Source organism: Cetorhinus maximus, chromosome 24, assembly GCF_964194155.1.
Source record: "Cetorhinus maximus chromosome 24, sCetMax3.hap1.1, whole genome shotgun sequence".
NCBI lineage: Eukaryota > Metazoa > Chordata > Chondrichthyes > Lamniformes > Cetorhinidae > Cetorhinus > Cetorhinus maximus.
Genome location: NC_135902.1, coordinates 10,536,049 through 10,607,743, shown reverse-complemented (window position 1 = coordinate 10,607,743; position 71,695 = coordinate 10,536,049). Strand labels below are relative to the sequence as shown.

The following is a 71,695-nucleotide window of genomic DNA, read 5'->3' as shown; positions in this document are numbered from 1 at the left end:
ACTGGGTGACCGCTTTGCAGAACACCTTCGGTCTGTCCGCAAGCATGACCCAGACCTCCTTGTCGCTTGCTATTTCAACACTCTACCCTGCTCTCATGCCCACATGTTCATCCTTGGCCTGCTGCATTGTTCCAGTGAAGCTCAACGCAAACTGGAGGAACAGTACCTCATCTTCCGACTAAGCACTTTACAGCCTTCCGGACTGAATATTGAGTTCAACAATTTTAGATCATGAACTCTCTCCTCCATCCCCACCCCCTTTCCGATCCCCCCCTTTTTTTTCCAATAATTTATATAGATTTTTCTTTTCCCACCTATTTCCTTTATTTTTAGATGTATTTCCATCCATTGTTTTATCTCTACCTTTTAGCCTATTTCGATTCACCCCACCCCACCCCCACTAGGGCTATCTGTACCTTGCTTGTCCTGCTTTCTACCTTGAATTGGCGCATTCCTTAGATAATATCACCACCTTCAACACCTTTTTGTCCTTTTGTCTATGACATCTTTTGGTTATCTCCACCTATCACTGGCCCTCTATCCAGCTCTACCCTCCCCCCTACTTAAACCAGCTTATATTTCACCTCTTTTCTATCTTTACTTAGTTCTGTTGAAGAGTCATATGGACTCGAAATGTTAACTGTGCTCCTCTCCACAGATGCTGCCAGACCTGCTGAGTTTTTCCATGTATTTTTATTTTTACTCTGGAATCCTGCTGGCTTTCGGGTCCACCAGCAAGAACCCGTCTCCTGGACTAAGTTGCATCCAGAAAGTGGTAAAAGGTTGGAATTCTTTGCCACAAACAGCAGTTGGTACTACATCAATTAAAAAGTAAAAACTGTGATTCATTGACTTGTGTCATCCAAAGATTTTAAGGGATATGGGCAAATGGTGCCTTTGGTACCAGCAGACACCTCTCAGCATTTCTCCACACATGCATCCAACATTGTGATCTTATTAAAAATTGTTGAAGGTGGGTATATATCCCTGATCAGCCAAGGTCTCATTGCATAACAACAGAACAGGCTTGAAAGAATAAAAGGCCTACTCCTGTTCCTATGTTACTATGTTCCTAACAATCCTTCTGGTATATCAATTCGCATGTTTCAACAAGATAAATTATACAGTGTGCACATTGTGAATTGGCCTTCCAAATCACTGATTTGAGTAACCTTTACATTCCAGGGTAAATTCATCAGAATTCACTTTGGCACCACTGGGAAATTGGCTTCTGCAGATATTGAAACCTGTAAGTTCTGTTGAACATGATTTGCAAATATCAGTCATAAATCAATTTTTGGACATACACAGTGGTTCTTCAGTGAATCGATATTTGTATGTGTACATTCTCTCTAGATCTACTGGAAAAATCCAGAGTAACATTCCAGCTAAAAGCAGAAAGGAGTTACCACATTTTCTACCAGATGATGACCAACCACAAACCAGAAATCATTGGTAAGGATGGAAGTTTTGGCATGTCGCTACCTTGAATTTTTGTTGCTTGTTAACACGAGAATTATTAGTTCTAACATGTTAATTTTTGCAATACATCTTTATCTCAGTCTATAATTAGATGGATATAAAGAAAATCTTGTGCCACTTATTATAATTGTTATTTTCATACTTTTTCAACTTTATCTGATTTGCATCTTAAAAATGTCCTGTCTGCAATGCTTTCAGTGGTGTCTTAGGCCAGCAACTACCTGATCAATGTCGAATTAAAACTGAATTCGACACTTTGGTTGAATGGACGAGGGGAAGCCTAACTGTAAAAGTGGGTGTTACAGTATCTTTCTTTCATTCAGTCAATCAAAAGTATTCTAACAAAACTTTTATTTTGCTTTCTGCAGAGGCTTGTCTCATTACCACCAACCCCTATGATTTTCCATTCGTCAGCCAGGGTGAGATTACTGTCAAGAGTATTGACGATATTGAAGAATTGGTGGCGACTGATGTGAGTATCAATTGTACTTCTTTAATTGTGTTTCCTTATCCCGATACGTAAATCATAAGGCATATCCATTTTAGGCAGTTAGCACCAATGACTTATTTTGCTATAAAAATGCACACATCTAGAATGAAGATGATATGGAATATAAATAGACAATAATAATAATTAAGAATATCACATGTGCAATGCTTACCTGCACTGTCAGAATGTTAAAATTTGGAATTGTTGAAGTTGAAGATGCAGGACAAAGATGCGTTAAAGTAAATTTCAAAAGTTTTCACAAGGAAGGAGTTGAAACTGTTTCAGCATAAATCTTTTTATTGGATTCTAACTCTATTGTTTGGGTTTAAAGACTGCTATCGATATCCTGGGCTTCACCAATGAGGAGAAATGGGGTATCTACAAACTCACTGGTGCAGTAATGCACTTTGGGAACATGAAATTCAAGCAGAAACAACGTGAGGAACAGGCTGAGCCTGATGGCACAGAAGGTAACAGTTTCACACGTCTCCCTTCACTACTGTATTTACTAAGATTTATAAATTCAAAATAACATTTCAATTCAAAACATGTACTCAGTGCTGTAACACTTTGGAATTGTGTTATTTAAGGAATCAGTAATAAATCATAAAAGTTGTCTATTTCCCCTATATTTACCTATATAATTAATGTCCTCCATCTAAATGTGAATTTTAGTGAGTATCCTGATTCCACTGGTGGCACGTCCCTAACCTGATCTAAGCTCACGCTTTTGTTTGGTGGTGATTTTTCAGTTATTTTGGGCAGAATTTTGCCCTTGGTGGGCGTGCGGGCCCCATCGGCGGACAGCCAACCCCCGCCGCTGAAGCGGGGCCCGCTGCCATTTTGAGTGGCCCGCCCAGCGGCCTGCCCGACAGGAAGAGCTATGCGCTTCCTGTGCAGGGGGCGGAGACCAAGTGCTGTCTCAGGGAGATTACTGGCAGGTAAAAAAACCCCAAAAATAGAAAAATATTAAAATTATTAACATGCCCCCTCATGTGACAATGTCACACGAGATGGGACATGTTAATAAGAAACACATAAACTTTATTAAAGTTTTTAAAAACAGACATGAAACCCCATCTTGCCAGTGGATGAGGTTTCATGTATTATCAGAAGCCCGCTGGGGCTCCTGGCCTGCCCGCCAGCCTTAAGATTGGAAGGGCAGGTCTTTAACAATCTTCATTAGCCTGTCAATGGCCTTAATTGCCCATTGACAGGTCGGCGGGTGGACAGCTGATTTCGCTGTCCGCCCGCCTTCCTAAAAATTTAAAGGGACCGGGATGACATCGGGGGTTCCTCCCGACATCATCCCGCGTCATTTTCCCGTTGGTGAGCGGGCCTCGCCCCCAAATCGCCAACGGGAAAATCCTGGCCTTTGTTTCTGGTTAAAATTATTACTTCGTCACCAGGAATAACCAACATTTTAAGATGTATATTTAGTGTCTTGTTATCTTACCCATATTAATATCTACCTTTGGTAACCAAAGAGCAGCAGATAATGTATGCACTGCAGCTGAGATTTGCTATCGAGGTTTGAAACGTAGGTGTTAGGGATAGGAAGTCAGGTTTGGAGCATGCATGGATCTGAACATCTAACTTGTCCTTCTCAACCTGCCTGCAGCCTTTGACATGATTGAACAAACCATCCTCCTCCAAAGTTTCTCCACTGTCGTTCAGCTTGGTGGGACTGCGCTCACTTGCTTTCATTCTTAACTATCTAATTTTAGCCAGAGTGGCACTTGCAATGGCTTTACTTCCCAGTACTGCACCATTACCTTTGGTGTCCCCCAAGAATTTATTCTTTCTCCCTTCTATTTCTCATCTATATGCTGCCCCTCAGCAACATCATCCAAAAGCACAGAGTTAGTTTTCGTATGTGCGCTGATGACACCCAATTTCTCCTCACCACCACCTCTTTTGACTCCTCTAATGTTGCTAAATAATCAGACTACTTGTCCGGCATCCAGCATAATTTCCTCCAACTAAACACGAGGAAGATGAGTGTCAATGTTTTTGGTGCCAGCTTCAAACTCTGTTCCCTACCTACCAGCTTCATCCCTCTCCCTAGTAATTGTCTGAGGCTCAACAAGACAGTTTGCAACCTCAGTGTCATATCTGTCCCGATTTGAACTTCTGACCACATATCCTTGCCAACCTCTAGAACATTGCCCAGCTCAGCTGATCTACCGTTGAATCCTTCATCCATGCTTTTGTTGCCTCTAGACTTGACTACTCCAACATACTCCTGGATAGCCTCCTACGTTTGACGTCTGTAAATTTGAGGTTATCCAAAACTTTGCTGCCCGTGTCTTAACTTTCATCAAATCCTATCCATCTATCAGCCCCGTGCTTGCTGAGTTACATTGCCTCCCAGTTAAGCCAAGCCTTGATTTTAACATTCTCATCCTAGTTTTCAAATCCCACCATGATCTTTTCCTTCCCTTTCTTGGTAATCTTCACCAGCCCTAAAACTTTCTGAAGTATCCACACTCACCCAATTCTGGCCTCCTGAGTCCTCCCAATTTTAATTGCTCCACTACTGGTGGCCGTGCCATCAACTGCATAGGTCCCAAGCTCTGGAATTCCCTTACTAAACCCCTCCGCCTACCTATCTCACTTTCCAATATGCTGCAACAAGGACAAAAGACAAATCTAAAATTTGCCAAAATATACCTAACTGAAGAAAATTTCCAAATTGCATTGATCTTTTAACAACACTAGCTGCATTTCAAAAGTAATCCAGTATTTATGAAAAGATTTAGAGCATTCAAAGGTTATAATACATGATAAAATATCTGTTTTTCTTTCACCCAAATTACCTAAAGTCATACAAAAGGTTGCAACACATAGAGACTCTACCCTTGTCATATTTACATCTGTATAGCATTATTAATCTGAAAATCAAAAAGTGTATAGATGCTGAACTAGCACTTAAAATATGTTACGCATTTAATCAAGCACCAGAAAAATTCATTTAATGTGTATTGCATCGATTCGTACATAGTTCACAAATATATTCCCTCTATTTTTTCAGATGCTGACAAGGTTGCTTACCTGACTGGACTCAACTCTGCAGATTTGCTAAAGGCTTTATGCTATCCCCGAGTAAAGGTTGGGAATGAATTTGTGACCAAAGGTCAAACTGTTCAGCAGGTACATTTTCCTATGATTTTAGTAAAACAATGTGTGTGTAAACATTTAATACAATTAATTGAAGTTGCAGTTTTTGGCTAAACAATATATTGTATTCTTTCAGGTCTACAATTCAATTGGTGCCCTTGCCAAATCAATTTTTGAGAAAATGTTCATGTGGATGGTTGTCCGTATCAATCAGCAATTGGACACAAAGCAGGCCAGACAGTTTTTCATTGGTGTGCTGGATATTGCTGGGTTTGAAATTTTTGATGTAAGAATCAGAAATATAAATATCAACAAAATAAATTATTTAAGATTAGCAGCACTGAAAAGGCAATCCAATGATTAAATAAGACATTAAATTGCTCTAAATATTCAGTTCAACAGCTTGGAACAGTTATGTATCAACTTCACTAATGAGAAACTGCAGCAGTTCTTCAACCATCACATGTTTGTTCTGGAACAAGAAGAGTACAAGAAGGAAGGAATTGAATGGGAATTCATTGACTTTGGTATGGACCTGGCTGCTTGCATTGAACTCATTGAGAAGGTCAGTAACATCACGCAAAACATTAATTAGAATTGAAATACATTTATATAGACATTATTTTATCAGTTCCAATGTCTCAATGGTAATAAACTTTGTCATTACCCCAGCCCATGGGTATCTTCTCAATCCTGGAGGAGGAGTGCATGTTCCCCAAGGCCTCAGACACTTCCTTCAAGAATAAACTGTATGATCAGCATCTTGGTAAGTCAAACAACTTCCAGAAACCCAAGCCTGCCAAAGGAAAGGCTGAAGCTCACTTCTCACTGGTCCATTATGCTGGCACTGTGGATTACAACATTTCTGGCTGGCTGGACAAGAACAAGGACCCCCTGAATGAAACTGTAACTGGACTATTCCAGAAATCATCAGTGAAACTACTGGGTCATCTTTATTCTGTAACCGCTGAAGGTAAATTTCTATTACACTCAAATATGAATATTCCTTTTTGTTAACATTGTATTCTTCTGTTTTTTAATCAGTTTAAAACAAATATATTTGTTGCTTCTTTATAGCAGAAGCTGGTGCCAAGAAAGGTGGCAAAAAGAAGGGCTCTTCCTTCCAGACAGTATCTGCTCTGTTTAGGGTATGATTTTCTCTGACATGTACATTTACAATATGTAGTGAACTAAGTGTTAATAAATTTGAGTGAGAGAGCAAAACATTAATTAACTGTATCAAAGATGATCAATTAGTTGGTCAGTCTTGTATTATTGTTATCAATAACTTGGGACAAGACTGGAGATCAATATTACTTTCTTGTTTACTTCACAGGAAAACTTAGGCAAGCTGATGGCTAACCTGAGAACTACACATCCACATTTTGTGCGCTGTTTAATACCGAATGAGACAAAGACACCAGGCAAGTCTGTTTCCCTTGCTATACACTAATGGATGCAGTCATCTGTTTTGAACTTATTAGGTGATGAGAAAATTGTTTGGTGTGCTGCATTTTAATCATTATTTTGCATCCATCAGGTGCTATGGAGAACTCCCTTGTCATGCACCAGCTGAGGTGTAATGGTGTGCTGGAGGGCATCAGAATCTGCAGAAAGGGATTCCCAAGCAGAATCATCTATGGTGATTTCAAGCAAAGGTAATGGATCTTAAAAGTTGCACTTCAATTTTCTATTCTATGAAGTTGTGGAGCATATGCAGTTCTAAAGAGAAAAACAATAATGTACTTAAACTTCTAATACAACAGATACAGGATTCTTAATGCAAGTGCCATTCCCGAAGGCCAGTTCATTGATAGCAAGAAGGCTTCCGAGAAGCTACTGGGATCCATTGATGTAGATCATACACAGTACAAATTTGGACACACTAAGGTAATCAGATTTAAAATCTAAGTTTCTCACTGTGAAATAACAGGCTGGTGAATCTATAACTACAGCTTTAAGTTTATATTGGGAAGCATAAAAGTTGCCTTATTGCCCCTGCATTACTATGGGACTAGATATATGGAGCTGTCCATTAGGATGGGGATGAACCAATTGCGCACAATGCAAATGCCACACAGACTTTCTAGTATCAATTCAACAATGCAGAACCAAATTGAATCATGGTTTTAAAATTTATTATATTTTGAAAATTGAACATAAAGGTGAACACTCACTTTAATGTATTTAAGGTGTTCTTCAAGGCTGGTCTCTTGGGTACACTTGAAGAGATGAGAGATGATAAGTTGGCACAACTCGTTACCCGTACCCAGGCTATTTGTCGTGGATGTCTAATGAGAATTGAATTTAAGAAAATGATGGAAAGGAGGTAAATATCTTCACCTACGAACATACAAAAACGTATTTGCCAGTAAATATTCTTTATGCAGTACAATACCATTATATTATTACACAAAAGCTATAGAAGGATTGTTATGAACTGTGCCCCCTGTCTAACTGCATCTTTTAGGGAAGCACTGTACACTCTACAATACAACATCCGTGCATTCACAAATGTCAAACACTGGCCATGGATGCAATTGTATTTCAAGATCAAACCTCTTCTGAGGAGTGCTGAAACTGAGAAGGAAATGGCGAATATGAGAGATGAGTTTGAGAAAACTAAGGAGGCACTTGCCAAATCTGAAGCACGAAGGAAGGAATTAGAAGAGAAAATGGTGGCTATTGTACAGGAAAAGAATGATCTGCAACTCCAAGTCCAAGCGGTATCAACATTTTAATGTAGTAAATTTGTATACAACATATAAAAACATAGCCTGATATAATTAACTGTATCACTTATGTGCAGGAGAGTGAAACTCTAGCAGATGCAGAAGAAAGGTGCGAAGGATTGATTAAGAATAAAATTCAACTGGAAGCTATATTAAAGGAAGCAAATGAAAGATTGGAAGATGAAGAAGAAATGAATGCTGAACTTACAGCCAAGAAGAGAAAACTGGAGGACGAATGTTCAGAACTGAAGAAAGATATTGACGACTTGGAGCTCACTTTAGCCAAAGTTGAAAAAGAAAAACATGCCACTGAGAACAAGGTATGAATAGATGATTTTTATGTATGATAGATATACAACTCTCGGAAGGTTTTTCATATCGTTGATGACACTTCATGAAATCCTTCTTTATGTTTTGTTTTTACTGAATATAGGTTAAAAACCTCACTGAGGAGATGACTAGTCTTGATGAAAGCATTGCTAAAATAACAAAGGAAAAGAAAGCCCTACAAGAGGCCCATCAGCAGAATTTGGATGACCTTCAGGCTGAGGAAGACAAAGTCAACACTCTGACAAAAACAAAGACAAAGTTGGAGCAGCATGTTGATGATGTAAGTGTTTTTAAACATAGCTAGACCAAATGGATTTGACAATATCACTGTTGTTTGAAGCAAATGCCGACAAAAGTATGTTTTTCCTCTCAAAGCTCGAAGGTTCTCTAGAACAGGAGAAGAAACTTCGCATGGATGTTGAACGTGCTAAGAGGAAGCTTGAAGGTGATCTGAAGTTGTCACAAGAAACCATAATGGATTTGGAGAATAATAAGCAGCAACTGGATGAGAAACTAAAAAAGTCAGTCTTCATTTTACTATAAACCTGGGCAATAACTAATTTATTCACATATTGTTGCTTGAGTTCTGATTTCACCTCTTGTATAGTTGATTGGATATCGAACTTTGTATGGCAGACACAGTTTCTTTAGGTAGCTAATTTTCCTGACCTTGAACCTGTGGACACATAGGAACAAGAGTTGGCTGGTTTGTATCCTAATTCCATTTACCTGTTTTGGCTCTATATTCCATAATACCGTTTGCTAGCAAAAATCCATAAATCTCAGTTAACATTTAATAATTGAGTTAACTTCTACTGCTTTGTGTGGGAGACAATTACACATTTTTACCAGCCTTTGTGTAAAGAAGTGTTTCCTAACTTCTGAATGGTCTGGCTCTGATTTTAGGATTATGTCTCTCTATCTACCCTTTCAATTCCTTTGAAGATCCTAAAATCAATCAGACTACCCCTTAACCTTCTATGCGCAAAGAAATACAAGCATGTCTTATGTAATGTGTCCTCATAATCTAACCCTTGGAGCACTGGAGACACCTTTGCCTGGAAAAGCCGGCTAGTGTAATAACATTTCTCACAAATAATATGGTGTTAACTCAGGATTTAAGATTTCACTCTAAGTACCCATAGCTATCTTAATTATATTATTGCCTCATTACATTAAGGAAAATAATTAGTTTTCTTTATGAGTTCAGGAATACTCTAAATTTAGTTTTCATTTATATAATGAAAGGAAGGAATTCGAGATCAGCCAACTTCAAAGCAAAGTTGAAGATGAGCAGGCTTTGGCTTCCCAGCTGCAGAAAAAGATCAAAGAATTACAGGTGATTTATATGTCCAGTAAAATTATTGATGCTTCCTTTGTAAAGGTTATGTGCTGCAACAGCGTTACTTGTTCTGAAATTATAATCAATGCATATTCATCTTAAGGCTCGTATAGAAGAGCTTGAAGAAGAAATTGAAGCTGAACGTGCCTCTCGTGCCAAGACTGAGAAACAGAGAGCTGATCTTTCCCGGGAACTTGAGGAGATCAGTGAACGACTAGAAGAAGCTGGCGGTGCAACTGCAGCACAGATTGAACTGAATAAGAAACGGGAAGCAGAATTTCAGAAGATGCGTCGCGATCTGGAAGAATCCACCCTACAGCATGAAGCCACGGCTGCTGCTCTTCGTAAGAAACAGGCTGATAGTGTCGCAGAACTTGGGGAGCAAATTGACAACCTGCAACGTGTGAAACAGAAGCTTGAGAAGGAAAAGAGTGAGCTGAAGATGGAAATTGATGATCTTGCTAGCAATGTGGAATCAGTGTCTAAAAACAAGGTAAGGTTCTGAATATTGCTAAAACCTATTCCATCATATAGTTGAGCTTAATAGTTGGTGTCTGTTTGGTTTCACATCCTTTGAGAATTCTGTATATTGCTTTCAGGCAAACCTTGAGAAAGTGGCCCGGAGTCTTGAAGACCAGGTCAGTGAACTGAGGACCAAACATGATGAGCATCAGCGTTTGATCAATGATTTATCAACTCAGAGAGCACGTCTTGGAACAGAAAATGGTATTTATCAGCTATTGTTCAATTTCTAGAAAATACTACATTTTTGATCTATTCCAGAAAGCCAGTGGTGAACTGGAGCCAAACATTACACATTTCTATATTTATTCACAGAGTTAAACATTATAAGCATACACCCCTTAACACAACAAACACAGTGTTGGCCTGTGTCTGTGCTAAGTGAATTTTCAATTAAATTTCCATCACGTGCATAGAATTGAACACAATTAATATAGTCTTTACAGTTTCGTAATGCTTTTGCCTGGAATCTCTTCTGATTTGCAGGTGAATTGAATCGCCAAGTAGAGGAGAAAGAAGCCTTGGTATCTCAGCTGACAAGAGGCAAACAAGGATATACTCAACAGATCGAGGTGCTCAAGAGACTGCTGGAGGAAGAAACAAAGGTACCAGAATAATTTAAGTAAATTTCCCATTTTAGCTTTGGAACAATTTCTTTATAATATGTTAAATTAATTTCCATTTTTTAATTCATTCTTGCAACAATTTAAATTCTCCAAATTGCAACAACATAAAATATGACATTTTGTGATGTGATTGTCTAGTAACTGACATAAGATGCTAAGTGATGATATTTCTAGTCATTGTGTCCATAAGCAAAGTAACAAGATTTATTATCACAGTAATAATCGCAGTTATATTAACTAGTGTTTCATCACCAACTGGGTAATTACTTCAGGCTAAGAGCGCCTTGGCACATGCTCTCCAATCCGCCCGCCATGACTGTGATTTGCTCCGTGAGCAATATGAAGAAGAACAGGAGGCAAAGGCTGAGCTCCAACGTGGCATGTCCAAGGCCAACAGCGAAGTTGCTCAGTGGAGAACAAAATACGAAACGGATGCGATCCAGCGCACGGAGGAACTGGAGGAGGCCAAGTATGTTTTAATAAAATGAGAATTTGGCTACGTACATTATTTGAGATGATGTTATTACAACATCTTTGGTTTTGTACTTATCAGGAAAAAGCTTGCTCAGCGTCTTCAGGATGCAGAGGAACACATTGAGGCTGTGAACTCCAAATGTGCTTCATTAGAAAAGACAAAACAGAGATTGCAAAATGAGGTGGAGGATGTTACGATTGATGTGCAGAGGACAAATTCAGCAGCAGCAGCTCTTGACAAAAAACAGAAGAACTTTGACAAGGTTTGAGTCATATTCCAAAGACATAGTTGTATTCACCCTCTTTCTCTCTCCTCCTGTTTCTTTTATAACTGTTGCAATTGTATAATAAAAGGTTCTGGCAGAGTGGAAGCAGAAATTTGAGGAAAGCCAGGCTGAACTGGAAGCAGCTCAGAGGGAAACCCGCAGTTTGAGTACCGAGATTTTCAAGATGAAGAATGCATATGAGGAGTCTCTGGATCAATTAGAAACACTTAAACGAGAGAACAAGAACCTGCAGCGTAAGTCTTGATCTTTTATTATTTCAATATATTAAAATGTTGGTATTTTAAAATTACTGCATCTGCCATAGAGTGCTTTCATTACAGAGTTAATTTAAGTTGCGTTTTTTTCATAAAACAGAGGAGATCTCTGATTTGACTGAACAGATCGCTGAAAGTAGTATGGGCTTCCATGAGCTGGAAAAAGCAAGGAAAACTTCGGAGACAGAGAAAAACGAAATGCAGGCTGCTTTGGAGGAGGCAGAGGTAAAAATATTATTTTTGTAGCTCATATTAGAAATTATATTTTTGAATAGCATTTGTTAAAACCAATATACAATAAATAAATCTATATTACATTATCAACTTTGTCCAAATTTCCAATTGAATTTTCCCATTGTTATGATCCCTGTAAAGACTGATAACTTTTAAGAAGATGAAGGAGTTTCCCAGTGACCGATGGAAAGAATTGCTCAACAAGGTTTCACATCTTAAGACTTTTATTGTAACAAAATAAAATCTGCATCAACATTGGTTTGGCCTCAACTGGAATAATGTGTCCAATTCTGGGCACCGCACTTCAGAATAGATGTTAAGGCATTAGAGAGGGTGCCAAAAAGATTTACGAGAGTGGTCCCAGGGACGAGAAACTTCAGTTACATGCATAGCTTGGAGAAACTGGGGCTGTTCTCTTTAGAGAAGAGAAGATTGAGAGGAGATTTGATAAAGGGGTTCAAAATCATGAGGCGGGAGCAGGCAGGACCCGGCAACCTGGCCTCTAGCTAATTAGGGCCAACCTCCAGAAAAATCACGACCCCCTCTCCCTACTTCTCCCTTCTTGGAATGGGGACGAGACCCAGAAATGGTGCAGGTGTCAGTGTCCTGACCCCCAACATCAAACCTTGCCCCATATTTCAAACTCTGGCCTTCGAAATATAAGGGCTCTTGATACTAACTAGTTTAAAGGATTGCTTTAAAATAATACCATAACAGTTAGAGCATTACAACTACATAATTAAACGTTAACAAGTATGCAGCCAGTATATGCTATCATAGGTAACTCACACACTTCTTGTAATGAAAAACATGTGACATTGAAAATCTTGGGTGATGCCCTTTTGCAGGCTTCTCTGGAACATGAAGAGAGCAAGATCCTCAATATGCAGCTAGAACTGAACCAAATAAAATCTGAAGTTGACAGGAAAATTGCAGAAAAAGACGAGGAGATTGATCAGCTGAAGAGGAACCACCAGAGAGCTGTAGACACAATGCAAAGTTCCTTGGAGGCTGAAATCAGGAGCAGGAATGATGCTTTAAGAATCAAAAAGAAAATGGAAGGCGATCTGAATGAAATGGAGATTCAGTTGGGACATGCGAACCGTCAAGCTTCAGAAGCTCAGAAACATCTCAGAAACATTCAGGGTCATTTAAAGGTCTGTATAATGATGCATTTGTGTTTGGTTTTCATCTAATCACATTTAAAAAATTACTGGTGAAAACAAACAAATTGTTATTTGCCAGTACCTTTAGATATTTAAATTGTTAAGCGTTTTGGATATAAGTTAAAAAGAAAACGTATGATTCACTGCGATCTGTTGAAAATGTAGCAAATAATGTAAATGGTTGGTTTACAATAAAATCATACAGTCTAATACATGTTTCTATGTGGGAAGTAGGATACCCAGTTACAGCTGGATGATGCTTGCAGAAGCCAGGGAGACTTGAAGGAGCAATTGGCCATGGTTGAGCGCAGGAGTGGCTTGCAGCAGACTGAGATTGAAGAAATGAGGGCAGCAATGGAACAGACAGATAGATCTCGCAAACTGGCCGAACAGGAGCTTATTGATGTCACTGAGAGAGTACAGCTGCTGCACGCTCAGGTTTGTCCGCACACTGTCAACTTTGGACCAAATAGAAATGCAGTCTCTCCAACAGTTTACACATCCTGCAAAACAAGTTCTTATAAACTGACTTTTCCTGCAGAACACAAGTCTCATCAGCACCAAGAAGAAGCTGGATGCTGACCTGAATCATCTCCAAACTGAAATGGAAGAAGCAATTCAGGAAGCAAGGAATGCTGAAGAAAAAGCAAAGAAGGCTATCACAGATGTAAGCCAGAAGTTAACTATTTATTCCTATTTTTACAAATGCGGATTGAAATAAGGGAATAACTTTGTCGGTGCTATTTCAAGTTTGTGCTTGAATAATGATTTGCCCCATTACCTCACGGTTACAAGGCTGCCATGATGGCTGAAGAGCTGAAGAAGGAACAGGATACCAGTGCCCACCTTGAACGAATGAAGAAGAATCTTGAGCAGACAGTGAAGGACCTGCAGCACCGCCTGGATGAGGCTGAGCAGCTGGCAATGAAAGGAGGGAAGAAACAGCTCCAGAAACTGGAGGCTAGGGTAAGTGGCACGATTGTGTTATGCTGCAAATCAATATTTGTGACAACAAGTCATTTGGACCAATTTGGAGAAAATAATAATCTGAAAAGGCATTGTAAAATTTGCATGGTTATAAAGCAATTACTACAAATTGGTGACTGGTTTAGGTACGTGAGTTGGAAAATGAATTGGAAGCTGAGCAGAAGCGAAGCAATGATGCCACCAAAAGTATTCGCAAATATGAAAGAAGAATCAAGGAGCTGTCCTATCAGGTACTGCACAGCTTTCTCTTGTGCTAATTTCAGAATTCTGTATAATCTTATTATCTGCAGGGCACAATACATTGTCACCAAGGCTAATTATTAGTTTCATGATGTATTGACAAATTGTGTTCTTTTGTACTGTTTTCAGTCAGATGAAGATAGAAAGAATATTCTGAGACTGCAAGATTTGGTTGATAAACTGCAGCTAAAGGTTAAGGCCTATAAGAGACAATGTGAGGAGTCTGTAAGTAATCTTTCCTTTTAAACCTCAAAGGCAAATATATATATATAGGACACTGGGCACATTTATATTTTTTAAACATATTTTTATGAAATTGTCTTAGTACAGAAATTTATAGTTAAGTGGTTCAATAGTTTTTTTTTAATAACAGCTGCAATGAATATACAACAGTTACTGTACCTACCAAGCATCACTAATTCATGTTTGCATAAGAAAACATTGGAATGAGCAAAGACCTTTCAGCTTATCAAACCTCTTTCCACAAGCTATTGATAAACTGCCTTAGTAAGAAATCTACTTGTCTAGTTTATTCTCAAAGGAATGTTCTAAATTCTGCCTAAACCCTAAAGAAATCCAAAGGCCAAGTTAGTCCTTTGCCCCATCTGTACCATTTAGCTACATCTAATTTTGCTTTATACATATTCCTGGCCCCAATGTCAAAAGCACAGACTATCCTGGTCAATGTTATAAGTGATCATCTTGGTTATTGTGCTAACCTCCATTCCTGTCTCCAACCAGTCATTAATCCAGCCCCTTTTGAATGCAGCTGCTTTGTTGAGAGTCAGCTTTAGGCTTTTGAACTTTAAACAGTTCTTCTAATTCTGTGCTTGTGGTCTAAATCTAATAGGCTGCTTGTATTTATGTCAACTATGTTTCTCGACATTTTGAAGACCTGAACCATGTCCTTCAAATTTCTTTTGTCTGACAAAAAACCCACCATTGTGAGTCGATCCTCATAGGAAAGAGCCCTGAGGTGCAGTTATCCTGCTTCACTTATTGAAACTGCTGCATCAGTGTACTTTGAAAGGCAGGGTGCCAAAATTGCCCACGTTATTCCAAATACATTTTGATCGGTGATGTGCATAAAACTAGAATAACTTCTCTCAATTTATTATTAAATAAGCTTTGGGATATATTATTTAATTAATTTGGCAGATGGGTTTCACATTAAATACAGAAAATCTACAGTGAATGCTTGATCATCACAGCCTAATGTGTCCTTCTTTATCTTTGCTGATGAGACACCCTTTCACTGGCTCTGCATTTGCCGTGTTTCAATATGCATTATTTTACAATTACCTACTATTAGCTGCTATTACTTAGCTGGTCTAGATGTATTGATTCTCTTTATGACCCTTATATTTGCCATCTGGCCACACTAACAGTAAATTTTATAATATTACACAAGAAAAACTGTCCGACCAAATTATTTATATATATTGCAACAGCAGATGTCTCAGAACAGATAGGGCAGAATTTTCTGCCTATCGGGTGGGCGGGCCCGACCCAATCTCCGGCGGGCGGGGAGCCGATCCCCGCTGGAGAAGTGGTCCCCGCTGCCATTTTAAGTCGGCGGGCCAATTAAGGCCCACCCAGTGTGACGTCCGACAGGAAGCGCTATGTGCTTCCTGTGCAGGAGGGGGGGGGATTCCCCAAATGCGAGAGTGCACTCTTTCACGTATGCGCACGAAAGAGCGCACATCTCCCTGAGGCTAAGTGCTGCCTCAGGGAGATCGCTAACAGTTGTATAAACATTAAAAATAGCGGGAAAAAAAATCCTTAACATGTCCCCCTCATGTGACAATGTCACACGAGATGGGACATGTTAATAAATTTCACTAAAACTTTATTAAACTTTTTAAATCCCGACATGAAACCTCATCCCGCCAGTGGATGAGGTTTCATGTTTTTTCTATTCCCCGCCGGGGCTCCTGGCCTTAAGGTTGGACGGGCAGGTCCTTTAATTGTTTTAATGATCCTGTCAATGGCCTCAATTGGCCATTGACAGGTCGGCGGGCCTGCAGCTGATTTTGCTGCGGGCCCGCCTTCCTGAAGATTTAAATGGGGCGGGATGACGTTGGGGGTTCCGCCCGACATCTCGCGTCATTTTGCGCGTCGGCGAGTGGGCCCCGCCCCCTGTTCACCGACGGCAAAATTCAGCCCATAAACTTCAATCTCCACAATCCCGGCTCTCATACAGAGCTTTCTCCATTATCATTCAGCTCCCTATTACATGTTCTCATCACACAATCATTCCATGAGGCTTCCCTTTTGTTACAAGCCTCCATCTGTTAACTGACTTTGAAAAAAAAGTCGAAGCCAAGTACATTCTTTTGTGTCACTAGATGACCCTCATCTGCTAATTTAGTTGCTCCTCAAAGAATTCCAGCAGATTTGTGAGACATGATTATTTCCTGAACCCACACTGACCAATCTTTATGGCCTCTGATTCTTTAGATGACCACTGTTGGCATTCTGTACAAAACCCTCAAGTTTCACCTCTATTGATGTAGTAATTCTGAGTTTCATATTTCTCTCATTTTTGTAATGCCAAGGTAACATTTGTTATCTTCAGAATTCAAGATCAACTCTTCAGAGAGCTCTCAAAAATATATTCTTAAGTCTCCTCTATCTCCCTTATTTCTTTGGGGACTTTAGGTTGCTTATTCTTGTGCCTGATCAATACTTCATTCTTTGTTTCTTTAGAATGCCCTTTCTTGACTTCTGCTAGTGTTATATATGTAAATGTCATCTTGCAAAAAGTACTTAAGGAAAAGACTAAGGCACCAGTATGCAAATGCTGGCAGATCTCATGCTATTAGCAGCTGGGCAATTCGTGCCCTTCAATTTTCTCCCATAACTTGTGTTGCCATAGGGCTATGGGCCAAGCACTGGAAAATGGGATCAGTGTGGTCAGATTTTTGTTGGCCGGTGTGGACATGTTGAGCCGAATGGCCTCCTTCTGTGCTGTAAACATCTAAGGGTCAATAGCAAACCTGAGTTTTTCTGACCGCACTGCAGGCTTATTCATTCTGGCCACAAGGAGACTCCTCCAATAATCCTGAAGTGCTTCTTTTCTCATTATGTGAGGAGGTTGCACGGACACAGATTTCTCCTGCGAGGCATGTACACTTAGATTGGCAGGCAGCTCTCTGTGTGATGATGGCAGTGATAGATCCATTAATTCAGGAGGAGCATTAACATGATAAACAAAGCAGAAAATGATGTAAATCCTCAGCAGGCATCAGTGGAGAAAGAGAAACAAATTTAATGTTTCAGCTCGATGATCTTTCATCTGATGAAAGAATATTGACTGAAAACGTTAAATCTGTTTCTCTGTCCACAGATAATGCCTGGCTTGCTGGGTATTTCTAGCATTTTCTGTTTTTATTTCAGATCCCATCACCTGAAGCATTTTGCTTTTGTGATAAACAAATGCTGTTTTTGAGCTCCACCTAAATTAGCACTTATGAGAAAGAGCAGCCTTGTCAACTGTTCCTCAAATGATACCAATCTAATGCACTTACAGCTGCCATGTTCTGACCGAATTTGTCGTGGCACATGAACCCCAGTAGATAGCTGGTGAGTTTAAGGGAGTCAGTGATGGTCTGGAATCTCCATGATAGGTCTCAGGTTGATGGTCCATTATATTTTCAAACTTTCCAGTGTTCATGTCTTCGCACAAGTCAGCACTTAAAACCAAAGGTCCCTTACCTAAAATACTATGTCGAGCTTAATTATAATCTTGTAAATTAGACTGTTGTAAAAGTGTATTTAATATATTTACTATTTCTTAGTTCTTCATTTAAATGCACTTTTCAGCGACTGTTCATCATTTTGAGCAATTTTGTACTGATACTTCTTGCATGTATTTTCTTTAGGAGGAGCAAGCCAATGTTCACCTCTCCAAGTTTAGGAAGGTCCAGCATGAGCTAGAAGAGGCCGAAGAACGTGCTGATATAGCAGAAACACAAGTCAACAAATTTAGGGCTAAAAGCCGCGATGTTGGCGCTGGCAAGGTGATGCAAATGATTTAAAAATGGATTAAGTTACATAATTAAATAAATACTGAATTACAATATAGCTACAGTAAACCATCCATTTTCACATTAATGCAAAGCCATTTGAGCGCATGGCAGCCCGAAAATAGCAGTAGACCCTGGGAGTCAGGCCTGCCAATTGACTTCCACTGACGCCAAAGAAAAAGTAGTCTTGCATCATTTGGAGTTTGCATTGGATTAGCACAAATCCTGTTTGATGCATAGTTTAAATTCCTATTTATGATGCTCATTTGGAGAGCTGGTGCAGACACGATGGGCTGAATGGCCTCCTTCTGCGCCGTAACAAGTCTGTGATTTGATACTACAAGTGTACTGGTAGTATCGTTCAGGTCTAGCAGCTAAACATGGCATTTATTAGATACAGAATAGGCTAAGATTGGTACCTTTGAGTGTACCTGTAGCTTTATTCAAAATATTGGGTTGATTTTCTAGTTTACATTAATATTATTTTAAAAGCACTCTTGTCATTGTATTACCTAACAACTTGCACTTTCTTTTTTGCATTAGGCAGCCGAAGAGTAGAAAAAAATGTCGAAATATTCCAAAGAAGAAATATGCAAAATGTGCAATGCTTTGAGACACAGTTTTATAACTAATATGAATTAATTCCCGTTCATAGAAATAAAGTTGCAACTCTAAAAATTCTTTGTTGTTATTCTTGAATGTGAACACTAATGCGTGGAGAAAAGTTGAGTTCTAAAAATACATTTATTACAAATGAAATTTTAAAAATCAAATCAAAATATTTTCTGCATTATTCTCATTTTCTTATTGCATTACTGGAACGGTCAGAATTTATAGTTTTTTATTATTCTTACAGGCCTCATTCTTGACTTTCAAATGCCACAGTACTTCACTTTCCATGTGCTGAACTCACAAAACACAAGGTGGCGCCAACCTTTAGGGAAATCCCCTCTAAACCTGAATGTACAAAATTCTGAGATACTCAGCAGGGACGGAGTACAATTCCTAATCCTACATTCTATAAGTGCTGTCCAAAACCCCCTACCTTGCTGACCACCAATCATACCACCAGCCCACTCTCCTATTGCATCAATTGCTACAGCCAGCCAATCACCTTAAACAGGTGGGCGAATAACACCCGTACTCCATCTGGCCAATTGCTCAGCTCTGGCCTGAGGCCTGATTTTTTTTTTATTAGCTCACTGTCTGAGGAGCCTTGGTGAGTTCCTGCAGTGCATCTTGTAAATGGTACACACTGCTGCCACTGTGTGTCAGTGGTGGAGAGAGTGAATGCTTGTGGATGTGGTGCCAATCAAGTGGGCTGCTTTGACATGAAAGTTGTTGTGGGAGCTGCACTCATCCAGGCAAGTGGGGAGTATTCCATCACACTCCTGACTTGCACCTTGTAGATGCTGGACAGGCTTTGGGGAGTCAGGAGGTTAGTTACTTGTCTCAGGATTCCTAACTTCTGACCTGCTCTTGTAGCCACAAATATTTAAATGGTTAATCCAGTTCAATGGTAACCCCCAGGATGTTGTTAGTGGGGGATTCATTGATGGTAATGCCATTGAATGTCAAGGGGCGATGGTTAGATTCTCTCTTGGTGGAGATGGTCATTGCCTGGCACTTCTGTAGCACAAATGTTACTTGCCACTTGTCAGCCCAAGCCTGGATATTGTCCAGGCCTTGCTGCATTTGGACATGGACTGCTTCAGTATCTGAGGAGTCACGAATGGGTTGAACATTGTGCAATTATCAGCGAACATCCCTTCTTTTGACCTCATGATGGAAGGAAGGTCATTGATGAAGCAGCTGAAGATGGTTGGGCCGAGGATACTACCCTGAGGAACTCCTGCAGTGATGTCCTGGAGCTGAGGTGATTGACCCCCAACAACCACAACCATCTTCCTTTGTGCTAGGTATGACTCCAACGAATGGAGAGTTTTCCCCCAGATTCCCATTGACTCCAGTTTTGCTAGGGCTCCTTGATGCCACACTCGGTCAAATGTGGCCTTGATGTTCTCCCAATGCCCACCTTCAATCCCCAATCAGCAATTGATCCCAGCTTGTCCAAGGTCTCCCTGTCACCGATCACTCCTCCACCCCAGCCAATGGTACTTCACTTCACCCCTTGAACTCCTGGCTTCTAATCGTCCACTCTCAAGAAAGCAATACCTTCCCCACGCTGCCCCCAGCGACAACTGCATAGCGCTCCGCTCCTCCCACCAACTGGACTCTGGTCGTCATCGTCCTCACTCATCTGAGGTCTGCTGCTAGCATTCCTACAGCCTGACCTTCAATGAGACTTCTCAGGTGAGCTGGGAGTTTAACAGGCAGGTCTCCTGGTTTATCGAAATGAGGCTTGTAGTCCATTATTGGGAGTGCATCAGCCTTCACCATTCAGCAAAGAGACTGTGCCCTTTGCCCCTTGTGCCTGAAAATGAACATCCCTGAATTTCTAGACCAAGGTGTTATCTCTTCACTTTGAAATGTACCATTTTTAAGGCATATTAGATAAAACAAAAATGCATCTCTTGAAATGCGCAGCAAGTCCATAAGCACCCAAGAAAATTTAGAGTTTATTATAAGAAAGCCAGGCCCTATATGCAACTGTACAAAATGGAGGAGGAGAGAAAAGAAGTCAAGAATCAGTCTGACTCCTGAAACAAAGAAATAGAGAGTTTAATAATCTGCAAATAGTGTTGCAAAGTTAGCAAATGATGAAATAGTGCTAGATAATATATGAAGATCATGGAACAGATACATAAAATATAATGGAATAGATATCAGAGGCTGGGAATTCTGTGAAAAGTAACTCACCTCCTGACTCCTCAAAGCCTGTCCACCATCTACAGGGCACAAGCCAGGAGTGTGATGGAATACTCTCCATTTGCCTGGATGAGTGCAGCTCCAACAACACTCAAGAAGCTCGACACCATCCAGGACAAAGCAGCTTGCTTGATTGGCACCCCATCTACCACCTTAAACAGTCACTGCTTCCACCACCGATGCACAGTGACAGCAGTGTGTACCATCTACAAGATGCAAAGTAACAACTCACCAATGTTCCATAAACAGCACCTTCCAATCCCGAGACCTCTACCAGCTAGAAGGACAAGGGCAGCAGATGCATGGGAACACCATGACCTTGAAGTACCTCTCCAACTCTCACACCATCCTGCCTTGGGAATATATCACCATTCCTTCAATGTCATGAAATCAAAATCCTGGAACTCCATCCCCATGTATCTACACCAGATGGACTGTGACAGTTCAAGAAGGCAGCTCACCACTATCTTCTCAAGGGCAATTAGGGATGGGCAACAAATGTTGGCCTTGCCAGTGAGGCTCACATCCCATGAAAGAATAAAAAACACAGATTTATAAAATTGAAAGTGTGTTTGACAAATCTGTCAGCATTTACTGAAGTTGTAACTAACAGCATAGTTGAAGGGAATCTATCTGATATATTTGGATTTTCAGAAAGCACTCAATAAAGTACTACACAAAAAAAGGTGGGGGCGGGCAGGCTGATATATTCCCATGGATTGAAGGTTGTTTAATTAACAGAAAAATGAGAACAGGAATAAATGAGCCAGTTTCAGGTTGGCAGATTGTAACTAATGGGGTTCTACAAGGATCAGCGTTTTGGCCTCAGCTATTTACAATCTCTATAAATGACTTAGATTAGTTGACCAATTATAATGTATCCACGTTTGCTGACAATGCAAAGCCAGATGGGAAGATATGTTGTGAGGAGGACACAAAGAGGCTACAAAAGGATATAAAGAGGTTAAGTGAATGTGCAAGGTCTTGGCAGATGGAATAAAATGTGTTGAAATGATCCATTTTGGTAGGAAAAATAGAAAAGTAGAATATTTTTATAGAAGGTGAAAAATTGAGAACTGTTAGTATTCAGAGCCCAAGATTCCAAGAGGGCATGAAAAGGTGGATGTTGAGAGGTTCTTTTTCCCTGGCTGAATAATATAGATTTAGAGGCCACAGTCTCAGGGTAATTGGACAGCCATTTCAGACTGAGGTGGGGAGAAATTTCTTCATTCATGTGGCTGTGAATCTTCAGAATTCTTTACTTCAGAGTGATAATGATGCTTTGTACTTCAGTATATCCAAGAGATAAATCGATAGATTTTTGGACACTAAGTGATTCCAGAGATATGGAGATAGGACAGGAAGGTGCAGTTGATGTAGAAGATCAGCCATGATTTAATTGACTGGTAGAGCAGGCTTAGCCTACACTTGTTCCTATTTCTTATGTTCTTCTGTTCAAACCCACTTCACCATGTACATACTCAAATTTCAACAAAATGTGTTGATTAAGGTACTTATTCCCTAGTCCCACACAATTAGTCTTCACTTCATAAATACTTTCCTCCTTGCCTATACCACCAGAGCAAATATCATACTCTAGAGCTTCTCTTCCAGACCACTTACGATGGTTGCCCACGTCCTTCTTCCCAACTGGAGTCCAACAGATGCTGATCCATGAACACACCTTACTTGATATCTGAAAATAATAATAACGAAGAAAAATGTTTGTTAATTATGCATTAGTTCCTAGTTGGAGTGCTGTGGTAAATTCCATTACTCGGTGTTGAGTATATTTCTACATTCGTGGAACTGGCATAATTACACTACAAACTTTCTGCTCCTTTTAGTTGGTTGGATCAAATTGTCTATCGCTCTAGGATTAAGCTAATGTGGGACAGAATAGGGAAATTTAGTCTGGATTTACCCATGTAAATGACCTTGTAGGCTTTGATACTGACACAAGTGACACAAGATTGGAATGCAATTCTCATCCCTAACACGAACCACCTTGATCAGCACTCTACTTTTTTTTTAAAGCAAATTTCTTTCAGAGAAAGGTTCTAAAAGTAAAGCAACAACACATTTAACCTATTTGGGAAGCATACTGTAATTCAAATTCAGAGATTAAAAGGAATGCTGGAAATATGAAATAAAAATAGAAAATGCTAGAATCACACATTAGGCCAGTCAACATCAGAAGGAGAAAGTTTGTCTAAAATTTGAGATGGGGCTCTTCAGGTGGTAATTTTAACTTTGAATGATGGTATAAACCACACAAAATTGAATAGGTCACCAGTTTTTTGCCTCATCCAATGTTCAGGGTGATTACCTGGTGGCTGATTCAGTATTAGCCACTTTATAAAATCAAGTATTGCCCATTCATCATTACCTACACATGAAACATAAACTACACCCAAAACTACCTCCCTCTTTCAGATGGTCATTATTCGGCAAAGTGTTTCCATCATAATCATTTTTTGTTTGGGATTCCAGTCCATTGGGTCAACTACCAACTCTCAAGCTGTCTCCCAAAAAGTGCCTCAAAATCGATTTCTAGTTCCCAAATTGATTCCACCCCATTCACAAGGATTGCTGAAAACAGGTTGGGGCTATTAGTAACGAACAGGCTTTCTGTTTTCCCACAGGACCCTTAGCCCAGTAACTGGTCCTGTGTTGCCCCAAGGATGGCAGCGACCCAGTAACCTGGGCTACAACCTGGGGGCAGAGCTCGCAACCGGGGTGGTCATGCATGCCTCGCTTCGCGGATGTGTGGTGGCCTACCATGCCCGCGCTTTGCTGGTGCTTGTGCTCAGCGCACGCCCACGTACTCAGAATGTCTTGCAAAATTGGGCATCGAATATTTCCTGCAGCCAGTCTGGTGAAAACCTTCCATCCCCTCCTCTTGTGTAACTCTGCAGCTAATTAACTTCTGGGGTATAACTTGTCTGGTGTTCTGAAGGACACAGTAAATGAAGTATGTGCAATGGAAGCATGCTGGCTGGTAACAAGCTAAACTCAAAAGAGTGCGGATGTTCAGAATAAGCTGGGTGGTAGTCAATAATGTAAGGCTGCAACCTTCCAATTCTAAATACACTAGGGCCAAATTATTGTGATGACTTGATGGAGCGGACAGGTTTCAACAAGAGACAGATAAACTTTAGTATAGAGAGCTTTTCAGGCGCTACATGCTCAATCAGGATTCTCATCAGGAAGCCCCACCCCTCGAATTGCCCATGCTTAGGGCTCATTGGTTGGAGCCTATTGGAACATCACGTGATAGACAGCAGGAGAGGCTATACCCACAGTTACTACATTTCCTCCCCCTTTAGTTTTTTTTTACAGTTTCTATTTACAAGGAAACATTTGAATATCCAACAACCTATACATATACACAACTTCAGGTGATTAAAGATCAAGTCTCTGAGGTGCTCATCTTATACGTTTAGAGCAGTGTAGCTCTACCACTTGAGGTTCCTCAACAGGATCTGGAACTGCAGCACGAGAGACATCATTAGAAAGTGGCAGTTCTGGGTTTGGCAACTCTACACAGACATCAGGCATATCCATTCTGGGTTGATCTGTCACCTCAGGAATCAATGTTTTGACGTTAATCACAGGCGGAATGGTTGGTTGTTGGAATGTCTCTGACACGAATATGGTCTATGTGCTTACGAAAGATTCTATCTTCCAATTGTACTTGGAAAGACAATGGACCAGTCTTTGGGATTTTGGTTCCAGGGACCCAGCAAGATCCACTTCCGAAATTTCGTACAAATACCATGCCACTTACACGGAATGTGCGAGCTTTGCTGTGCATTTCATGATTCAATTTTTGATTAATCTGATTCCGCTATACGTGCCCCTCTAAATTTGGAAACCCTAGGCTTAATTGTGTATATAGGCGGCGATTCATCAATAGTTCAGACAGTATTGAACCTGTAGTCGAATGTGGCGTTAGATGATAACTGAGAAGAAAGCGGGAAATTCGAGTTCTAGAACACCTACTGATAACCTTGAAAGTTTGTACAGCTCTCTCAAACCATTCGATGAGGGATGGTAAGTGGCTGTTTTAATATGTCTGATTCCATTCAGGTTCATGAATTTCTGAAACTCTGTGCTGGTAAATGCTGTACTGTTATCAGATTTCAGGTAGACCATGTATGCTAAAACAGTGACGTAGCTTCTCGATAGTTGCGCTCGATGTTGAAGATTTGACATTGTATACATCCATCCATTTAGAATGTGCATCTCCGATCAGCAAAAACATAGTACCTAAGAATGGTCCTACATAATCGATATGTAGTCTAAGCTAAGCTAGTCTAAGGGTCAACCAGGCTACTCCCGCAGTTGTACAGGAGCTGGATCAGGCAACTTCTCTTGTTGCTGACAATGGAGACTGTTCTTGACCATTCTTTCAATGTCACTGTCAATGCCTGGCTACTAGACATAGTGTAGCACAAGCATTTTCATCTTTGATATGCCTGGATGTGCACTGTGAAGCTCTGTCAATTGTGGTTCTCTATCTTGTGAAGGGATGACAATTCTTGATCCCTACAACAAAATTCCATCTTGACAGCTTAACTCTGTATTTCTGGCATGGAATGGCCTCGAATCTTCAGATACAGGCACATTTGACCATCCTTGCAAAACAAAGTCTCTGATTTTTGACAATATTGGATCTCTGTTCATCCAGTTTCTAATTTGCTTCGCACACACAGGCAACGAATTCAGGAAATTCAGTAATAACAACTTCTTGTGGAATAGGAGCATATGCAATGCTACCTGGTAATGGGAGACAACTGAATGCATCCACATTTGCAAAGTGTAAGCCAGGGCGGTACATAAAAGTATACTCATACGCAGATAATATCAGAGCACAACATTGTACTCTTGCTGAGGCTATTGGCAGAATGGCTTTATCCTCATTGAATAAACCCATTAATGGTTTATGGTCCAACACAATCGTGAAATGTTCTCCTTGTGTACTAGTGGAATTTCTTCACTCCGAATACCATCGATAAACCTTCATTTTCTAGCTGGGAATAACCCTTCTTGGCTGTGGAGAGGGTTCTTGAGACATAGCCAATAGGCCTTTCTGATCCATTTTCCACTCTATGTGATAACACAGCTCCTACACCATAAGGAGAGGTATCACCTGTTAATACCAACTCTTTCGATGGGTCTTAGTATATCAATAAACTTGACAAATACAACAATTTCTTTACTTTCTCAAAGGCTTCTTCCTGTTGTGAATTCCACAACCAACGGTGATTCTTTTTTAACAACTAGTGTAATGGTGCTAATGCAGTTATTAAGTTAGGCAAGAAGCAGCTATAATAGTTGATCATACCCAAAAAGTACTTGAGTTCGGCTACATTGAATGGTGAGGGCACATCTTTTATTGCCTGAACTTCTCTTTTTTTTATTCATTCATGGGATGTTGGCTTCACTGGCTGGGCCAGCATTTATTGCCCATCCCTAGTTGCCCTTGAGAAGGTGGTGGTGAGCTGCCTTCTTGAACCACTGCAGTCCATGTGGTGTAGGTACACCCACAGTGCTGTTAGGAAGGGAGTTCCAGGGTTTTGACCCAGCGACAATTAAGAAATAGCAATATATTTCCAAGTCAAGATGGTGAGTGACTTGGAGGGGAACTTCATGGGAACCCCCATCTATCTGCTGCCCTTGTGATGGTAGTGGCCGTGAGTTTGGAAGGTGCTGCCAAAGGAGCGTTGGTGCATTCCTGCAATGCATCCTGTAGATGGTACACACTGCTGCCACTGTGTGTAGGTGGTGGAGGGAGTGAAGGCTTGTGGATGTGGTGCCAATCAAGCAGGCTGCTTTGTCCTGGATGGTGTCAAACATCTTGAGCATTGTGGGAGCTGTACTCATCCAGGCAAGTGGGGTGTATTCCAATACACTCCTGACTTGTGCCTTGTAGATGGTGAACAGGCTTTGAGGAGTCAAGAGGTGTGTTACTCTTCACACGATTCCTAGCCTCTGACCTGCTCTTGTAGCCACAGTATTTACATGGCTAGTGCAGTTCAGTTTCTGGTCAATGGCAACTACCAGGATGTTGATAATGGGGGATTCAGTGATGGTAATGCCATTGAATGTCAAGGGGCGATGGTTAGACTCTCTCTTGTTGGAGATGGTCATTGCATGATACTTGTGTGGCGTGAATGTTACTTGCCACTTGTCAGCCCAAGCCTGGATATTGTCCAGGTCTTGCTACATTTGGACGTGGACTGCTTCAGTATCTGAGGAGTCACAAATTGTGCTGAACATTGTGCAATCATCAACGAACTTCTCCACTTCTGACCTTATGAAGGAAGGTCATTGATGAAGCAGCTGAAGATGGTTGGGCTGAGGACACTACCCTGAGGAACTCCGGAACTGAGGAACTTCTACTGGATGCAAACCTATGTTGTCCACCCTGTGACCCAAGTAAGTAACTTCTAGCGCTTGAAATGTACATTTTTCCTTCTTTACCATATGACGGCTTCCATGAACCTTCTTAGCACCTCCTCAAAGTTGGCCAAGTATTTGGTCTCACTTTACCCTGTGATCAGAACATCATCTAGGTATACTACCATTCGGGAAGTCCTTGCAAAAGACTCTCCATTGTTGTCTGCAGATAGCGCATGCAGATGATACTCCAAAGGGTAGGCCAGTGTACTCATAAAGACCCTTGTGTGTGTTAATAGTCACATATTCTCTTGACATGCTATCCAGTTCTAATTGTTGATAGCATGGTTCATGTCCAATTTTGTATGGGACTTGCCTCCAGCCAGGTTTGCTTTTAAGTCATCTATCCTTGGAATGGGGTACTTATCTAGTTTTGCTGCCTTTTTTACGGTCAATTTATAGACCCCATGAATTCACATGGTTTGGTCAGGCTGGAACAATGGGTGCTGCCCATTCTGAGAATTGGACAGATTGGTTGATGCCCAGTTTTTCTAACTGGCACAGTTCTGCATCCACCTTCTCCAATGCACAAGGCACAGGTCTGGCCTTAAAGAAAATTGTTGTCACCTGAGGATCCATATAAATCTTGGCCTGCAGGCCTTTTAACTTACCTAATTCATCCCGAAATACCATGTTGTATTTTCTTAGTAGTTCAGGAACTCCTCCTGTTTTAAGTTGAAATATCTCAGATCAGCCAAGCTTGATCTTCTGTAACCAGTCTCGCCCTAAAACACTGGGCCCTTCTCCTTTTACTATGGTCACAGGCAGCTGGGCTGTCTATTGCCTGCAGGACACTGGTACTGTGGTGATGTCCTTTACCTGAATAGATTCTCCATTGTATGTCTTTAATTTAGCTGTTGTCTGCTCTAAGTTTACTGGTATTCTACCTTCATTAAGGTATTTGAAAGTGTGCTCTCCCACCACTGTAGTTGAGGCAGGGAATAAATGTCAATGTCGGCAGCTTCAGGTTCTGTTGTACTCTTTAATTCAATCATGTTGGTTTGCTGCTTTACGGACAGTTTCGACTTTGTCCTGCATTGCCTTGCTACATGACCTTTCTAATGGCAGTAATGGCATGCTGCCTCCTTAAATTTACAGGTGTCCAATCTGTGGTCACTTCCACATCTATAACAATTCACCCTTGGAGTCACTGCTGAAGTGTTTCTACGCTGCCCCTGCATGTTTCTACCAGCAGACATTGCATCCCACTTTGATGCTGTGGGTCTGGTTTTCATGCCACGCTCAGCAGCAGGTTCCTGCCCCACATGAAGAAGGGCGCCATGCTGTATGTGTTGCCAAGCCTGAAAGTCTCTCGCAGTGCTTTCCATGGTGATGGAGATTCCCCAGGCGTGCTTAAAGTCAATGTCGACCTTGGCGAGTAAACAGCGCTGAATGGTGTCGTCCTGAGCTCCACAAACTAATCGGTCTCGCAGCAAATCATTTAACATGTCCTGAAGTCGCAGTTTCTGTCAACTGCTTTAGGTTCGCTACATAGATTGCAATGGACTCTCCCGGAGCCCTAATTCTGGAATTAAACTTAAAACGCTGCGTTATTACAATGGCTTCAGCCGGAAGTGCTTTTTCAGGTGGTCCACCAATTCATTAAAGGACTTAGAATTGGGCGCGCTCGGGACGATGTGGATGAGATTGTATGTCTTACTGCCACATACACTCAAAAGGATGGCTTTCTGCTTTTCCTCCACAGTAATTTCGTTCATTATGAAATAAAACCCAAGGTGCTCTACAGTCTTCCATAGTTGCATCACCAAGGATCAATTATGCTGAGAGAGGCATGACTGGTGAGCAGTATTTTCTTTTTCTCAATATTCGACGTACTTACGGTAACCAGGCGATGTACAACGTTGGAGCTATTTTACTCTTGTCGCCAAATGTAATGACTTGACGGAGCTGACAGGTGTCAACAAGAAACAGATAAACCTTATTACAGAGAGCTTTTCAGGTGCGACATGCTCAATCAGGACTCTCGTCAGGAAGCCCCACCCCCTGGATCACCTGCCCTTAGGGTTCATTGATCGGAGCCTCCCGGAATGTCACTTGACCCCTGATAGACAGCAAAAGAGGCTATACCCACAGTTGCTACAATTAGATAAACCCCAAAACAGGCATGGGGATTAATCCGCAATTATTGATTATGTTGCAGGCAAGGCATTAAGTTTGTGCTGCCTGCTGTTTTAAATTATTGCTGGCACAGCCAGCACTAGCACCACCCACCGTTGTGCTTTTTGCCTTGGAGATATGCAGAAATGGCACAGCAGGTTCTGTGTGTGCGGGGCTTTTATTCAATGCTTTAAAATGTCTTCCCTCATGCTAGAGCCATTCAGGCGGAACCTCTTCGGGCTTTTATGAAAGGCAAGGACACATGGATGTCAGACATTAAGGTTATACGCAAGGCTGATTATTTTAATTTTAAATGCATTATTAAAACTGGATTAAACTGGATCCAGTTATTAAACTGGATTTAGATTTTCATTTCCTGTGAGGTTTTTAGTTGTTAGTGTTATGACATGGCCGATGATGTGTGCGAAGTGGACCAAATCCACAAGGAAAGCTTGGTCACACTATCACGACGGTTTTGCAATTTGTGTTTTCTATAAGAAGATGTGTGCACTGAATTCAGAAGTAATATGTCCACCAAGATCTTTAGGGATTTAAAAAAATTAAATTAAAATATTTATTAACAAAAGCTAAAACATCTCAAGCACATGCATAAGACTACAATTACTCACTACTATAATAACTCCTAAAATTCCTAATTAACCTGACCTCCAGTTACAGCCTCTTTAAGGCAGTGGTCCAAGATAGATTTTAGATTTAAAACAGAACCAGCAAGTTAACACAGTACCCACTTGACAGTGGAATTCCAAATGGCTTTTCTCCAACTTCAGTTTCGTTGAATAGCAGACTTATGCACAAATGACTGGAAGCTTCATTAAGGCTATTTCATATATTCCTGTTAGATCCTTTATGGCCTTCTTTCCACACAGCCTTTCATTCTCCTTTATATATGTTTCTCTCTTTTAAATATGTAAATTTTATCGTTCCTTATGTCTTTGAAACTGTATCTTCCTTATAACATAAACATTTTCATGTTGCCAATATTGTCAGTAACCTTTGGTAAAAATAAACATACTCCTTAGCCCTGCCTATCTGGCTAGTTGTGAAGAGACTAAGATCCCCTTGAAATCCAAATCATCTTTTCATTTATCTAAAAATGCAAATTCCCTTCACACCTTACATGCTAAGCCAGCATCCATGTTTACACATTAACATGTCAAGCCCCTGGCTTCTTTTGATGATTTCAAGCTTGCATTCCAAATGTAATTAAATCATCCAGACAAACCCAACTATACTTACCCCCATAAACCTACTTCACAATAAACCAGAAAAATATTATGAAAATGACTATACTTTCATCACATTAGATAGTCAGTGATAGAGGAAAGGTATGGAGTGTAGGATTTGGTGAATGGGGAGGTGAAGTTAAGGTTACTGGTATCACTAATGAATAGCTTGATCGCATAGAGCCCAGGCAGAAAGAGGCTGTCTATGTTGTCTTTCTTCATCTTCCTCCTTTCCTTCATGCTCATAATGCTCAGCTTTTCATCAGATGCATAGATGGCAAGGACTGTTCTCTCATACAGCCACTGAATCAATTGTGACTACTGGCAAAATAACAGACATGAACTTGCATGATATGCTACCTATGGTCACATTCTAGCTGCACATTGAGGAAATTGAGTCCCTTTTGGCTGTTGAAAACAGCCCAGTTCACTTGAAGAGCATGCAAGGCAAGTTGAGTACAGTCAATGGTACCCTGCATCATGAAGAAACCTGAGTCCAAGCAACCTTAATGCTCACTCCACCTGTTTATCTCTGATGAGAGTATGAAATGAATGGATCTTTCCCTGTATATAGAGCTTCAGTGACCTCCCATTGTACTTTGACCAATTCACTTGACTTGTGCTGTAACTCAAATAGTTTTCATCACCATTAGATGCTGAGTATGAGCCTTATAGCATAAGTTGTTATTCTGGCCAAAGGGTGAACACAGGATTAAATGAGCACTGTGCTAATATGACTAACCTGTTTAAAAGCCTGGATTTAGCACATAATTTTGGTGTTAATTTCTGATGACCACAATTTAAACATGTCTGGAAGAGCTAAATATATACCTGCACATTTAGCACTCAAGTGCTTATTAAATACAATATTAATGGATTTTGAAAGTTTCAGCAACTATTTATTGTCAGTTTTTAATCACTAAACTTATATTTTTGAATGTATTCTCAAACCAAGGTAGGCAAAACTGAAAAATACAACATTTTTTTTAGTGACCTCAATGTGTTGTCACTACCAAGCAAGAAGCTCCTCCACTTCTCACAAATCTTCACTATTCAGCACATTAGATAACATTTTAACCAAAAGTAAAATACTACAAATGCTTGAAATAAAAACAGAAAATGCTGGAAATACTCAGTAGGTCCGGCAGCATCTATGGAGCAAGAAACAGGAGTTATCGGGAGGAATTTTACAGCCCTGTCGTAGCGGGGAAGGGGCCAGAAAATGCGGCGGGCTTTTCAAAAGTCCATTGACTTCGGCAGGACCATAAAATCCCACCGGTGGGAGGAGCTGTAAAGTTTCACTCACATTTCAGGTCTGTGACCTTTGAACTGTGACCTGATTGTAAAGTCACAGCCCTGGAATGTTAATTCTGTTTTTTTTTCCCCCACAGATGCTGCCAGACCTGCTGCGTGTTTTCAGCATTTTCAGATTTATTTAACATTTTAACCAATCTTTTCCACATTTCATCGAAGTGCAAGCACTACCTGGCACAGTCCAGTTGAAAGAATCCATGACTAATGCATTCATCATAGGCCTAAAGCTCCTTGTGATCAGTACAATTCATTTGGATTCATCACTATCTTTATCTGCTGCCTCAGAATTCTTCGTGCCATTTTGAGGACCATGTCTCTCCACTTTGGGCAGTTCATTACAATGATATTTTGAATCACACTTGAAGCTTGGGCGTTCATTTGCCTATCGTTGCTGTTTCAATTCTGTCTTCTGCTATAATAGTCATATCCACTATAGGCACTTTCGTTCTCATTCTGCCTGTCTTTAACCCTTCCATCGTACTGCGTCCAATATTTCAAAATCCGGCAATCGTCACGTTTTCCATTCTTTGTGCCATCACAAAATGTCCCATTTGTTCCATAAAGGCTGCAGGAAATCACTGTTTCTCCAGGAATTTTTTTTCAAGGCAGCAGATATCCAATCTAATAGGGAGTCCCTCTCCAAGAACTAAACGCCAGTTAGGACCAGAAGTCCGTCCATATGTGGCACCTTGGCATAGTCCAGCAATTTAATCACTAGGATTGAACCAGGGATCTCTTTTATACAGTCTATTGAAGTCCATTATGTATTCTTCCATTGGATAGCCATTTGTTTTTCAAATTGTACCAAAGTCAGACCATACCTCATAGGCATTTAATAAGTCATCTATCTTGTAAATTTCATCCAATAATTCCAATAGAAGTTTCAAACATTCATCAATACTCAACTGTCGGGCATCCAGCTGACAAAATACTTTATTTCTGATTATATTTCTGGTAAGAAGCAATAATGCCAAGGCCAGATCTTGTTTCCTCTTTGTAGGGATGTAAAATGTGTCCACATATCCACGTGATTCTTCCATTGTCACATTGTTCAATCTCCAAGAACATCAGAGAGCAATCAAGACCCAATAAGTTACACATGATTTCTGTCATTTTTCACATTGGCTACTAGGATTGTAGTCTTTTTTAAAAAAGCTATCCACCTTCATCTGTAGGCAACCATTCTCTGCTACCACGTTATTCCAGACAGCCAGTGGGTAAACAATAGAATTGCAGCTGATTTTTACTCATTCTTAAATTTATAACAGAGTGAAACATTGCAAGCATTCACCTCAAAACTCAACACACCAGAGTTTCAGTAAGTGTCTCCTTGTACATAATCAAGTGAAAGCCCAATTAATGCTCATTACCTGAATACAATTAAACACAATCAATATACAAATAAACCCCTCCAAAATTCCCCATTTCATTTTGGAAACATTACTTGCCACCACTCCTACCTCCCTCAGTGTTGTCAAAACTCTAACTTGTGCATTTACCATCTCAAGGCAGCAAGTTATGATCAGGAGTGCACTGCCTGAGAAAATGACAGAAGCAGATTTAATAGTAATTTCCAAAAGAGAATTGGCCATATACTTGAAAAGAAAGAATTTGCAGGGTAACAGGAAAAAAACAAGCAAGTGGGACTACTTGGATAACTCTTTTAACGAGCTGACACAGACACAATTTGCTGAATTGCCACCTTCTGTACTGGATAATTCTATATTTAACACTAAATTAAGAAAATTTACTTTTTGATGGGCACATAATACAATCTTTGCCTCAAGACAATTTAATCCTGTTAAATATTAAATCTACATTCATTTTCTAGACTTGCACATGAGGAGTGATCATTTGGGGAAGTTTGAGGAGGGCAAGATCAACAAAAGCATCAAGTGCCTAAGGTGCCAAATCCCAGCTGACAGAATCATAGAACCTTACTATTTTGTTATGAAGCAGATCATTTGGCCCACTGCAACTATAGTGGTGAAGGAGGAGAGCTGCACTAGCTGCTTTTGACTTTTCTACATCTCACTGGGCAATTATGGCAACATTCCCTGCTGGAATGAAATTGGTTAACTGAGCATTTAACCTGACAATCTTAACTATTTGACTCAGCTATTCACTGGATAAATAGCTGTGTTATTGAGGAACCTTAACCATATGTCTTATCAACAGTTATATTTATTGTATTTGAGAATAAAATATTAGCAACACAAATGAGAATATAATTGGCTTACATACCAATTTGACTTTTAATATACTGATCACATATTGGATCATTTCTTTGTTTTTTTCTATTGATTCATCATGATTAAAGAAATTAGGACAGGACAAATGTCGACAAGTTGATGCTTTCTTTATTGGTAACACATAACTAATATGTCTAACATAACATAGAAAAATAAGTTACAAAGAAATACACATTTTGTGAATTTCTTCAGTGAACTCTTCAAGCTTGTAATTACTCTTCAGCTTGCACACCTTTCTGTAAAATAAACATTTTTTTCCAATTAACAAACAAGATTCAGTTTTTAAATTGTATTTTAAAATGTTCTTGTATGGACAGTACTATAATTTCTAGGAAAAACTGTAATTATAATTGCATGTGTATTTGCAGTACAAAGCAATTGCTGCTGAGCAGTGATGTTAAACTAATAGCATACTAGCAGAGGCTATCTCCCTAAAAGAGGTAGTTTCACTTTGCTTCAGCATGAAACAACATAAAGTTTAAACCATCCCCACACCCCTTCTCTGCCATAGCACTCCCAATTTGTCTCCTTTTTCCCTCAATGGAGGACACCAGCCCCCTCTCCCTCCCACTATGGTTGACAGGGCCCTCGACCATTTCTATTCCATTTCCCACACTTCTGCTCTCACTTCCATCCCCCCAGCCCCTCGGAACCACAATAGGATTCCCTTTGTCCTCATGTTCCCCCCCATCCCGGGCCTCTACATTCAACAGATCATCTTTTGCCATCTCCTCCAATTCCAGCATGATGCCACCACCAAACACATCTTCCCCTTCCTTTTCAGCCCTCTGAAGAGACACCTTGGTCCACTGCTCAATCACCCACAAGTTCGATGGCCTCACTCCTCCCCATGGTACCTTCCCATGCTTGTGCAGGAGATGCAACACCTGTCCTTTTACCTGCTCATTCACATTGTTCAAAGCCCCAAATGCTCCTAAGTGAAATAGCAATTTAATTTCACCCCTTTCAATTTATTTTATTGTATTTATTCCTCGCAATGCGTTCTCCACTACACTGGGGGCACTAACACAGACTGGGTGACCATTTTATGGAGCACTTCCATTCAGTCCGCAGGCATGATCCCAAGCTTCTGGTCACCTGTCATTTTAATTCTCCACCCCACTACCACTCTGACCATTCTGTCCTCAGCATCCTATGCTATTCCAATGTAACCTAAGGATCACCAGCTAAGCATTTGACTCGGCACTTTACAACCTTCCAGAACCAATACTGATTTTGACAATTTCAGACCCTAACCACTGCCCCCTTTTTCTTCTGCTTTTGGATGGCAGCTTTTGTAATAATTCTGCTTTACCCACTTACACATTTTTCCTTCACTTGTCCCATTGCTGGTTCTTTTTGCCTTGCAACATCATCCTTATTGTCAATTGATTTCTCCTGCTTTCCATTCTATTAGACCTCCCATGGGGGTCGGTTAGCTTGGTTGGCTGCACAGCTGGTTTGTGATGTAGATTGGCACCAACAGCACAGGTTCAATTCCCATACTGGCTGAGGTCATCCATGAAGGCCCTGCCTTCTCAGCCTCGCCTGAGGTGTGGTGACCCTCAGGTTGAAGTCATCACCAGTCATGTCTCTCTCTAATGGGAGAGCATCTTATGGTTCTCTAGGACTATGGCAATTTTCATTCCCTTCCTTTCTGTTCTTTTATCCCTCCTCTCTTTCCTTGCCTCGCTTAAAAACTGTTACATCTCTAAGTACTCCCAATTGTGACAAAGGCTTATTGACCTGAAGTGTTAACTCTGTTTTGCTCTCCACAGACCTGCTGAGTATTTCCAGCATTTTCGGTTTCTCCCTCAGGTTTCCAGCATCCACAGTGTTTAGCTTAAATGTTAGAGTGCAAATCTAGTGCATTGTCAAACCTGATTTGCAAACTCCTAGTCTACATGACCTTAAATGTATAAAGAGTGAGGATTGTCCTCTCTCCACTTTCTAAACATTAAAGTTTTTAACTTTAATGCTCTACCTTGCCTGTGTCAAGGCGTGCCAACAGTCCTGGACAAGACTGTTATAGTTACAGTCAAACAAAAGCCATGCAACTTAAATGTAGTTCTGAGAAGCTGGAGTTCCAAGCAGCAGCTACCAGCACATTAATATCTTCAGTTGGAATCAATTGATTGGAATAATATACAGTTGTGGGCTTAAGATTACTGTACATGACAAAATAACTTAAGATTACTGCATGTGGCAATATAAGTTACTACATTTAAAACAAAAAATTTACCTGGATGTCACGGCTTTTAGCCCTGAGTTTGTTGACCTGGGATTCTGCGATATCAGCACGCTCCTCAGCCTCCTCAAGCTCATGCTGTACCTTTCTGAACTTGGATAGATGAACGTTAGCCTGTTCCTCCTGGAATGATGTCAAAAAGGGTTATGATTAGGCACAAATATATAAAGATAACATTAAATTCCTGAAATGGAAATACTGCACTGAAGCGTTTCCAGTGGGCACAACCGGACATCAAATCATTCTCAAATAAATGCCATTCAGAATGACTTACAGACTCCTCGGATTGCCTCTTGTAGGCTTTAACCTTCAGTTGTAATTTGTCAACCAAGTCCTGCAGCCTCAGGAGGTTCTTTCTATCTTCCTCAGACTGTTAAAAATAAAAACAAGAACATGTAATTCTAGTCCCTATCTTGTACCTTGTAGGGAAAGGTGGGATATCAATACCAATAATTTTTGATACATTTTTATTACGTTTAGAATGTATTTAAAATTTTAATTCCACACCTGATAGGTGAGTTCCTTGACCCTCCTTTCATATTTGCGAGCGCCTTTGATAGCTTCTGCACTACGCTTCTGCTCAGCTTCAAATTCATTCTCCAGTTCATGTACCTAAGGTAGGAGGATGTATAAATAGTTATGTTTTAAAGTAAAGTAAATGCTCCAGATTTCTGTTCTGCTATTCAGGCACGTCATTCAGGATTCAGTAATACTACATACCCTGGCTTCCAGTTTCTGGATCTGCTTCTTTCCTCCTTTCAGAGCCAACTGTTCAGCCTCATCCAGGCGGTGCTGCAAGTCCTTCACCGTTTGATCAAGGTTTTTCTTCATTCTTTCAAGGTGGGCACTTGTATCCTGTTCCTTCTTCAACTCTTCAGCCATCATAGCAGCCTTATAGTAATTAAGCATGATATATTTATTTGCATAAATCAGTATGAAATATCTAAGTGTCACTGGCTACTTTGAATTTAGAACTTACATCAGTAATTGATTTTTTTGCCTTCTCATCAGCATTTCTTGCCTCCTGAATGGCATCTTCTACCTCAGACTGAAGGTGGGACATATCTGTTTCAAGCTTCTTTTTGGTATTGATGAGGTTGGTATTCTATTAAAAATTAAACAATGATTCGCATTACATGAGAGAAGTAACAAACATTTATTCGACGTAAAACCTTTGAACAATGCTCTTCAATCTTCCAGCAGCATGTTACCTGAGAGTGCAGAAGTTGTACTCGTTCACTGGCATCAATCAATTCTTGTTCAGCCAGCTTGCGAGCTCTTTCTGTCTGCTCCAATGCTGCTCTCAATTCTTCTATTTCAGCCTGTTGAAGGCCGCTTCTGCGTTCAGACATAGCCAGTTGCTCCTTCAGGTCCTCATTGCTCCTCAAAGCTTCATCTATTTGTATCTGTGCATCCTGAATAGCATAAAGAGAGTTTTTCATTAGCCTGCAATTGCTTACATTTTATGAGACCACTAGTTAACGTCGTAAATAATTACTTAGTGCATGCAAGAGATCATTTAATTCAATTTTAATATTTATTACAAGTATTTAAAGGACTTTTATGAGACCACTAGTTAATGTCATAAATAATTACTTAGTGCCTGCAGGAGATCATTTAATTCAATTTTAATATTTATTACAAGTATTTGAAGGACTACAGTGAAACAACTACATTGCCGATACCTTAAATTGAATCTGTATAGCCCTGAGATGCTTTGTAGCTTCTGTAGCCTGGCGATTTGCATGACTCAATTGAATCTCCATTTCATTCAGATCACCTTCCATTTTCTTTTTGATTCTCAGGGCATCATTTCGGCTCCTGATTTCTGCCTCCAAAGAAGCTTGCAGAGTATCCACTACTCTCTGACTGTTCCTCTTAATTTGATCAATTTCTTCATCTTTCTCAGCGATCTTTCTGTCGATTTCTGATTTTACTTGATTGAATTCCAGCTGGATACGCATAAGTTTGCTTTCTTCATGCTCAAGGGATGCCTAAATAGAGAAAAAAAAGAATGTGCATTTGTTGTAAGCCAAAGTCTTGGATGCTGTGTGTTTAACCCAGCTTCAAATTTGTTGGAAATGGCATAATCACAATGAAAATCATGACCATTTATTCACATACCTCTGCTTCTTCCAGAGCACTCTGGATTTCACTTTTTTCTGACTCAACCTGTTTCTTAGCCTTTTCCATCTCATGCAGCGCCTTACTACCTTCTCCAAGTTGTTCAGACAAATCTGAGATCTCCTCTGTTTAAAGAAACAGGATGTTTGACAGCAAGTCAGCTTTCTCTACAACAACAAACATCTGTATTTTATAGCACCTTTAATGCAGCAAAACTGTTCTAAACACCTTCGCAGTGGTTTTATAAACTAAAATTCAACACTGAGCCTTTTTTCTCTTTTATTCATTCACATGATACGAGCATCGCTGGCAAGACCAGTTGCAGATCTGTTGCCCGTCCCTAATTGCCCTTGAAACCAAATGGCTTGCCAGGCCATTTCAGAGACAACCACATTGCTGTGAGTCTGGAGTCATAAGTAGGCCAGGCCAGGTAAGGGTGGCAGATTTCCTTCCCTAAAGGACAATAATAAACCAGGCGGGTTTTACGATAGTCAACGACAGTTGTCATCGTCACCATGACTGAGACTAGCTCTATATTCCAGATTTATTAATTAAATTTAAATTCTACCAACTGTTATAGTGGGATTTGAACCCAGATCCCCAGAGCATTAGCCTCAATGTCTGGAATACTAGTCTAGCGACATTAGCACAATGCCACCAACTAAGGTAACATTTGAATAGAGAGATATTAGAACTGATGGTCAAAAGCTTAGTTAAAGAGGAAAGTTTAAGCAGCTTCTTTACAATTTTTCTCCTTAGGAAAGGTGATGAGGGAGCAAGGTGTAGGGAAAGAGTTCTAGAGCTTAAGGTTAGGCAGCTGGAGACATGGCCACCAATGGTGAAGTAATTAAAACTGGGATCGCACAATAGAGTAATACACAAGACCAAAAGAATGCTTTAAATTTGAAAAATAACACACGCTGAAGATTCTTGTTCTCTCGTTTGAGTGTTTCGAGTTGGTCCAAAGTTTCCTCATAAGCATTCTTCATTTTGAAGAGTTCAGTACTTAAAGAGCGAGATTCCTTCTGAGATGCCTCCAACTCAGCCTGGCATTCCTCATATTTTTGTTTCCAGTCTGCCAGAATCTGTCAAAATACAAGAGTTCAAAGGTTGTCATTAATCCTCAGGTGAAAAGGATCCTAACTTTCCTACCTTCAGATTTACAGATCCAATTTTCTTTTACTCTTTTCACAGGAGGTGGCGTCACTGGCTAGGCCAACATTTATTACCCATCCTGCCCATCCCTAATTGCCCTTGAGAAGTGGTGAGCCACCTTCTTGAACTGCTGCAGTCCATGTGGTGTATGTACACCCACAGTGCTGTTAGGAAGTTCCAGGATTTTGACCCAGCAACAGTGAAGGAATGCAATATAGTTCCAAGTCAGGATGATACGTGGCTTGGAGAGGAACTTGCAGGTGATGGTGTTCTCATGCGTCTGTTGGATTGTCCTTCTAGGTGGTAGAAGTTGTGCATTTGGAAAGTGCGTTGGAGGCAATTTTCCATATTGTCAGGTAGATGCCATTTTTATAGCTGTAGTGGAACAGCTTGGCTCAGGGACGCAACTAGTTTTGGAGCACAAGTCTTCAGTGCTACTGCTGGTATGTTGTCAGGACCCATAAGCCTTTGCCAGTGCCTTCAGCTATTTCTTGATTATCACATGGAGTGGATTGAACTGGCTGAAGACTTGGTGCTGGGGACCTCAGTAGGAGGCCAAGATGGATCACACGCCCAGCACTTCTGGCTGTAGGTGGTTGCAAATGTTTGAGTCTTGTCTTTTGCATTGATATACTGGGTTCCCCCATCATTAAGGATGAAGATATTTGTGGAGCCTCCTCCTCCAGTAAGCTGTTTAATTGCCCACCACCATTCACAACTGGATGCGGCAGGACTGCAGAGCTTTGATCTGAGCCATTGGTTGTGGGATCGCTTAGCCTTACCTATTGCATACTTTGCATACTGCTTTCGCTGTTTGGCATGCAAGTAGACCTGTTGACACCTCATTTTTACGTATGCCTAGTTGCTGCTTCTGGCATGCCCTCCTACACTCTTCATTGAGCCAGGGTTGATCCCCCGGTTTGATTGTAATGGTAGAGTGAGGGATATGCTGGGCCATGAAGATACAGATTGTGGTTGAATACAATTTTGCTGTTGCTGATGGCCCACAGTGCCTCATGGATGCCCAGTTTTGAGTTGCTAGATCTATTTCAACCCTATCGCATTTAGCACAGTGGTAGTGCCACACAACAGGAGGGTATCCTCAATGTGAAGATGAGACATAGTTTCCACTAGGACTGTGCAGTGGTCACTCCTACCAACACTGTCATGGACAGATGCATCTGCGACAGGTAAACTGGTGAGGGCGAGGTTGAGTAGGTTTTTCCCTCTCAAAAATTCCCTCACCACCTGCTGCAGACCCAATCTAGCAGCTATGCTCTCCTGGACTCAGCTAGCTCAGTCAGTAGTGGTGCTACCGAGTACATTCTGTGCCCTTACCATCCTTAGTGTTTCTTCCAATAATTGTTCAACATGGAGAAGTACTGATTCATCAGCTGAGGCAGTTGGGAGGCAGGGGTGGAAGCTGGTGGTGGTAGTAGGTGGTCATCAGCAGAAGGTTTCCTTGCCCATGTTTGACCTGATGCCATGAGACTTCATGGGCTCTGGATTCAATGTTGAGGACTCCCAGGACAACTCCCTCCTGACAGTGTGCCACTGTGTCTGCTAATGTCCTGTCCCATCGGCAAGGCAGACCCAACAATCAACAAATGGTTTCACGGTCACCATTCCTGGAACTAGCTTTTAACTATAGATTTATTATTCAATTGGGGTTTGAACTCATGTCCCTCAGAGCATTAGGCCTGGACCTCTGGATTACTAATACCAGTAACATTACCATTATGCTACCACCTCACCTTGTCAAAGTTTCTCTGTTTCTTATCAAGAGCAGCTGCAGCAGAATTAGCCCTCTCTACATCGACCATTAGATCTTCAACTTCATTTTGCAGTCTCTGCTTGGTCTTTTCCAGTGAGGCACATTTGGAATTTACTGCCTCAATTTGATCCTCAGCCTCTTGGAGTCGCTGGGCAAGTTTTTTCCTGTAAAACAATGATAGAAAAGTATGCAAAATTGAAATATGGCACAATCATGGAGAAAGAACAAATCCACATTAAAAAAAGAGCACTGAGACTCATTTCCAGAGGAATAGAATTGAAGAGCAGAGAAGTTATGTTGAAACATGTATACAACCATACTTAACAGCATTATTCAAAACTCTGGTCTCCATTTTATTAAAGGATTTAGAGGCACGGGAAGAGATGCAAAAATAAGTGACAAGGATAATACCAGAACTGAGTGCTTATACCTATCTGGAAATATTGGTCTGGGGTCCCTTTCTCTAACAAAGAGGTGAAGGGTTACTTAAAATAATTATTTAAAGCTATGAAGAGATTTTATAGGCTAAACATAGTAATGTTCCCACTTATGGGGAGCCCAAAACTAGCAGCCATAATTATACGATAATCACCAATAAATCTTCGAGGAAATTTGGAAGACACCTTCTTAGCCAGAGACTGCTTAGAATGTTGAACTCTCCAACACGGGGACAAATAACATATTTGTATTCATAGAGAAGCTAGCTAAATCCATGAAGGGGAAAGAAATAGAGGGATATGCTGATGGAATTAGATAAGATAGGGTGTGTTGAGCAAAAAAAAAATCATGGTTATGGATCAGCTGGGCAGAATGGCCTGTTTCTAAATGGTAAATTCTATGTAAAAAAGAAAGAATATGGTGATCAGAACACACTTGGCCTCCTCCAGTTCCTCTGTGCGCTGGATCGCATCCGTTTCGTATTTTGTCCTCCACTGAGCGACTTCGCTGTTGGCCTTGGACATGCCACGTTGGAGCTCAGCCTTTCCCTCCTGTTCCTCTTCATATTGCTCACGGAGCAAATCACAGTCATGGCGGGCGGATTGCAGAGCATGTGCCAAGGCATTCTTAGCCTTTAAACAAGATACAAATAAAAGGAAATGATCAGGTGGAAATGTTCAAATAATCTTGTATTTCAATGGAATATATAAATGGCATTTAAGAATTACCATAATGCTAACTGGCAAATACATGCTTTATTAATTTGTTGCAATCTGTGCAGTCTAATATATCACCTGCACTACTAAGCATCCGTTTAGTCAGATAATGTACACTGCATTATGGTTTTTCCTTATTTTTAATCAGCTGAATGGAACAATAGGAACCAAAATTTTCTGCACAAAACTTGGTACACGCACTTGGCATCTTGTAAGCAGTTTGCCACATTATCTCCTGTGTATCAAACTCAAATTGTCTGCACAGTGAAATACCTTCAGTTCTTCTTCCAGTTGTCTCTTTAACTCGTCAACCTGTTGAGTGAATGCTTGTTTTCCTCTTGTCAGTTGAGAAATCAAGGAATCCTTCTCTTCCATTTGGCGTGCAAATTCACCTGGGAATAAATTAAGGATTGACAGCAACCTAGTTTTAAGAAATGCAGCACAAATAGTAATATATAACTGCTAGAAATTCTGATTTTATTCCAATGAGTACCATTTTCAGTGTGCAGGCGAGCTTTCTGGGCTGATAGATCATTAACCAGGCCAATGTTCTCCTCATTCTTCGCCTTTGTCTCACTAAGTTGGTCCTCTACGGTACGACAGAGCTTCTCAAAATTAGCCTTTAAGGAAATGGTCACAGTAATTTACATATATTTAAAGAACTTGGTCATTTCTTAATGCATTCAACATTGAAAGGATTTTAGAACCGTACCTTAGATTTAGACACAGATTCCATGTTACTGGCGAGGTCATCGATTTCCATCTTCAGCTCACTCTTTTCCTTCTCAAGCTTCTGTTTCACACGTTGCAGGTTGTCAATTTGTTCCCCAAGTTCTGCGACACTATCAGCCTGTTTCTTACGAAGAGCAGCAGCCGTGGCTTCATGCTGTAGGGTGGATTCTTCCAGATCGCGACGCATCTTCTGAAATTCCGCTTCCCGTTTCTTATTCATTTCAATCTGTGCTGCAGTTGCACCGCCAGCTTCTTCTAGTCGTTCACTGATCTCCTCAAGTTCCCGGGAAAGATCAGCTCTCTGTTTCTCAGTCTTGGCACGAGAGGCACGTTCAGCTTCAATTTCTTCTTCAAGCTCTTCAATACGGGCCTAAAATAAATATTTAGATATCTTAACTTTTGCATTATGTAATTTTGCACGATACATAAATTGCTTGAAATTCTCTAAACTTTGTGTATGCATTGTGACTTGCCTGAAGCTCTTTGATTTTCTTTTGCAGCTGAGAGGCTAGGGCCTGCTCATCCTCAATCTTGCTTAATAGTTGACTAATTTCAAATTCCTTTCTGTAATACAAATAGATCAATTTAAATAAATGTGTACAGAAAAATGATGCAGTGCAGCAGTTTGAAACAACAGTGTCAATTATTCTCACTTTTTCAGCTTCTCATCTACTTGCTGCTTATCATTTTCCAAATCCATTATTGATTCTTGAGCTAGCTTCAGATCACCTTCCAGTTTTCTCTTGGACCTTTCAAGATCCATACGCAGCTTCTTCTCTTGTTCCAGAGACCCTTCAAGCTGATGCACAAGGCAAGAACATTTTCAGAGCGAGTTCAGGAAGAAAGAATCTGTGGAAAGTTATATTTAATTTCCAGTGTAATAGACACTTACATCATCAACTTGCTGTTCCAGCTTTGTTTTGGCTTTGGTGAGAGTATTGACTTTGTCCTCCTCAGCCTGTAGATCATCCAGTGTCTGCTGGTGGGCTTCTTGTAGAGCTTTCTTTTCCTTTGATAACTTGACAATGCTTTCATCAAGAGTGGCCATTTCCTCCGTAAGGTTTTTGACCTGTTTGAACAAAATAATATGCCAATTCCATTGCTACCAACTGTGTATAACATACATAGATGTGTTAATTACGTGGTGCAGGAAAAACATCAGTGTGCATCACCATTCTATAAAATTGTCAAAATTATCACTATATATTCTGGAAAATAAAATTAATGTGCCACCCAGTGCCTGCAGATAAATATCTCAATTTTTTTTTGATATTCATTCATGGGATGTGGATTTCGCTGGCCAGGCCAGCAATTATTGCTCAGCCCTAATTGTCCTTGAGAAATTGGTGGTATGCTGCCTTCTTGAACCGCTGCAGTCCATGTCTTGTAGGAACACCCACAGCGCTGTTAGGAAGGGAGTAGCAATCTATGTTTTGTAGGAATGTGTGTGTGTTCATACCTTGTTTTCTGTAGCGTGTTTCTCCTTTTCAACTTTGGCCAAAGTAAGCTCCAGGTCATCAATATCTTTTTTCAGTTCTGAGCACTCATCTTCCAATTTTCTTTTCTTGGCTGTGAGCTCAGCATTTATTTCTTCTTCATCCTCTAGCCTTTCGTTTGATTCTTTAAGTTTAGCCTCAAGCTGAATTTTGTTTTTAATGAGCCCCTCGCATCTTTCTTCAGCATCTGCCAGAGTTTCACCTTCCTGACAGAAAAAAAAATATGCATTCTTATTACATTTCAATAACAGGGATGAATATGAAACAACCATGGGACACAAATTTCACTGAACAAGAACCAAGACAATGAGTGGGATTTTCATTACTGCATCAAGACCCCAACATCGGGAGCGTTTCAGGGTCCTGACCTCATACTGCGTCAGCACCTGATTCCTGACGTGATTTTCAAAGAGCCAATAAGTGGTAATATGGCACGTTGGCCATCCAATGAGAGGCAGCAGAGGTGGGGTGTAGGTGGATGCAGATGTGGTGGGTTTAATTTAAATGGGACTGGCAGCCATTATTGTGGTTGCTGACTTAGTTTGCAATAGAAGAAAGAGGAGATCAGTGGCCCAGCAACAGGACAGACACTTGTGCAAGGGCGTTTGCCGTGATTCTCTGATGCTTCCGCTGATGTTGTTTTACAGGCAGTAGCATCATGTGAAGCATTCTATTTCTGTTGGGCGCCTGACGGAGGCTTCCTGCAACACTGGTGCTTTGACATTCCAAGGAAGCTTCACCTCCTATGCATCCTATACATCCTATGGTGAGAGTATCACCTTTGCTGCCTCCCAGTCTCTTGTTCCTCATCTCTGTGTCCCTCATGGCCAAGGACCTATCACAGCTGCCATTGAGGCTGCTCCTCATCACTGCTCATCTCCAATTCAGAGTAGCTAATTCCCATTTCCATGAATGGCCTTTCCTGCCTCCAACTGCATTATCATGATGAACCTGCACCCCTGCTATGCTCCATGATCCATGTAAGCTCATTCTACCCTCCACTCCCAACAGCTCCAGCGCTCACTGATCAACGTCTCAAAGAGCACTGAGACCCTTCGTGTGTCCCTAGCCTCCTCTTAAAAATTGCAAACTGCCCTTCAACAAGTTAACAATTAGTACGTTTGTACACGCTTGATTACAGACCCACCATTTTCAGGCAGCTGGCCACTTCCTGCTTTCTTTTCAAAAATCACAATGAGTTGGAACTACATTGGGAATCCAAAATGCCCTGTGGTGGTGGGATTTCCAGGGCATGCCTGCCTTAATTCCCACCTGTGACACATTATGAACATTTGACCCAATATCTCACTAATTTGGGAAAGGTTTTGAAACAATTACAATGTCGCAAATAAACCTAATTATGCCAATGAATTTTGGCATACTTATCCTTTGATTTCAAATTTCTATCATTGGATTAGTGAGTGCATTTCTTATTGGCTCATCATAACCAGTGATATTAAAGTAGATTTCTTTTTACAGATACCAAAGCTTCAGCTCTGAGGTGTATCACCCAAACTATTGGAATGAAATTACAATCACGCTATCATCCTTACAGGTTCTATGTGAAATGTATTTGGCAGTCCCAACCATTCCTAGTATGCACCAGCCTCAGCACAGAATTTCCCATATTTTGACATAAACTGATAATATTTCACAACAAAATTACAAGGATGGCTGGTACCAGGAAGGAAATCTTCTCAAGCTAGCATCAAGGCAGATAGGTTGAGTAGAGTAAAGGGGTTGTTCATTAACTGATACTTGCAATGTGTGAAAATAATGGACAAAAGTGTTTACTGTCCTTCATAATGAGTGCAAAATTTCAAAGAAAAACAGTGGAGGATTGAATGTTCGTTAAATTCAACAGAAGGTGAACTACCTAAGTAATCATGTTTGCACTGAATTATTCTATCAAACATCTCATTCCTTGATGTATATGAACATATGTGCAAGAGGAAAGCATACCGATTGTACTTGAAGAAGCAGGTCATTCTTTTCCTGTACCAGAGACACCATTTTCTCCTCTAATTCTTTCCTTCTTGCTTCAGATTTAGCTAGTGCTTCTTTAGTTTTCTCAAACTCCTCTTTCATATTCGCCATTTCCTTTTCAGATTCGGCGCTCTTTAGAAGAGGTTTGATCTTGAAGAAAAGTTTCATCCAAGGCCAATGCTTGACATTCATGAATGCACGGATGTTATACTGCAGGGTAAAGACAGATTCCCTGGAGGAAATAATGGCAAAGAGAATTGTACAAACAGTATCACAGCACAACTTTCTTCATTTTCCATCCCTTAAAGCAAAAGATATTGGAGTACATGAAAGTTAACTTCACCTTCTCTCCATCATCTTCTGGAATTCAACTCTCATGAGGTGTCCACGACTGACAGCTTGTATGCGGGTAACAAGTTCTGCCAACTTGTCATCTCTCATCTCTTCAAGAGAACCCAGGAGACCAGCTTTGAAAAATACCTTTAATGAAATAAAAAGTTTCAGATGGTGACAAAGTCCCTTCATCAAACTGTAAAATGTCAGGCACATATATAAAACAGCTTCTGACCTTAGTATGGCCAAACCTATACTGGGTATGATCAACATCGATGGAGCTCAAGAGTTTTTCAGATGCCTTCTTGCTGTCAATGAACTGTCCTTCAGGAATCGCACTTGCATTCAGAATCCTGTATCTGTTACATTTATGTGAGAATTTTAATAAGTGCCACTTTATGCTAATTTTCATTGAATCTTGGTGCATTTGCATAACTCCTTACCTTTGTTTAAAGTCACCATATAGGATTCTGCTTGGAAATCCTTTTCTGCAGATTCTAATTCCTTCAAGCACACCATTACATCTGAGCTGGTGCATGACTAAGTGATTATCCATCTCACCTAAGAAATGACAGAAATGATGAAAACTAATTCCTTTGTTTTTGATTTAGCTGCATTTTTATTCCAAAAATCAAATTGATTGTATATTCATTACTAAATATAAAAGATCTAGGAAAAGAAAAGAAAATGCTACATTTTACTACAATATTTGTTTTGTTTGCATTATAAATAGTCAATTCAATTACCTGGAGTCTTTGTCTCATTGGGAATTATGCAGCGCACAAAATGTGGGTGAGTGGACCTCAAGTTAGTCATCAGCTTGTTCAGATTTTCCTGTAGAAGACAACTTATCTTCACTATTTTACAAGCATTGGCATGAATTTGAATGCAATACTATATTGTTACAAATTTATGGGGCTCTTCCAGGGGTTGAATGTCTGCCTGAGCTTGAATCTTTATTCTTTGATTCTAACAGACACTCCAACCAGCCTGGGAAAGTTACAGAAGGTTCCCAATATTGAAGCTTCATTCTACTTTTTCAATTACAATAGAAAAATACTGAGAATACCTTTCTCTCATCCACAGAGCCAGCATGGACTCAGTGGGCTGAATGGCCTCCTTCTATGCCATAATTACTCCATGACTAAACCATGTAGTTCTGATATATTAAAAAGAAAGCATACCCTAAACAGAGCTGAGACAGTCTGGAAAGATGAACCCTTCTTTTTGACTGCTTTCTTTCCAGTAGCTGTTGACACAAAGAATTAGCAATTAGTAACGGAAGGTGATGGACAAATATTAGCAGTTCATCAACATATTCTCAAAATCAATAAAACCATTATGAGTAGGTCAAATCATACCTTCTGGACCATGACTAGTGTAAAGTGTTTGCAAGACTTTAAGCGCAGCCTTCTGGTACAGCCCGATAACAGTTTCATTCAGTGGGTCCTTATTCTTTTCCAGCCAACCAGTGACATTATAATCCACGGTGCCAGCATAGTGGATCAAGGCAAAGTGAGCTTCAGCCTTGCCTTTTGCAGGCTTGGGTTTCTGGAAGTTTTTAGTCTTTCCAAGATGCTGGTCATACAGTTTATTCCTAAAAGTGGTATCTGAAGCCTTGGGAAACATACACTCCTCTTCCAGAATTGAGAAAATCCCCATGGGCTGTTAATTAGAATATATAAGTATTGGACTAAAGTGTATCAGATATTCAGTCAACTATAAACATCTGTGACAGCTACAATCATGTTTTGTTTCTATTATTGGCAGTAATTCTTATATATAATGCATTTTGATTCCCTTACCTTCTCAATGAGTTCAATGCAAGCAGCCAGATCCATACCAAAGTCAATGAATTCCCATTCAATTCCTTCCTTTTTGTATTCTTCTTGTTCCAGAACAAACATGTGATGGTTGAAGAATTGCTGCAGTTTCTCATTAGTGAAGTTGATACATAGCTGCTCAAAGCTGTTGTACTGAATATATAAAGCAATTTAAAGTGTTAGTTAGTCATTGGATTTCCCAAGTTGTTAAACTAAATTCATACAGAAGGTAAGTACTATTTATAACTATCTATAACATATTTAATTTTTTTACATTTGTGAGTAATTGCTCTCAATTTTTCCCTTTTCAAATGTATATGTCCACATTTATATTGGAAATTGCCCATCCACATTAACGCTTTGTAATTACACCCTACCCTACTATTACAACGAGTGGGTGAGAGGTTTACACAGCAGTCCCATTATAATTGTGAACTTATAACTTTATAATATATATGAAAATAACAACAGAATGAAGATTGCAATGCAACTGTACACCAGCTCCTATTATTCCTTGCCCTCTAACCTAGCTTTATCTGAAATCCGCTCTCGATCGTAACAAGAGATTTATTAGTAATATATTAAAAATAATACAATAGCTGCATAACATTAATGTTTTATATTATAAATTCATGTGTCCACTATTATAATGAAAACTGCCTATGTAAATTTGTCACTATGCAAAGAAACAACTTGCATTGATATAGCACCCTTCATGACCTCCGCATGTTTCAAACTGCTTCACAGCCAATTACCTGCTTTGGACTGTAGCCATTATTGTAACATGGGAAACAAGGCAAACTGCACAGTGTGAGGTCACAAAATAGCAATGACCAGATAATCTGTTTGAAGGATAATTACTGGTCAGGACACTGGGAATATTCCCCTACCGTTCTTTAAATGGCAATGGGATATTTTACATCCAACTGAGATTACAAAAGGAACCACTATTTAATGCCTTATCTGAAAAATAGTGTCTCCAACAACAAAATGCTCTCAGTACCATACTAAAGCACCAGCCTGGATTACATGCTCAAGTCCCCGAAAAGTGACTTGAGCACATATCCTTCAGATACAGTGGTGAGAGTGCTGCCAGCAAGCCATAATTGACACCAGTAACTCTCATAGTCCAAATGGAGGAACTAAAATACCACTATTGGCAGGAATGTGTAATTACAGCATGTTTACATAAACAGTTTTCATTTCAAATGTATACATAGAAGCTTATAACGGAAATACAAAAATAAGAGATGGATTACTTTAAACTGAGGACTACTTTGATCAGTGTACCCGGGTGCGATTATCCCCCCATCCTCAAACTCTGTCACCTAAAGAGTGCACTAGGTGTTGACTTCCCATTCACAAAATATCAATTAGTACCATATAAGTAGATATGGGAGGTTAGATAGTCCTAAAAGTAATGTATTGTCTCTTACATCAAAGATTTCAAAGCCAGCAATGTCCAGCACACCAATAAAATACTGCCTGGGCTGTTTTGTGTCCAATTGTTGATTGATACGTATCACCATCCACAAGAACATCTTCTCATAGACTGATTTCGCAAGGGCACCAACAGAATTGTGCACCTAATAAGACAAAGTATCCATCAGTGACAGAAAGTCTATCAGCAGTTTCAATTAAATCTTAATAAGTAATTTCACAAGAATCTCTCTTTAGTATCAGAAGTGAATCCAGTACCTGCTGTACCGTCTGACCCTTTGTCACAAATTCATTGCCGACCTTGACTCGTGGGTAACACAAAGATTTGAGTAATTCAGAAGAATTGAGACCCATCAGGTAAGCAGCCTTGTCAGCAACTGAAAAGGAGAAAAATGGTTCAATCATGCTGCACAGAATGACAGCAGTCAACATACCTATGCCAGCTATTTGAAAGAACTATCCAATTATTCCCACTGCCTTGTCCTTTCTGCACAGCCCTAAAAATATTTCCCTTTCCTGCGTTTATACAATGCCATTTTGAAACATAGAAACAAAGAAACACAGAAAATAGGAGCAGGAGTAGGCCATTCAGCCCCTCAAACGTGCTCCGTCATTTAATATGATCATGGCTGATCCTCTATCACAATGCCATACTCCCACTCTCCCCCCATACCCCTTGATGCCTTTAGTGACTAGAAATCTATCTATTTCCTTCTTAAATATATTCAGTGACTTTGCCTCCACAGCTTTCTGTGGTAGAGAATTCCACAGGTTCACCACATTCTGAGTGGAGAAATTTCTGCTCACCTCAGTCCTAAATGGCCTACCCCGTATCCTGAGACTGTTCTAGACCCCCTACGCAGCCAGGGGAAACATCATCCCTGCATCCAGTCTGTCCACCGTTGTCAGAATTTATTATTGGATCTTCTGCCACTCTTCACGCAGTGCATTTCAGATCAGAAAAATCACTGTGTAAAAAGCAATTCTCCTCATCTCATCTCTTGATCTTTTGCCAATTACCTTAGATCCCTGTCGTTTAGTTACCAAACCTTCTGTCACTGACAATACTTGCTCCATTAAAATACTGCATGATTCTGAATACCTCTAGCGAATTTTCCCTTCACTTCTGCTATAAGAAAACAGAAAACACTGAAAATACTCAGCAGGTCAGGGAGAGAAACAGAGGTAATGTTTCAGGTTGAAGGTCTTTGGGGCCATTAACCTGAAATGTTAACTCTCAGTTCTCTCTCGGTTATCCTCGGTGTCCTGGTCAATATTTATCCCACAATCAACATCACAAAAATAGATTATCTGGCCATCATCTCATTGTTGTTTGTGAGAATTTGCTGTATGCAAACTGGTTGCCACATTTCCTACATTACAACAGTGACTACACTTCAGAAGTAAAAATAAAAATACCTGGAAAAACTCAGCAGGTCTGGCAGCATCTGCAGAGAGGAACACAGTTAACGTTTCAAGTCCGTATGACTCTTCAACAACAGTTCTGTTGAAGAGTCATTCGGACTCGAAACGTTAACTGTGTTCCTCTCCGCAGATGCTGCCAGACCTGCTGAGTTTTTCCAGGTATTTTTATTTTTGTTTTGGATTTCTAGCATCCGCAGTTTTTTTGCTTTTATCTTACGCTTCAGAAGTACTTCGTTAGATGTAAAGTGTTTTGAAATATCCAGTGGTCATGATAAACACTATGGCCAGGGTTTCCCGGTCTGTGAGTTGGGGGCGGGGCCCGTTCGCTGATGCTTAAAATGACATGGGATGACGTTGAGCAGAACTCCCGATGTCACCCCACCCCATTTAAATTTTCAGGTCAGCGGGGGCTCAGCAGAATCATCTGTGCACCTGCGGACCTGTCAATGGCCAATTGAGGCCATTGACAAAGTCATTAACTTAATTCGTGGACCTGCCCATCCAACCTTAAGGTTGGCGGGCAGGCCAGGAGCCCTGGCGGGCTTCAGAAAAAGTATGAAACCTCATCCACGGGCGGGATGAGGTTTCATGTAGGTTTTTAAAAATGTAATAAAAGTGTATTTGAAAGTGATGGACATGTTCCAACTCATGTGACAGTGTCAGATGAGGGGACATGTCAGGGAATTATTTTCTTCTCTATTTTTAAGATTTTTAACGTGTAGCCGATCTCCCTGAGGCAACACTTAACCTCAGGGAGATGAGTGCGCTCTATCGTTCACAGATGCTGTCTGACTTGCTGAATATCCCAGTGAATCTCCTTTGCATCCTCTCTAAGGCCTAAAATTCTTTCCTAAAATGTGGTGCCCAGAAATGCTTACAATATTCCAGCCTGTGATTTATATTGGTTTAGCATAATTTACTTGCATGTGCATTCTACATATCAATTTATAAAGTCAAGGATCCATAAGATTTTTAACACCTTTCTCAATTTGTCCTGCCACTTTCAAAGATCTGTGGACGTACACCCCCAGATATCTCTGGTGCTGCACTCCCTTTGTGCCATTTTGTTTATATTGCTTCTTCTCATGCATCCAATCAAAATGCATCACTTCACAGTTATCTGTCTTAGACCTGATCTGTGTCTTCCTTTCCTCTAGCCATTTTGTTCCACACCTAAGTTTTATCTTGGATTCATGTTGCTTTATTGGTTCAGCAACACCTTAGATTTAGAATTCTCATTATTGTGTTCAAATTCCTCTATGCCCTCACCCCACCTTATTTTTTACAATCTCCATTCGAACCTCTCCATCTCTCCAATTCTGGTCTAGAATTTCCATGCCAAGCCTGTCATCTCTACCTCTCTCTCCTCTTTTAAGATGCTCCTTAAAACCTACCCCTTTAACTAAGATCCTCATGTGGCTTGATGTCAAATTTCACTTGATATCAAACCTGTGAAGCACCTTCAGATGTTCTAATATGTGACAGGTTCCCACTTTACTGTAACGGATAAGGGTTTCTCCTTAACCTGCACCATTGTTATTGGGTTGGATTGGGACAAGCCCGAAGGAAATTCAGCCCCAGTGTTGTCTCTAGGATTTCACCGAAGAACAATGGTAGTTCTGTGAAATTTCCACACTTGTCTCCATTCAAGCTGAGAAAAATCCCAACATGCTCAAATAGTGATTCACAAACTTGACCTGTGTAACATGCATGCGAAGCACTGGTGGAAATATGACTGTCATTGTCACTGGGAGCAATTGGACATGATGAATTAAGAATACTGCTGGAAACAAATCACAAAATATAAGCATCTTGCTTGAATGACGTTTTTTTCCCTCTCATGTACTGGTAACTAAAATACTTATGAGCCAGAAGTGTCAGGACAAACTTTTTTTTAAATGCAGCAACTTGTGTGATCTGGAATGCACTGCTCGGAAGGGTGGTCAAAGCAGATTCAAAGGTAACTTTCAAAGTGAATAAGGTAAATAGTTGAAGGGAATGAAGTTAGAGCATTATGGGGAAAGAACAGGGGAATGTGACTAGTTGGACAGCTCTACCAAGAAGCCTACAAAAGCATGATGGGCTGAATAGCACCTTCACAAAAAAAAAAGAAACACGAATATTGCCCTACCATGCAAACATGCTATGATAAGTGCATTATCACTTTTCACAAATCCTCTCTGTACAAGCGACATTAGCAGAACATTTGAGATCCCTTATTGTTAACAAGCAGAAGTTGTTATTACAAACAGCCCATGAACAGTTGAGTGTAGTCGCAATGAAAAGGATAGCATGGGGGAATGACATGCACCGACAGCACAGATTTGGCAAAAGGTCTCTCCTCCAAACAGAGGGCACAATTGTGTTCTATTATCCGTGCACCAATTGAAGAACTAGTCAAGGTAAACACTGATGAACTAACATTCCTTGCCCCATTCTACTTGTGCCTAAATTTTGAGGTGCAAAAATATTGTTATTGATGCTTTACAATATTTCTAACCATATGAAATTGCTTTCATGATACCTTCAGTGCCGTCAGGCTCCGCTTGTTCCTCTCGTGGCTTCTGCTTGAACTTGAGGTTACCAAAGTGCATTACTGCACCAGTGAGTTTATAGATGGAAAGCTTTTCATCATTCGTAAAGCCCAAAACATCAATGGCTTCCTAGGGTCCAACAGGAGCAACCAGCAAATTATAATGCTGTGACAAATTGCTGGAATATTAAATTCACAGCCATGGAGATTTAACTTACATCAGTAGCCATCAGTTCATCACCATCATCGATACTGGCAACAGTAATCTCACCCTGGCTAACAAATTGGAAGTCGTAGGGGTTGGTGCTAACGAGTAACAATTCTGAAATCAAACAATAGATTTAGACTACAGCACATAAATTGGTGGTTTTTAAGCATTTTTTCAATTTGTAATATATTAATTTTAAAAAAGCAACAATTGATGGAACTTTCAAAAAAATTAATGTCAAGATCACTTACCAATAAGTTCTGGCTTTTTGTTGCATGTAACCTGGTAGAAAATGTGATAGCTTCTTTCAGCTTTCAGTTGGAATGTTACTCTGGATTTCTCTAGCAGATCTGTATTAGGAGCATCAGAGCTAATTAAGAACATTGCCTCTCCAATGAATTAATTGCAGCATTTCAAACTTTAATTAGTACATATGAGGCAGATAAATACTTACAAGTTTCAATATCAGCAGAGGACAGTTTGCCTGTGGCTCCAAAGTGAATTCTGATGAATTTACCCTTAGAATTAGAATTATAGAAAACATTGGTTAACATTGAATGATGTCTCACAAACTGAGTATTATGTGTGCCTTTAGAAGTGCTTTTTGTAGTCTATTTCCTGTAGATATAAGTGCGGTCTCTTAACGTTTTATGTTGGCACTGATCAAACACTTACAAAGCGAGAAGAGTTGTCATTTCTCACTGTCTTGGCATTACCAAAAGCTTCCAGCAGAGGGTTAGCCTGGATGATTTGATCCTCCAAAGTTCCCTAGAAGTACATTTGACAAGCATTAACAATGAAACAATTAATTAATTGGATGAAAAAACAAACTCAGAAACATAATAATGTTTAACTGGTATGGATATAAATAGGAAAAATCAGGCCTAATTTTTGTGAGAATAAATGTGATTACAAAGCAATTTGCTAGCGATGTTGAAGAAATGGGACAGAAAACAATCAATGTAGCTGAGGGCTCTAGAATGAAGGAGTTGGAGATAGAAGATATTTAGAATATGGAAGGAGAAACTTTCTTTTCATTCAGTGGGCTATGAGGCTGTAGAATGCATTAACAGAGATAGAAGCAGAGACAGCTCTTGCCTGACTCCATTCTTAACTATCTAATTGCAGCCAAAGTATCATTTGCAATGGCTTCTCATTCTCACTCCTGAACAGTTACCTCTGGTGTCCCCCAAGGATCTGTCCTTGGTCCCTTCTTATTTCTCATAAAGCTGTTACCCCTCAGCATCCAAAAACACTGCGTTATTTTTCACATACATGATAAGGCCAACCGACTCTACCTCGCCTCCACTTCTCTCAACTCCTGCACGGTTTCTAAATTATCAGACTTGCTTATCCAACATCATGTATTGGATCCCTCTCCCTGGGAACTGAGAAACTAAACCAGACTGCCGTAACCTTGGTGTCATATTTGATCCCGAGATGAGCTTCCGACCACATATTCGCGTCACCACTAACACCGCCTGTTTCCACCTCTGTAATATCACCTGACTTTGTCCCTACCCCAGCTCATCTGCTGTTGACATCCTAATTCGTGCCTTTGTTGCCTCCAGACTCAACAATTAAATTCACCCCTGTAAGATCTCCTACATTCCACCCTCCATAAACTTGAAGTCAACCAAAACTCTGCTGCCAATGTCCTAACTCGCACCACGTTCCATTCACCTATCACGCCTGTGCTTACTGACCTCCATTGGGTCCTACTCAAGCAATGTCTTGACTTTAAAATTCTCATCCTTGGTTTCAAATCCCTCCAAGGCCTTGCCCCTCCTGTAATCTTCTGCAGCCCCACAAACCTCGGAGATATCTATACTCATCTAATTTTGGCCTCTTCAGCATCCTGGATTTTAATTACTTCATCGCTGGTGGCTGTGCCTTCAACTGCCCAGGCCCTAAGCTCTTGAATTCCTTCCCTACACCTACCTTGGTGTACCTTGCTTTCTCCTTTAAAACACTCCTTGAAACCTGCCTCCTTTGTTCATCTGACCTAATACCTCCTTGTGTGGCTCAGTGGCATGTTTTGTTTTATAATCACTCCTGTGAAGTGCCTTGAGGTGTTTTATTAATGGTGCTTTATGAATACAAGTTGTGCTTGAGACCATATCAACATTTAAGAATAGAATTTATGAGTAATTGGTTAAGTCGGTGGTTAAAGAAATGGGAAGATAAGAACATAAGGCAAAGGAGCAGGAGTAGACCTTTTGGTCCCTTGATCCAGCTCCACTACTTAGTACAATCTGACTGATCTTTGGCTTCAACTCCACTTTCCCACCCACTCTGCTTATCCCTCGATTCCATAATAGACCAACTATCTGCTCATCTCAACCTTAGATATATTCTACGATGGAACATTCACAACCATCTGGGGTAGAGAATTCCAAAGATTCACAATCCTTTGAAGAAAGAAATTTTTCCTCATCCTAAATGATCAGCCCCCGATCCTGAGACTGTGTCCTCATGTTCCATATTCCCCACTCAGGGGAATAAAGCGATATGGGAACAGGTAGAACACGCAAGATTATGACGACTATACCTGTGGGGATAACCACCAACACTGGCTAGTTAGGCCCAGTGGCATTTTTCCATGCTGTACTTTCAACATAATTTTATGTAAAATGTTAATCAAAGACCATGGCTTAATTGCATCCAAATATATACCCTTCTGATGTGCTAAGCTGCTGCTGATCTTCTCTTGTCTGCAAATTATTACCAAAGGGCATTGTTACATTCTCAGCAAGGGATTTCCTGTCATTTTATAACTGCACTTTTAAGGCTTTCTTCAGTTTAACCATCTCTTTGCAACAGAACTTGGTAACTTACCTTTGCTGCACTTGCAGCCTGCTCCTTCTTTTTGGCTTCGGCACTGGCTGCAACTGATGCAAAGTACTGAATGACACGTTTCGTGTTCACAGTCTTCCCAGCACCAGATTCTCCACTAGGGGCAGAAGAGGGAACAATGAAAAATTTCCAAAGAGGCCCATTTTTAAAATCAAAAGCACCCTAAGTTCCAGGTGCTAAATATTTGTACAAGAGCTTAAAAATCTTACGTGATCAGAATGGACTGATTTTCACGGTCTGTGAACAGAAAAAACAAACGTAAATAACTGTTAAGAGTATCGGGGAGTCCTACAGTATATTCACTCATTACTCATCAGGATTAACATTTAACTAGAAAATGTCCTTGTTAGAATTCTGCTATCATGTAATTCCTGGAATATTTATATACATATGCAAGTTTTGTTTCACCTCTGCATTAAAATAAGAGACCACTAAGCCTTGCTGGTGTAGATAACATTAGAAAAGGGGTAGTAGGAGAAGAAAACAATTAAAAGAGAGTAATGGGTAATATGACTAAATAATTTAAATTTAAAGATGAGCCGAAATAAAAGAGCAAACAATAAGGAGACGTAGCTTCATTTCCATGCGAACCAAAGCTAAGTGTCTTAATTGGAATATGATAAAGAGTAAAGGCGAGGTGCTATCAAGGCCAGTGCATGTCTACAGTATAAAAGATGCCCCTTTGTTTTGCCACAGCTGCACCAATAATAGCTACAGCAGTAGGAAAGTAAGCGGTATCAAGGGTTGTTAGACTGAAACCTGAGCCAAGCCAGGGCTTTGTATGTGCGCTATGCTTGGAACGGTTGTAAACCAATGATTGGTCTAAGGAATGTAGTGGCTTTGGAAAGTAGAAAGGGGTATAAAAATGGAGTCCAAACAATCAGCCTGGAAGGCTTGAAGAGACACTCAAAAGGACATCTAGGGGTTAGGGCCAGGGGGTGCTATCAAGCCACTTGGCGAACATGCCAGTGTTTGCAGCCAGTGGTGCAGGTGCTTTATCACTACAACTTTTATCCAAGACATAAATTAGGTCATATGGCTTACAATTACACCTTGTAAAATACTGCCTGGATGTTGCAATGTAATAAGTCTTACTTGTGTTGAACAAAGTTAATTCACTGCCAACAATGTGAATCAGCATCAAATCATTGGCTATCGAGATTTATCAAAAGAAAAACCAAACCTTGCTGTGCAAAATGTAATGGCCTGAATTTTGCAGACAGCAGAAAAGCAATGGCATTCACCACTGGCCACAAAGTAAGTCTGGTTGAGGGTCTAGTGATATTTCTGATGACGCTGTCATCCCTCTCTGTGTAGTGACACTGTAACTGATTGTAGTGATCTTTACTGAGCATTTACAGCATGCACCAGCAGTGATAGCATCAGGCTGTCCCAGCAGCTAATCACATTAAAGGATTTTCACAGACTTCCAATCAGGAAAATAAAATTACTTTTAAACATTTTTAGACAGAACAAGTTAAAGATTGGGACATGAACAAGGGATAAAGGTAGAAGGTAAATATTCCAATTGTAAAAATAGTTTTTAAAGTTTGGCTTAAAATGTCTGCTAAGTAATCATTAAGCAACACTCCAGGAATATGAAATTATTTTTTCAGGGCCAACTCTGTTGTTCATCAAAAGGCAATAATGCAGAATGCTGGCAATTCGCCATCAACTCCTCCAGAAAATCCAGCCTAGTGACATTTAATTTAACTTGATGAAATGCCAAATTAGATATTGATTGCTGCATTGATAGTGAAGTCTCCAGTTTACCAGTTTGCATGAACTGATAGGCGTTGTCAGAGATGGAGAAGATGTGTGGGGGAGCCTCTTGACGCTTCTTGCCTCTGTAACCCACCACTACTTCGGGGTTGTACACTGGCAGCCACTTGTAGGGGTTCACGGTGACACAGAACAACCCAGAGTAGGTCTAAAATCAGACAATTATAGTGCTTCAGAATTCTGCAAAAAATCTTCTTACAATAAATAGTATTTCTGCTCTTACTTTACAGGGGAGGATTCACTTACATAGATCATCCAGGCTGCATAACGCTCTTTGAGGTTAAACAGCACAGCTGGTTCACTCAGGTGGGTCATCATGGCCATATCTTCGATTTTATCGAACTTTGGAGGATTCATTGGGAAGACTTGGTCCTCTTTGACAGTTAAAGTCTGCAAAAAACCAAAAGATAGTTATTTTAGCTTATTTGAAAAAAATTGTGACCACAGTTAAAACTTGCTATAGTTAACTGGTTTTTTTCCCCCCTGAAGTACATGCCTGTTTATCCAGGGTGTCAACGACCACTTTGCCAGCTTCCTTGCTCTTGATCGAGCCTTTTGTGAATTCCACTTTCGGATCGACACAGAAGCATGCAGTCTTAGCTTCGAAGGGTCGATTTTGGGCTTCAATTCGTTCCTTCTCAGACTTTCGTAAGAATGGCGCCGCCACCCCAAAGACGGACATTTCCGCGTCCGAACTCATGATTGGAGCTTAAAGTGAAAACAGAGACAAGAACAGTGTAAATGAAAGTATTTAAAATGTTATTGCGAGGTATTTTTAAAAATGAATTTCAAACGTTCCCGTATATCCTCATGTCCGTTTTGCATTGCACTCTTTGGCAGCTTGTTCTATTGTAAGATTGTCCTTGGAAAGAAAGATTGTTGATACACTGTCTTGGAAACAAATGGTCCTTATAGTTTGTGTGGATGGCTACCTTGTGTTTAGTCATTGCCAGAGGGGTACCCGTTACTTGTTTCTGTGTATTCCCACCACATTTTATAGAACATGGTCAGTATATTTTTCTCCCTCCTCTTCTGGAGCGATTCCCATTCCAAATCTTTGATCCAGGATATGACCTTGGTGTATTTCCCATACTGATTTGTGCAGCACATCTTTAGGTCACTTTGATCTTATTTATATCTCTGGCCATATAAATGCAATTTATTTATGCCGTGTTTTATGTGAGCAATTCTAATACCAATTGACTTGACCGATGCAAAGCAGTTTCCACATGAAAGTAACACAGAGCCAATCTGTCTGCCAAATATTGTGAAACAAGAAATGTCAGACTATCTTTAATAGGATTCGCAGAACATGGGGTTCAAGCCAGAATTTAAAAGTGCCCAGGCACTCACTTATTAAAACTTGTATAGACTCCCAGTTGGAGTAGTGGAGGTAAAACCTTGCACTGATTTAAAAGACATTTTGGGAATGGGTTGGAGATTTTCTGAGTGGGTGAATTGAGATGAGCCAATTTGCCTTCCTCGTTTCTTCAACATGGTTTTAATGGTGGTACTCCTGAGAGTGGAAGGCAAGGGCGAACCACCACTGTCAAAAACTGTCAAGAAAACAGCACTGGGTGAAGTGTCAGTAGACAGTGAGTCAAGGACCTGCCTTTGAGCAGAGCATACATACCTTACTCATAGTGTTAGGTATATATGTTTGCATGCTCATGGCTAAAATGATGCAGTATGACTTAGCACGCTGCTGATACTGGTTCAGGCCAGCAGGTGGCGTATAACTGGACTGGCAACAGTACAATGTGGGCAGCAGATGTGGAATCTGTCTGCTGGACATCCAGCATTAATTACCCCTGAACCGTTTCTTGTTGGGACCATCAGAGAAATGAAGAATTTTCATGTAACAATATCTGTTTTTTTTTATTTGCAAGAAGAAGCCAAACCAAATACTAACGCCTTAACAACCATCAATGTTGGTCAACGTTACAGGACCACGACATTAATTACAAGGCTCTTGTTCTACATAATTCCTATACCAGGTCCTTCATAATTCCCATACCAGGAATTCAACAGTAATTGAAATTTTTTTTAGTTTTTAAATCCAAAATTTAAGTCAATTATTAACCATTATCCGAATATATATGACACACCGCAAGATCTCCAATTACCAGACTTCGTAATGCTGGCTAGATTGTTTCTTTTTATACAGCACCTGCTGAGTACCTAACATCATGTGCTGCCACTGTTACATATTAGTGTCACATTCAGAAGCACCAGTGGCATCTGCAGTGCATTCTTCAAACAATTGCACTGTTGCTCTCTGAATGGCGATTGACGACGACTTATCTTCCAGGGCACAAGAGCTAGCTACAAACAAACCGTTTCGGCTCATCTTTCGAGCGATTCCGTTTTGTGTGATGCCTCTATGTACAAGAAAGTCTTTACATGTTTGGCAGCATCGGTGGAGAAGAAATCAGTTAACGTTTCGAGTCTTCACGACCCTTCTCCACCGATGCTGCCAGACCTGCTGAGTTTTTCCAGGTAATTCTGTTTTTGTTTTGGATTTCCAGCATCCGCAGTAGCTTTTAGCTTTTTGTTTTTATCTTTACATGTTTGTTCGGCTACACGTTAGTGTATTTTTGGGGTGATTCCACGGGATTTATCTTAGTAAAACATCTTGAGAATTTTTCCATTATTATGCTCTGATACTGCCGGTTACAACCACCATCTCATGTCATAGATTGTAGTCAACTCACGGCATTGGCAATCAGCTCAGGTCTTTTTTTAAATATTGGAAATCACATATTCATGCACGCACAATGTTTACTTTACCTTATTCGGTGCAAGTAGCTGGAAGTAGTGAATCCTATAAAGTCGCCAGAAGCTGGAAACAAAGAGAAGTGTTAAGTGTGAACATGTTTCATTGATCTAGAAAGACTTTTTGCTTTGGATAGGTGCTTGAAAAAACATAGATATGTGGCCCAGGAATGCGTTTACACCGCGATTTTAGAAGTCTTCCCCACCCAATTTCTTTCAGCACAATAAACAACAGTTCTCTGATCTATTTGGCCAACATTATAAGCCTGGCTTTCACAGCTCAGGTGTTATAACGTGGCTTCAAAGCCGGATGCCGCCCAATGTTATCCGCCAGCATCCTTTGAAGTTCAAGGCAGAGTGTGCAGGACGCATGATGTACCGAGCAGTAATAGACAGGGCTGCCGCAGGCATAGTAACTACCATCGCTAATCAATAAGTTTATTAGATTTTTGCAATTCAACTCTGCTGGGATAACTTCTGATTGTCTTTTAACGCAAGAAATCTCAAATCAGTTTAAACAGGACAGGAAGGGGCAATTTAATCAGGCAAGTAACTTAACAGGGAAATGTAGCAAAAGGATGTTAAAAGGTTCATTTTGCTGAAAATAGACGGGGGTCAGTAGTATCTATATACAACAGTTAAATAGAAATAATATTGTTATTTCATTCTAGAATAATTTTCCCAACCGCATTGACGATTCTTAATTAGATAACCATGTGCATTGCATGACGGATGCATTACTCGGGGGAGAGGGACTCATTCGAACCTACCTTGTTGTTCGCTCAGTGGAGGATGCCCAGTACATCCACAACCACTTGCTTTTAAAAGAAGAATGTTGCCGACTCAGCGGCTGCCATCTCCAAATATGGAAAGTGCAATAATTGGCCCGATTCATTGACCTGATGAGGTTGTCGACTATCATTTGCACAGGGAAGAGTTATAATTAGTAGAAAAGCATATAACTCCTTAAATATTGCAATGAACAAGTCATAAATCTTTCTGCCTCTAAAAAAAAATCGACCGATCTGACGCTGTTACACAGCCGCAGAGATGGTTATATAAACCAGTGAATGATACTTGTGCTAACTTGTCTGTTAGTGATGTCTATTTTGAGTTAGTTTTATCATTTGTTATGAATTTCAAACGAATACTAGCTGTATAGTTAATTAACACAATTTAACCCCAGCGTGAGTGAATGGTTTGCTGGCAGGATAGTGAATTTGTTATTTAAATTTGTAGAGGGAATTATACGGAACGCATGAGATAAAAGTAACTGAAGCCAGAAATCTGGAAGTTAAAAATGAGCCGAAGAAGCAGCCTGTTAGGTGTGGTGTTGGTTGTCAGAATGCAACCTTGATAATGGTAGGATCACACCAGAGCTAACGTCACTTTGTGGTGTTTTTACATCTGTTTAATAACTGCGCCCTCTGGAACATCACTGCCCCGGATTTTATTGTCTTGCAACTCAGATTAAATTCTATGGAAATCTGGACAAAAAAGAATTCGACTTTCTACGAGATGTTGTTCCAGAGAAAATGTTTTTACATTCAAGTGAGTTTCTTTAGAGACGCTTTATTCCATTAAACATTGGGGTGGTGGGGGGGAGGAGGGAAGTTATGAATATCTGGCTTTTAACACCCAAAGCCTGTGGGTAAAATGTGTCTTCTTTCACAAATTCAAAAAACACCACCACAGAAAAAATTGCTAAAAAGTTGTAAACAAGAGTGTAATGTAATGCTACGGAAAGGTTTTGGATGTTCCCATTGGGAACTGCCTGTGTACAGTTCATTAGAGTCAAGGAATTGATTGTGACACTCGAACTGGTTGGGTAAGATTATGGTAACTTCCTAGTCAACAATATTTACTAATTGCTACAAAGGACGAAACTAAAACGTTAGAACACCATCTGCAAGTGCCCCACTGCCCCCCCATAAGCTACACACCATCCTGACTTGGAACTATATCCCCGTTCCTTCACTGTCACTGGGTCAAAACCCTGGAACTTCCCAACAACAAACACTGATGCATTTACACTGCCGAGTTCGCAGTGGTTCAAGAAGGCGGCTCACCACCAGAGCCTCAAGGGCAATTAGAGATGGGCAATTAATGTTGGCCTAGCCAACGACTCTCACATGCAAGGAACCAATATATTAAAAAATAGATTAAAACGAAAATTGCAGCCTAGATGCAAACCATGTCAATGTTGCAGAGCCGCCTGGCGCCGCAGCCTCCCGAGTTGTATATTTTTTTAATATAAGATTCGATTGGAGTCAACTTTGCTTCACTCATATACAGCATAGTCCGTTTAAATCAGCCTGGTAGACAACAGACGGCTCGTTTTCCTGCTGCCTGCCTTCCTTTTTTTTTCAATACTGGGTAAGTGTCGGCTGTGTGACAGCATTTGGACTCTATCACGTGGAGTGAGTTCATAACCCGTTTAAAACTGCTTGGCGGTGCCGGGGTTTTTCCAGTTGGCGAGCTGGAGCGGAGCCTTGCTGGAGAGAGCGAGAGGTTTGCTACTTTGTTGAATTGCAACGGGGAGCATTCCCGAATGTAAGAATAAAATAAAATGTCCACGCTCAGACCGAGTAAATAGCTGGTTAGCAGAAAAGAAACATAGATCAGGGCAGACTGGGGACTTTTCGTGAGTAACTTCAGACACTGGTTGTAGCAAGAGGTTTACTAATATTCCGCTGATTAACATACTTGCTCTTCAATAACGAGGCAGAAATGAAAACTTCATGTGCCGGTGTGTAATTAACTTTTATCCCGACCATTTTTAACAATGTCAATGACCGAGACACCAAACTCCGCTCATGTGTAATGAGTGTGTAATGAGTCGTCAGTAAAGTTAATTTACTGCAGCGATGTGGGACTCTTGTTATGTGTGTAGATTAAACCCTTAAAGTGTTGCCCTTGTCTGTGTGAATGGGTGAAAGATGTGAAGTGAAATGTAGGCGTTGGTTTTGAACTGAAGTCAAAATCTACTTGAGGAGCCCCACAGTTAAGATGTGTTTCATTCATTGCTTTTGTTAAGTTGTTGAGCGTGGCGAAGAAGCAGCTTTGGCGGGGAGGCACGGAGGAATATGCGAGCCCAGATTTCCATATTTCCGAAGTAGGAACCGGCGGGGCTGGGACAAAGTAAAGCAGGCTGAATCAACCCTCCACCCCCCAGTAAACCAGAGTAAAATTAATCAAAAGCCGGGGAGTTTGAACAGCACATTGCAGAGTCCCAGTCCGGTCTGTCATCGTTTCCCATTCTTTAACAAAACAGAGATCTGAAGGTCCCAAATGCAAGAGGCGCTTGTTACTTTAAAACCCTTGGGCCATTTCTTTTTTTAAAAAGCCACTGTTTTATATTTCCAATGTTTACACTTCCACTTTCCTGTATCTTACCCAAAGATTCTATCTGAAAGGCACTAGGACCTCCCCCTCTCAGCTGCACTGACGCCAGCACCTTTAAACAACCCGGGGACTCGTAGCTCGGGCGCGGGGTAGGGGGGTGGAATGGTTCCAACTTAATTTTCTACCCCTTTCTTGATGGCACGGGCTAGGGCACCCGGACCCTTCGGAAAGCCCGCTTAAATTTGTAAACTGTTCAGAAACCCCGAGCATTTAAAATCCAGCTGCACACTAGACCAAAACTCTATTTCATGCCCAGCCAAGTCCAAACAAGGTTGAGCTGACCTTACACTGCTGGCTTCTCGAGTCAGGTTAACATCTAGTTGAAGATATATTGTCAATTGCATTCCTGGGTGGTGGTGGTGGTGGTGGGGTGGGGGGTGGGGGGGGGGGGGGAAGAAACCAGTTCGCAACAATGCGAAAACGTCATGATAACTGCATCCGCGATCTATATTCCAAATTCAAACCCTTCTTACCCCGAACACATAAAAGTCTTGGGCAGGGAGTTTCCGCTAGGTTGCGCTGCTTTTTTTTTCTGCGGCGCGACTCACCTGGAATTCGCCGAATTTACGCCCGAGAAATCGAGGAGTTTGAAGCACAAATTACATTCAGTACAAATTGCGTTTATGCAATCTTCTGTGCTGACTTTTAAAAAAAAACACGAAAAGCCACAAACTGGATCGAATTAAACACCATGACGAGTTTCCTCTAATTTATGAGCCTTTGAGGAGGCTGTGAAAATTATGATAGAAGCAAAATGAGTCATACCGACTCGAAACGTTAACTCTTGTCTTCCTCTCCACAGATGCTGTCAGACCCGCTGAGTTTTTCCAGCTATTTGTGTTTCTGTGAAAATTAAGTTGGTCTCTCAGGGACAAGGACACTAAGAGGCAAGCATTAAAAGCTTTTTTTTAAAACTTCCTAAGAAAGTGGCTGGTGCACAACAGTGTCTATCTGTCTAGCTTTGTAACTCTTTTTCAGTTTTTAAAAATTGGTTACTTACAGCTGGTGGAGTAGAGACTGATTAAAATGCTTAATTTTTGTGATAAACCGATTTTCAGTTGTATTAATTAAACTGCACCAGATTGTCTTGGCAGTCTTTTTGCTTTGGGATTTCTGTAGCACTGGCATTCGAGGGGCTACACAGCCCAATTACGTGGCCCATATATATGACAGCTGATGTTTGCAATAAATTGCTATTTCATACCTTTTCTTGGTTTTATTACAATTATAGCACACTCCACGACTGGATTACAAAAAAATTTCACCAGCCAAGGATAAATGCATACTGCAACCATTTTTATTAGTGATTCTTAAAAGTTACAAAGTAAGGACACCCACTGAGTAAAAAAGGTCATGGATCAGATCCCACTCCAGGACTTGAGCTCCAAAATCAAAAGCTGGCACTCTAGTGCAATACTGAGGGAGTGCTGCACTGTCAGAGGTGCTGTCTTTCAGATGAGACATCAAACTGAGGCCCTGTCTGCTCTCTTGGGTAGACGTAAAAGATCCCAATGCACTATTATGAGGAAGAGCAGGGGAGTTATCCTTGGTCTTCAGGGCAATGTTTATCCCTCAACCAATGTCACAAAAACAGATTATCTGGTTATTATTGCATTGCTGTTTGTGGAAGTTGTTTGTGTAAATTGGCTGCCATGTTTCACATATTACAACAGTGACTACAGGTCAAAAGTACTGAATCGATTGTAAAGTGCTTTGGAATGTCTGGTGGTCATGAAAGCTGCAGCATAAATGCAAGTTGTTCAAATTCTTTTAGAGCTAACAACTGACTAGTACTGCAGGCTTGAGTAGATTATAGGTTTGACCTATGCAGCCTGCCTTCCTGTGATCATGCTGCCAAGTGCACACATACTTGGAGCATGTAATGAAGCAAATTGAGACTTTGGAATAATTAGATTCATAAAAACCAGTAGGTCACCTGCTATATTGTTAATGGTGAGTTAGCAGATGTACTGTTTTATAGGGCAGAATTTTTTCCGTTGGCGTAAAGGGGGCGGGACCCGCACGCTGACGCGTAAAATGACGTGCCGCGCCATCGCGATATGTCGCTGGGTGGGCATGCGGCGATGTCTGTTGCGAGCCTGCCAGTAATTACCGGGCCATTTAAAGTAGTTGAGGCTCCAATTGTTGTGGATTTTAAGGCATCTGTGCGATATTCAGCTCGTTGCACGGGTACAACAGGCAGGCGGCTATCCAAAACTTTAATGATCCTCATCCACAGGCGGGAAAGAGGGATCATTGTTTTAGTGAATCCAGACATTTAACAGTTAGTGCTCAAAAGTTATTGAAAGTTGCATGTGTGAGGTGGAGAAGTTTCAACGCCCTAGCAGCTGCTTGGACTCCACTCATAACCTTCAGGCCAGCACTTTTCACTGAGGATTTGTTTTGGGGCCTGTAGGTTTCAGCAAGCCTCCCTGAGCCTGGGAATGGGAGGTGATCTCTCCACTGGAGGCACCTCATCTGAGGAGGAAGTGAGGACTAGAAGGGGGAGGAGGCCAAGAGTGCACATTCAGCCTCCTGCAGAGCCACCTTTGGGAGTACAGGCGCAGGCACAAGGGGTGCAGGGCCAAGAGGTAGTCCAAGGCACAAGGGGCCACAGAAGACACCACTATCCTGCTGCCAGGGTATACAGAGCACGAAGCACCTACCTCAATATGAATGAGGTGCAGTGCCGAAGGAGGCTCCGTCTGTCAAGGGAGACAGTCAACACTATCTGTCAGATGATTGGTCCAGAGATCTCAGCTAACTGTGTGAGTGGACACCCCCTTGCCTGTGTCTCTAAAGGTCACAGCTGCCCTCAACCTCTATGCCAACGGCTCTTTCCAGGGCTCGGTGGGTGATCTCTGTGGTGTCTCCACAGTTGTGTCAAGCAGGTCACAATTGCTCTGTTCAGGCATGCACTGACCTTCATCCACTACCACTGGGATGAGGCCAGTCAGACAGAGCGAGCCAGAGGCTTCGCGGCCATTGCTGGTTCTCTCATGTCCAGGGTGCTATAGACTGTACACATGTGGCCATCAAAGCACCAGCAGATGAACCCGGTGCCTTCGTCAACAGGAAGGGCTTCCACTCCCTGAATGTGCAGATAGTGTGTGATCACAGGATGTAGATTCTACAAGTCTGTGCAAGGTACCCAGGCAGCTCCCATGATGCCTACATCCTCAGACACTCCCAGGTGCCGGGGCTTTTCAGCGCTCCAGCCCAGCTTGATGGATGGCTGCTGGGAGACAAGGGCACCTTAAAAGGTGGCTCATGACGCCTCTCCGCCATCCAAGAACAGAAGCTGAGCAGCGGTACAACAGGAGCCACGCCTCCACAAGGGCTGTGGTGGAAAGAACCATTGGTCTTCTCAAAATGTGCTTCAGATGCTTGGACCGTTCCGGGGGCGCACTCCAGTATCCCCCCCAAATCGAGTGTCGCTGATATTGGTTTCATACTGTGCTCCACACAATATAGCTCTGCAAAGGGGGGATGCTGTGGATGGAGAAGATGTAGACGGAGTGGCTGGGGCTGAGCATGATGAGTCCAGCAGTGAGTCTGAGGATGAGCCACACAAGGAAATTATGAGGGGGCATAGGCTGACTCAGGCATGCTCCAGGGAGGCAGGGACACCTGGGACGCTCTAATCCAAGGAACCTTTAGCTAGCACAGCACATATGGATGTGCAACACAAGCCTGGCATGTATCCTCCATCCTGGAGACCTCGCCTGTCTGGATAGGAGGATTGCCGATAGGCGCCGTCAATAAATCTAAAAGACACACAAATCACTCATCAAATATCAGGACTTCATGCACCTTCCGAAAACAAGAGGCACCCACAGCCATTTGAGATGACATAAATTTAATACTGTAACCAAAGTCTCTACACATAACAGAAATAAAATGGTGTTGCACTTCACACAAAGCTCGATACAACTCATGGGGGGAGGGGGGGAGGAGCCAACAGAAAAGCACCAGTGATGAACCTGGGATGTGCCTAAGGTGCCTTCATCTTTTGTTTGCAGGTGCCACGTCTTTGTGGTGCCCTGTCGCTGGCACTGGCATCTGAGACAGCCTGGTCGCTGTGCTGTCCTGTTGGTCTCGATCACCTTGGCGGACGTCCTCTGGCCCGTGAAGCCTGTGATGGCCCCACCTGGGAGGGAGCTGGCATCTCCCCAGTCGTCGCAGCCTCATTGGGTGCTGCGGTCACTGGCAGAGGGGCGGAGGAGTTGCCACCCTCATCCGCAGCGCCCTGAGAAGCGCCCGCAGAGATGACAGGCAGCTGCTCCGCCGACGTGAGGTCTGTTTGGCTGTCCCTGCTCACCGTAGATGGATGGGCACGGAGGTGGGATACCTGGTGGCCAAACCACTGCCCACACGGGCACTGAGCAGACGAGGTCAATGCCCATGTGAGGCTGTGCAGGTCTGAGCGCAACCCCAGGAGCCCCTGATCCTGTCCCTGGAGCTGCCTCTCCATCAGAGTCACCAATCTCTTCATGGAGGAAGCTTAGCGCTCAGCCATGATGCCCAATGCACCGGCCATGGCCCGCATAGACTCCCCCACCACTGACACCAAGCCAAGTAGAGCCTCATGTATCTCCACCAGATGCTCCCACACACCTGGCCGCATGTCAGCGCTTGGCTGCATCGCCCATGACTCTAGGGGCTCATCATCTGCCACGGACTGATCATATGCCTGGGCCCCTTCAGTCCACCGATTGCTAGTGCCATTGGCACTCTCTGTCTCCGCCAACTGCTCCAGCAACTGTGAAGTGCCCTCACTGCTGTGACCCAGGACACTAGCCAAAAATATGATGCCCACTGAGGTGCCAGTATCTGCGCTGGTGCCTGCCTGGCAGAGATGGTGTGACGCTTCTAAAGGTGCAACTTCATGGCCCTCAGGTGTCAGAGGGGGCCCTGCTGCTCCTGCTCCCGGCCGTGCGCCGAGGATGCTGAAAGGAAGAGTAAGGAAATTCAATCAGTTAGCCTGCGGGCAATGTCATTGTACATGTCTGTCCCCTGGATCATCAAGCGCTTATCATTCCACACGCACTGGGCAAGCCATGTTGGTAACGCCACGCACTGAACAATCAGCAATGGCATGGGTGTTGGGAGACTACTGGTGACATGAGTGCTGACCACACATACCTGCCCGTGGAACCCCAGCCTCTCTGGTTCCAGTAGACCTGGGTGCGTGCCGCCTCTCCAGGTCGAGGGCCTCCTGCTCAAGGCTGAGCATCAAAATTTGGCCTGGCCCACCGCCAGTCCTCAGCTGCTCAGTGTTGTTATGAGAATTCTTCTCAATGAAAAAATAGCATTGATAAGTGATACTTGTACCGTCAATCTCCTCGCGGCCGGCCCACCCCAAGCCCATTTGGCCATTACAGGTCTGCAGTGCATCCTTCCCCTGCTGGTGGCTGCACTCACAAATATGTCAGGTGTGTCCTCCCCCTCCCTGCCCACATGCCGCCTTCATCACAGTTGGGAGCACACAGTTGTACCAGCCGTTGCAAAGGAGGCACAATGACGTGGAGTGCAGAGGGTTGTATATCCATCTGTGCCACAGCACCTTGAAGATCCCCTCACACCGTGTCATCACCCTGACTTCCACATGTCCTGGAGTTCGAGCACTGCGCCTGGGTGTAGCTCCTCCAGGTTGACCCCACCACAGTCATGTGGGTGTCACTGCACCACATGCTGCGGGTGCAGAACCCATCTCATCACAACCCTCTCATGCTGACAAACGCATAGGCAATATCTGGTGGGCCACCCAGCTAAGGACACATGCCGTCACTGACTCACTGCACTCAGGCCACTCAGGCATGGGTGGTCCGCCAGTGGGGGAGAAGGTTACATGATGGTTGCAGTGAACGATGCCAACATTCTACTCACCCTTCCCGTGCGCAGCAGGTC

The 71,695-nt window shown here is 41.3% G+C and overlaps 2 protein-coding genes across 2 annotated transcripts in view; one reads left to right on the top strand and one right to left on the bottom strand.

The window, feature by feature from the left end:
* The window catches only part of LOC144667648 (myosin-4-like), a 21,742-nt gene extending 3,416 nt beyond the window's left edge, over nt 1-18,326 (top strand). The window contains exons 7-38 of the mRNA XM_078529122.1: nt 1,186-1,249; nt 1,357-1,455; nt 1,851-1,954; nt 2,304-2,442; nt 5,007-5,125; nt 5,229-5,378; nt 5,487-5,657; nt 5,765-6,065; nt 6,170-6,240; nt 6,429-6,516; nt 6,633-6,750; nt 6,859-6,982; nt 7,285-7,421; nt 7,563-7,818; nt 7,902-8,144; nt 8,258-8,434; nt 8,530-8,675; nt 9,403-9,493; nt 9,600-9,989; nt 10,096-10,222; nt 10,505-10,623; nt 10,917-11,113; nt 11,198-11,381; nt 11,473-11,638; nt 11,760-11,884; nt 12,742-13,050; nt 13,294-13,497; nt 13,601-13,726; nt 13,855-14,025; nt 14,172-14,276; nt 14,416-14,511; nt 18,171-18,326. Coding sequence (XP_078385248.1) covers nt 1,186-1,249; nt 1,357-1,455; nt 1,851-1,954; nt 2,304-2,442; nt 5,007-5,125; nt 5,229-5,378; nt 5,487-5,657; nt 5,765-6,065; nt 6,170-6,240; nt 6,429-6,516; nt 6,633-6,750; nt 6,859-6,982; nt 7,285-7,421; nt 7,563-7,818; nt 7,902-8,144; nt 8,258-8,434; nt 8,530-8,675; nt 9,403-9,493; nt 9,600-9,989; nt 10,096-10,222; nt 10,505-10,623; nt 10,917-11,113; nt 11,198-11,381; nt 11,473-11,638; nt 11,760-11,884; nt 12,742-13,050; nt 13,294-13,497; nt 13,601-13,726; nt 13,855-14,025; nt 14,172-14,276; nt 14,416-14,511; nt 18,171-18,326 — 5,073 coding nt within the window. The remainder of the gene's footprint in view (nt 1-1,185; nt 1,250-1,356; nt 1,456-1,850; nt 1,955-2,303; nt 2,443-5,006; nt 5,126-5,228; nt 5,379-5,486; nt 5,658-5,764; nt 6,066-6,169; nt 6,241-6,428; nt 6,517-6,632; nt 6,751-6,858; nt 6,983-7,284; nt 7,422-7,562; nt 7,819-7,901; nt 8,145-8,257; nt 8,435-8,529; nt 8,676-9,402; nt 9,494-9,599; nt 9,990-10,095; nt 10,223-10,504; nt 10,624-10,916; nt 11,114-11,197; nt 11,382-11,472; nt 11,639-11,759; nt 11,885-12,741; nt 13,051-13,293; nt 13,498-13,600; nt 13,727-13,854; nt 14,026-14,171; nt 14,277-14,415; nt 14,512-18,170) is intronic.
* A 16,301-nt stretch (nt 18,327-34,627) lies between these two features.
* Nucleotides 34,628-60,313, bottom strand: LOC144699645 (myosin-4-like). Its single transcript, XM_078570749.1, has 39 exons — nt 60,102-60,313; nt 59,852-59,995; nt 59,597-59,753; nt 58,033-58,060; nt 57,806-57,920; nt 55,643-55,735; nt 55,422-55,485; nt 55,219-55,317; nt 54,978-55,081; nt 54,751-54,889; nt 51,060-51,178; nt 50,798-50,947; nt 49,344-49,514; nt 48,900-49,203; nt 48,723-48,787; nt 48,285-48,372; nt 47,982-48,099; nt 47,774-47,897; nt 47,549-47,685; nt 47,182-47,437; nt 45,183-45,425; nt 44,616-44,792; nt 44,377-44,522; nt 44,197-44,287; nt 43,704-44,093; nt 43,485-43,611; nt 43,265-43,383; nt 42,711-42,907; nt 41,818-42,001; nt 39,828-39,993; nt 38,909-39,033; nt 38,470-38,778; nt 37,996-38,199; nt 37,764-37,889; nt 37,505-37,675; nt 37,292-37,396; nt 37,059-37,154; nt 36,779-36,907; nt 34,628-34,772 (listed from the first exon to the last, which is right to left on the bottom strand). The coding sequence occupies exons 1-39, from the start codon at nt 60,303-60,305 to the stop codon at nt 34,749-34,751; spliced, it is 5,808 nt and encodes a 1,935-aa protein (XP_078426875.1). The 5' UTR covers nt 60,306-60,313; the 3' UTR covers nt 34,628-34,748.
* Between the last annotated feature and the right edge of the window lie 11,382 nt (nt 60,314-71,695).

What these genes read in the sequence shown, in the direction of transcription:
- LOC144699645 (XM_078570749.1), bottom strand. Translation starts at nt 60,305, where the DNA reads ATGAGTTCGGACGCGGAAATGTCCGTCTTTGGGGTGGCGGCGCCATTC. An exon ending in CTATCAGTTCATGCAAACTG is followed by an intron (nt 58,061 to 59,596) that starts GTAAACTGGAGA and finishes TTCTGTTCACAG; the next exon opens with ACCGTGAAAATCAGTCCATT. An exon ending in CTGTCTCAGCTCTGTTTAGG is followed by an intron (nt 48,373 to 48,722) that starts GTATGCTTTCTT and finishes TGTCTTCTACAG; the next exon opens with GAAAATCTGAACAAGCTGAT.